Source organism: Mauremys reevesii, linkage group 25, assembly GCF_016161935.1.
Source record: "Mauremys reevesii isolate NIE-2019 linkage group 25, ASM1616193v1, whole genome shotgun sequence".
NCBI lineage: Eukaryota > Metazoa > Chordata > Testudines > Geoemydidae > Mauremys > Mauremys reevesii.
Genome location: NC_052647.1, coordinates 4390868 through 4461700, shown reverse-complemented (window position 1 = coordinate 4461700; position 70833 = coordinate 4390868). Strand labels below are relative to the sequence as shown.

Here is a 70833-nt window from a genome sequence, read left to right as displayed (position 1 = left end):
TCCTGATGATCAGCCCAGCTAGGCCCCAGGTTGACGTGTGTGACTTCCTGGAATGGAACCAGGATGATATTTACCAATTTTCCTCCAATTTTCAGGCCAGTAGGACCTAACTGGGACTGGTTCTTAATTCTTTATCACCAGGGAAAACTCCTCACTAACCAGCCCCTCTGCCTCTCCTAAGAAAGAAAAACTATGGCTTCACCTCAGTGCCTTTCACCTATGACTGTCTACCTAGCTGGATAATGTGCAGTGTGGGGGTATGATTTCTAAAGAGCACTAACATACTGTGCATTAATTGGTCTGCATAGACCCTACTAGTGTGCACTAAAGGTTCCCTTGTGTGCTTTAATGTATGTTAGTGCACTTCAGGAATCACACTCGCATAGAGCACTCTGGATGTTTCCAGCACAGAAGGGCTTCTGTGGAAGAAGAGGGAGGAGGCAACATATTCTATTGGTTAAAGCTCAAACTGCCAGCCAGGACTCCTGGGTTCTGTTCCCAGCTCTGCCCCAGACTCGCTGTGACCTTTGGCACCTGGCTTGCTCTTTCTTTGTCTCAATGTCCCTGTCTCTATGAGGCATCATTTCATGTTTTCAGATTCCTGGGCTGTTGCTTTTATTTCTTACTCCACCCTGGGCTCCATCATTAACAAGAGATTTCTCAACGAGGGAGATCTAACGGCTGATGAGAAATTGAGGAATTTTCACCTGAATTCCAGGGTGGTGAGTGGGGCTGTTGGCAATGGGAGGCCCACGAACCTCCTCAAACCTGTGAACTTCACCCTGCGCCATAGACAGGTGAGTGTCGATCCTTTTACTTTGCTCTGTGCCCGGGGCTCCAGCTGGTCACTTAAAAGGTGCATCTCCTGCAGGGCATTTGAGTTCTGTTGCCTTTCTGGACTGAGAAACAGTTATCTGAGAAAGAGAGGGAGCTTCTTCAGTCCTGACACGGGGGCTGTTTTGGTGGAGGACGTTACATAGGGTTCACACCAGGCCTGATTGGGTTACGATTCATCATGTAAAACGCTCAGGAGTAACAACTGTGCCTGGCTCACCCCTTAGAGCAGGAATAATTGGAACGCAACTCCCTATAGCAGTGGTCCCCAAACTTTTGAGTCGCATCCCCTCCTTTACCCCATTCGCGACCCTCCCCCTGAGTCGGGAGCGGGGCTGCGGCTCAGGTGGGTGGGGAAGGATATGGACCGGGGTAAGGGGGCTGAGGCTGGGACAACAGCTGTGTTGGGTCTGGGGATGGGAGCAGGGCCAGAGCCATGGCCAGGGAACGAGGCTGGGGTTGGGAGTAGAGCATCAGTCAGGCTGTGGTGTGGGCCAACAGCCAAGTCCATGGCCAGGAGCAGCTCCACTCCCAGCCCCGCCCCTGGCCATGCCAGGAATGGAGCTGCAAGGGGCTGGGGCTGGGAATGGAGCCATGCTGAAGCTGGGGATGGTGCCAGACATGGGGTTGGAAGTCAGGGATGTTGCTACTGGTGGGACCAGAGCAGAGCTCAGGGTGGGGAGTGGCTGGCTGGTGCTCCTTCTCTGCCCCCCATGGGGGCTGATCTGGGACCTGTCATGTCCCTCCAAAGGTTCCTCTCTGCCCCCCCCCATAGATGGCAGAGTTCAGGTTCCTCTGTGCCCCCCTATAGATAGCAGAGTTCAGGAAAACAGCATGAGATGGGTGATAAAGTACTTTGATACAGTAATGATCTTGCTAGAGTGCATGTGGGTATTTGTGGGCGGGTGTGTGAATGCCTTTTAATGGCTCAAATCGGAACTGCACAATTGTGTGTCATAGATCCTACAGTGCTCAGAGTTAAGGGAATTACTTTAGCTCTGTTCTCAGGGGTTTGTGCTATTGGAGTTGGAGGATCTTGCTTGTATTTCCACTGCCAATGGGAAATCCCAAATGGCTGTTTCATGCAGCACAAAAGGTTTCAGAGTAGCAGCCGTGTTAGTCTGTATCCATAAAAAGAACAGGAGTACTTGTGGCACCTTAGAGATTAATAAATTTATTTGATCATAAGCTTTCGTGGACTAAAACCCACTTCATCGGATGCATAGAATGGAACATATAGTGAGGAGATATATATGTATACATATATACACACACACACAGAGCATGAAAAGGTGGGAGTTGGCTGTTCGTAAGACAACTCCCACCTTTTCATGCTCTCTGTATGTGTATATATATGTTCTATTCTATGCATCTGAAGAAGTGGGCTTTAGTCCAGGAGAGCTTATGATCAAATAAATTTGTTAGTCTCTAAAGAGAACCATGAAGCTGTTGGTGATTTCAAGTTTATGATGGTCTATTAGAGGTGCGTGGCAAAAGAAACAGCGTTCTCCCCAGGATCCAGTGAAGATGATGATGGGGTGTTTTTGTTTCCAGGCAAAGCAAGAGGAGGAAGAGACTCGCTGCGTTCACTGGAAATTCATCGCTGGGAAAGGCACCTGGGCTGAGGATGGCTGCACCGTTCTCCACACAAACACCACTCACACCATCTGCAGCTGTGACCATCTCTCCAGCTTCGCACTCCTTATGGGTCTCAGCGGAGTGGAGGTATCTCATTGTCAGACTCAGATCAAAGGGCTGAACTCTGATCTCCTGATTTGAGCAAAATCAGTGGGAATTTTGCTGAATGAACGCTGAGTCAGAACGTCAGGGTATAATCTGTGGCCATATAGGATGGGTCAGGGTCAAGGGGGCTGGGCTGGGGTTGTGATCTGAGGTGCCTAGAGTAGCCCACACTGACAATGCCAAGGTCAGGGTTGGCTGCAAAAAGGAGAGCAGATTCCCCCCGAAATGGTGGTTAACACTGTAGGTAGAATCACCAACCAGTCACAATCTGTGCCCTGGATCCCCCACAGTGGTTATCAAGAAGCTGAAAAAAAGAACTCACACAGCCCCCTTGATTGCATTCCAGTCTCTGGCTCCCAATCAGCAGAGAGGTCCAGTAAAGTGAGAAGTTACTTAAAACTCTAGTCACTTAACAAAATGTTCTACTGATCCCCAAAGGGGCTGCCACATTGCCAGGTCTATATTAGTTTGGATCTTATCCAAAATACCACACGACCAGCCAATCATTTAGTATCTAAAACAAAAGGTTTTATTATAAATGAAAAGAAAGAGAAGAGAGCTGTTAAATGATCAAAGCAATGAGTTCATTGTATAGCTCAACGTTTCTCAAATTTTAGCAACCCGAGGACCCCCATTTTGATTAAAAAATTTTCGCAGACCCTCAAGTCCCTGCTCAGCCCCAGACCCCACCCCCCATTCCATCCATTCCCCCAAGGCAACACTCCACCTTATCCCACCCCCGTGCCACCCCTGCTCCTCCTCTTCCCTACCTCTTTCTGCCCCCTCCCTCCCAGTGCCTCCTGCGTGCTGCTGACCAGCTGTTCCCCAACATGCAGAAGGCACTGGGAGGGAGGTGGAGGACTTTGTCAGTGAGGCCTGCAGACCTCCTGGAATACTCGTGGACCACCTGGAATGCTGTTGCGGACCCCAGTTTGAGAAATGCTGGTATAGTTGTTTACCCTTGATGGGCCATCAAACAGACTAAATTGTGCTGATGCCAATCTGTCTGGGGGTGTCACCCAAAAACACAGCACAGATATATCAGATATTTATAACTCATGATGCAAAGATGATACATACTTAGCAAATCATAACTTTTTGACTGATACCTTACATGGCATATCTTGTAAGATTCATTGCGATTTTGTAATATTGGTATCCATAATATAAATGGTCACCCATATTCCATAGAATCATAGAACTGGAAAGGATCTTAAGAAGTTATCTAGTCCAGTCCCCTGCACTCAAGGCAGGACTAAGTATTATCTAAACCATCCCTGACAGATGTTTGTCCAGCCTGCTCTTAAAAATCCCCAATGATGGAGATTCCACAACCTCCCTAGGGAATTTATTCCAGTGCTTAACCCTCTGAGTTAGGAAGTTTTTCCTAATGTCCAACATAAACTGCCCTTGCTGCAATTTAAGCCCATTGCTTCTTGTTCTATCCTCAGAGGTTAAGAAATTTTTTTCTCCCTCCTCCTTGTAAAAACCTTTTTATGTATTTGACAACCGTTATCATGTCCCCTCTGTCTTCTCTTCTCCACACTAAACAAACCCAATATTTTCAATCTTCCCTCATAGGTCATGTTTTCTAGACCTTTAATCACTTTTGTTGCTCTTCTCTGGACTTTGTCTAATTTGTCCACATCTTTCCTGAAATGTGGCGCCCAGAACCGGACACAATTTTTCAGCTGAGGCCTAATCAGCATGGAATAGAGCGGAAGAATTACTTCTCCTGTCTTGCTTACAATACTCATACTAATACATCCCAGAATGATGTTTGCTTTTTTTTGCAGCAGCGTTATACTGTTCACTCATATTTAGTTTGTGATCCACTCAGGGCTGTCCTTAGGCATACGCAACAGCAAACATGGCTGCGTAGGGCACCCAAAAATTTGGGGCACCCCTGGGTCTTAATGTCCACCATCCTCCCTCTTCCTATCCCTCTTCTGACCCTTCCTGCAGGCTCCCACAGCCAGCTGCTGCAGCCTGGTGACTCTTACTCCGGAGGGGATCCAGTAACTTCAAAGTGAAAGCCTCCAGTCTGCCAGACCTATTAGCACAACACTGAAACTGGAAAAGGGCCATTCAAGTGGTATTGAAGCCATTTAACAGGCATTTGCCAACCCCTAGGTGTATACTGTCAGTTTCTGAATTTACTGACAAACAGTTGTGCATGACTGTAATATTCTCGGCTCTCTGAGCTAAGAGGCAAAAACATTATCTAAAAGTTTACTCAGAACGCGTTAGTCTACAGGGCCTTAATTTAAAATTTACTTTAAAATATTTCCTTAGCAGATTGCTGAAGATTATAAAATCACATCTCTAAAAAAATCCTTGCATGGATTTTTAGATCCACAATGTGAGTCTTCATCTTTAGCTCTAAATGCTTGGATCTTCAGACATTGAGTTTTTTAAATAAATCCTTCAAAAGACCACTTATCTAAAATACACATTTTAATTTTAATTACTATAATACAAAAAATTTGCTTCCAAAGTCTTCCTGTCCTTTCTGTCCATCCCTTTCTCTCTTCACATTCTCCCCCCCACACTTCGAAGAGAGGCTAATCCTTAAAGGGACAACACTCCTTTCCTTCCAGATAGCTGGACAAATGAGTTTCCCTTTCTTTACTTCTGACTATTTGATAAATTAGTTTTAAGAGAATCCTCCAGCAAAATCAGTACCTTAGTAAGATAATTAAGGATTTTATATGCCTAAAATCTTTGGAAACATATTTTTTAAAGTTGATGAAATTTCATAAACATGTCTGTTATGGAGATCATACAAAGTAAATTAGTGTTCCCTTTTTCTAAAAGGAATGAACATTGTTATGAACACACTAAACCTCTGACCGATTCATTTAAAATAATGTCTTTGTTTCAGTGAGTTAAATATGTAGTAATCTGGAAGGGTTACTTAATGAAGGCTTAAGAGTACTTTAAAATATAAAATCATCTTAGAAATATTGATTTAGAAAATGTAAAACAAAGAAGAGCTGCATCATGTATTCCATAATGTTTAATGTTGTATTCAGCAGGAGAGCTGACAAACAAATCTTTGACACGCTTCAGGGTATATCATAATACCTGTGTCTGACATTTTTTATTCCTAAATGTTATGCTTTTAATTAGGTACCTTCTGCATGTCCAGTCTTCACCTTCTGGCATGCAGTGGAAAACATGCTCCATTTTCTTTTGGGAAAAAACCCACTCTTCTGCAATTTCTTTCTAATGCCATTTGCCTCATTTGGATTCAGGGATTTGGCTGGAAGGGGATGAGGAGGGAGACAGTGGGGAGAGGTGGGGCCTGGGCAGAGTGGGGGTGGGGCCTGGGGTGGAGTAGGGGTGGCAGCTTCAACCATAGCCCATGACCGCAGGTAGGAGCGGGTTGGCTCCTGCACACCCAGCATGCGCTGAGTGTCCTTAGACAGGGGCTGTATTTACAGAGATGAATGTGCCGGTGCCGTGCTGTGATGGGTTTGGTCACAGAGACCCTCTTGGGACTGTCACCTGAATTGCCGAGATTACCTCTGAGCCCGTTTTCCCTGCCAGCTTGGGACTCCAAGTCTCCTACCTTGTTGAGCCAGACACACTAGCCTGCTGCAACACAGGCTCAGGGTCTGAACCACGCCCCCAGAGCTGCAGGCTTTAACTGAAAACCACTCGGCAGGTCACTTATCTCTAGCACCCAGACACCCAGTTCCCAATGGGATCCAAACCCCAAATAAATCCATTTTACTCTGTATAAAGTGTATACAGGGTAAACTTATAAATTGTCCATCTGCCCTCTATAACACTGATAGACAGAGAGAGAGATGCACAGCTGTTTGCTCCCCCAGGTATTAATCACTTACTCTGGATTTATCAATAAACAAAAGTGATTTTATTAAGTATAAAATGTAGGACTTAAGTGGGTCCAAGTAATAACAGACAGAACAAAAGGAATAGGAGTACTTGTGGCACCTTAGAGACTAACAAATTTATTGTAGCATAAGCTTTCGTGGGCTACAGCTCACTTCATCGGATGCATGTAGTGGAAAATAAAGAAGGAAGGTGTATATATTACACAGGGAACATGAAACAATGGGTGTTACCATACACATTATAAGGAGAGTGATCAGTTTAGGTTAGCTGTTCTCAGCGGGAGAGAAAAATAACTTCGTTTGTTTGTAGTGGTAATGAAAATGGCCCATTTCCAGCACTTGACAAGGAGATATAAGGAACTGTATGGTGGGGGAAGATAAGCATGGGGAAATAGTTTTACTTTGTGTAATGGCCCATCCACTCCGAGTCTTTATTCAAACCTAATTTAATGGTGTCCAATTTGCAAATTAATTCCAATTCAGCAGTCTCTCTTTGGAGTCTGTTTTTGAAGTTTTTTTGTTGTAATATTGCAACTTTTAGGTCTGTAATCGAACGGCCAGGGAGGTTGAAGTGTTCTCCAACTGGTTTTTGAATGTTATAATTCTTGACGTCTGATTTGTGTCCATTTATTCTTTTTACGTAGAAACTGTCCTGTTTGGCCAGTGTACATGGCAGAGGGGCATTGCTGGCACATGATGGCATATATCACATTGGTAGATATGCAGGTGAAGGAGCCTCTGATAGTGTGGCTGACGTGATTATGTCTTATGATGGTATCCCCTGAACAGATATGTGGACAGAGTTGGCAATGGGCTTTGTTGCAAGGATAGGTTCCTGGGTTAGTGTTTTTGTTGTGTGGTGTGTGGTTGCTGGTGAGTATTTGCTTCAGGTTTGGGGGCTGTCTGTAAGCAAGAACTGGCCTGTCTCCCAAGATCTGTGAGAGTGATGGATCGTCCTTCAGGATAGGTTGTAGACCCTTGATGATTCACTGGAGAGGTTTTAGTTGGGGGCTGTAGGTGATGGCTAGTGGCGTTCTGTTACTTTCTTTGTTGGGCCTGTCCTGTAGCAGGTGACTTCTGGGTACTCTTCTGGCTCTGTCAATCTGTTTCTTCACTTCAGCAGGTGGATATTGTAGTTGTAAGAATGCTTGATAGAGATCTTGTAGGTGTCTGTCTCTGTCTCAGGGGTTGGAGCAAATGCGATTGTATCGTAGAGCTTGGCTGTAGACAATGGATCAAGTGCTGTGGCCTGGATGAAAGCTGGAGGCATGTAGGTAAGTATAGCAGTCAGTAGGTTTCCATTATAGGGTGGTGTTTATGTGGCCATTGTTTATTAGTACTGTAGTGTCCAGGAAGTGGATCTCTTGTGTGGACTGGTCCAGGCTGAGGTTGATGGTGGGATGGAAATTGTTGAAATCATGATGGAATTCCTCAAGGGCTCCTTTTCCATGGGTCCAGATGAAGATGTCATCAATGTAGCGCAAGTAGAGTAGGGGCGTTAGAGGACGAGAGCTGAGGAAGCATTGTTCTAAGTCAGCCATAAAAATGTTGGCATACTATGGGGCCATGTGGGTACCCATAGCAGTACCGCTGATTTGAAGGTACACATTGTCCCCAGATGTGAAATTTGTTAGTCTCTAAGGTGCCACAAGTACTCCTATTCTTTTTGTGGATACAGAGTAACACGGCTACTACACTGAAACCAGACAGAACAAAGTAAGTTACCGAGCAAAATAAAACACGTCTAAGCCTAATACATTAAGAACTGTTTACAGGTAAAATCTCACTCTCAGAGATGTTCCAATAAGCTTCTTTCACAGACTGGACTCCTTCCTTGTCTGGGCCCAATCTTTTTCCCTGGTACAGTCCTTGTTAGTTCCAGCAGGCATCTTAGGTGAAAAGCCGGGGCTTTCTCATAACTGGGAGCTGCTTGTTCTGCTCCACCCCCTTTTATAGCTTTGGCACAAGGCAGGAATCCTTTGTCTCTCTGGGTCTCCACCCCTCTTTCTAAATGGGAAAGTACCAGATGGATTCCAGTATCATGTGACATGGTCACATGTCGTGTGAGACTCCATTCTTCCAGGGCTGGCCTGCACGTATCCCGGAATGTTTGCAAGTTAACAGAGCCATTTACAGGTGATTGATTCTGAAGCCCCCTTAATGGCTTCCACTTAACATACTTGCATCAGTAATACAAGTTTATATTGTATTTGCCTAACTGCAAACATAGAAATATTACATGCAAACAAATGGAATGAACACACTCAGTAGATCATAAGCTTTGTAATGATACCTTACAAGAGACCTTTTGCATAAAGAATATTTCAGTTGCATTATATTTACACTCATAAGCATATTTTCATAAAACATTATGGAGTGCAACATCACATGCACATTCTGCATGAGAGAGAGAGTATGGGGGTCTTTGTGGGGAACTGTGACTCTCTACCACCATGAGGCGGGCCGGGTGGCTTGGTATCCTTACTGTCTCGTCCCTTTCTCCTTGCCCCCCAGGCTGCCGTTGGGCATAGGATCACCAGTTTAATAATACAGCATTTGGTCCTAAGGACGGCCCTGGATCCACTATGACCCCCCAGACCCCTTTCCGCAGTACTCCTTCCTAGGCAGTCATTTCCCAGTTTGTATGTGTGCAGCTGATTGTTCCATCCTAAATGAAGTACTTTGCATTTGTCCTTATAGAATTTCATCCTGTTTCTCCAGTTTGTCCAGCTCATTTTGAATTTTAATCCTATCCTCCACAGCACTTGCAACCCCTCCCAGCTTGGTATCGTTCGCAAACTTTGTAAGTGTACTCTCTATGCCATTATCTAAATCATTGATGAAGATATTGAACAGAACCAGATCCAGAACCGATCCCTGCAGGACCTCACTTGTTATGCCCTTCCAGATTGACTGTGAACTACTGATAACTAATCTCTGGGAAAGATTTTCCAACCAGTTATGCACCCACCTTATAGTAGCTCCATCTAGGTTGTATTTCCCTAGTTTGTTTATGAGAAGGTCATACAAGACAGTATCAAAAGCCTTAAGGCTTGTCTACACTGGCAATTTATGGTGCTGCAACTTTCTTGCTCAGGGTGTGAAAAAACACACCCCTGAGCACAGCAAGTTTCAGTGCTGTAAAGTGCCAGTGTAAACAGTGCACCAGGTAGCTACACCTCTTGTGGAGGTGGTTTTTTTGGAGCGCTGGGAGAGCTCTCTCCCAGGGCTCTGCCGCGACTACACAAGCCACGTTAAAGTGTTGCCATGGCAGCTCTGCCGCGGCAGCGCTTTAGCATTGCCAGTGTAGACTAGCCCTTACTAAAGTCAAGATATACCACATCTTCCGCTTCCCCATTATCCACAAGGCTTGTTACCTTGTCAAAGAAAGCTGTCAGGTTGGTTTGACATGATTTGTTCTTGACAAATCCATGCTGACTGTTACTTATCCCCTTATTATCTTCTAGATGTTTGCAAATTGATTGCTTAATTATTTGCTCCATTATCTTTCTGGGTACAGAAGTTAAGTAGACTGGTCTGTAATTCCCTGGGGTGTCCTTACTTCCCTTTATTTCCCATTTAGTGCCACAGGGCTCACTGATGATTCTCCTTTTGAGGTGTTACAGGAGAGTGATCCACTGACCATCATCACCTACGTGGGACTGACCTTCTCCCTTCTATGCCTCTTCCTCGCTATCCTCACCTTCCTCCTGTGCCGCTCCATCCGCAACGTCAACACCTCCCTCCACCTGCAGCTCTGCCTCTGCCTCTTCCTGGCCAACCTGCTCTTCCTCACTGCAGTGAAGCACACCGGCAGTCAGGTCAGTTATTCACTTTTATTCTTGGTTTAAAATTGATCCGTGTCCAGATCCTCTGTCAGCATTTCTACAGCTCCCCTCACCCCAGCACCTTTGTATATCCTCAGCTGGACGGTAACATTTATTCCATGCTCTTTAGTCTTGCAGAAATAATTATTTACTCCCCTCCAAAAGAAATCTCTATGGGTGAAACCAGTCCTTCCCTTTTCCTTGTGGGCTCCTTCCTTCATCATTCAGACAAAGGAACTCCGATTTCCAGGGTCACAGTCCCCTGCCTGTCCTCTCTGCCCCCATACTGATGGGCAGATGCAAAACACCTATACCCTGAAGCAGATATAGAGAAGAGAACCTACACCCTCCAGGTCTCTCCCTGTTATGAGGACCGGGAACTTGTTTATGTCCCTGCTCCCTTTCCTAGGATTCCTCACAGTATCCAACAATTTCCATGATTCATTTGGGAATTACAGCCCCCAGAAACCATCTTTTCTGAGTGGATACCAGGACCGGGCTGGACTCTGAATGATTGAAAGGACCAGCCAACTTGCCCTTAGACAAGCCCCCCTTAGACTGAAGACCATATTATCTCTGGGAGAGTGCCATAACTAGAGAGATGTGTTAATAAAAAGCCCTATGTGATCCTCACAAAAGTCCCCCCACCTCCAAATTCAGCATTTCCCTTCCCAGAAGCAGTGTCCCAGAGCTCTGTCTCATCCTGTCCTCAGGTGGTCTGTGCTGTCATTGCTGGCTTCCTACACTACCTCTTCCTGGCCTGCTTCACCTGGATGTTTCTGGAGGGGCTGCACCTCTTCCTCACCGTCAGGAACCTGAAGGTCGTGAATTACACCAGCGCCAGCCGGTTCAAGAAGAAATTCATATACCCATTTGGCTACGGATTCCCAGCCCTGGTGGTGGCTATTTCTGCAGCGGTGAATCCTGGTGGCTACGGAACTTCCGAACAGTACGTGCAGCGCCCATCCCGAAGGGGAACTGGGATGGGGCTTCCATGCGGTTGTCTGGCTCACCCCAGGTCTGACTTGAACCCAGATTTCCCTGCTCACCCTGCCTGGGAACTGAATGTCCCCCTGGAATCCTTCCCATCCCCAGGGACACTAAGCTGCCCCAAGCGCTGTAGTTGAGTTGACCCCTGTCAGACATCTACACTCCTCACCCCACTGATGATGCGGAAGAACAAGCCAGAAAGATCCCAGCTTGACTCCCAGGTCCCAGGCTGGGTTTGTGGGGCTGGTGGGTAGGGAACAAATGCACCTTCTTCCTGTGTGCAAATCCCTGAGCATCCCCTCTCTAAAGTGAGCGACTCCACTAAAACAGGGTGTGGCGTGTTCTAGACACCCCAGGTGAGATCCTCAGCTGGTGTAAATCAGGGCAGCTCCACTTCCTTCAGTGCAGCTGGGCCAATGTCCATCCGTTGCATGTCTGGCCCTCCATCAATACTGCGCCCACCCACCAGAAAGGGTCATGTGAGGAGGTGGAAGAGGAAGTGGTGGCTGAAAGCAGGAGATGCTGAGGTACATGGGGAGGGCTGTTAGCCTGCTGCCCTCAAGAGAATCGGCCATGTCACCAGCAGGCTGAGATCCATCTCGCTTTTGAGAGCCAGCTGCCCTGTGACACCCCCTCTCTGCCCCGGGGCTGAAAAAGGGCAGTAATCCCATTAAAGTCACCTTCTTCTTCCTCCCTGCCTGTAGCTGCTGGCTCAACCTGGACAGAGGCTTTCGTTGGAGCTTCCTGGGACCAGTCTGTGCCATAATCCTGGTGGGTACCTCACAGAACCCATTCTCCTCTCATCTCTGCAACCCTGTGGACTCCAGTGGAGACAAGAGAAGAATATCTCCCAGAGAATTCAATATCTCCCAGTGCCTCCCGCCTGCCAGTGGCCCCACTGATCAACTCCTCCCTGCCCATCCCAGTGCCTCCTGCCTGCCTCAATCAGCTGTTCTGTGGTGTGCAGGAGGCGCTGGGGGGGAGGGGGCAGAACTGGGTGGGAAGAGGTGGGGCGGGGATGGGAAGAGGCAGGGGCCTGGAGAAGGAGTCGGGTGTGGGCAGAGCAGGGAGTTGAACACCCTGGGTCCTGGAGGAAGCTGGCGCCTGTGGTCTTCCCTAGTTATTTTGCAAACAAATGCTCAGAACAGGGGCTGCCCCTTTCTAGGTGTGTGTACAGAACCCAGAGCAGTCTCAATTGGAGCCTCTAGGTGTTACCATAATATGATTAATTATAATATGTCATTACTCATGCAATGCTGCCATGGAAGCAAGTGGGACCTCTGCCGGAATGAGGAGAGTTTTGTCCCTTGCCTTGTCCAGCCTGGCTGGTAAATAACTCAAGTGATGGGGGAAGGGAAGGTGGCTGCAGTGTGGGGAGTTTGAAGATGGAAGGGTACATGTGTTGCAAGAGATAAAGGTAGCAAATGTCCTTGCAGATTCCTCCCCATCTCAGGCAGCACGTTAAGAATTAATTTCAGCCTCAGAATTGAAGGGAACACTCTAGAGACAGGATCTAGAAGCTTTGGGCCAAATCACATGGCTCGAAATCAGGAATAACTGCAGACCCCACTGGAATCAGTGGAGTCCCTCCAGATTCAGATAAGAGCAGAATGTGGCCCTCTGGCTGTATGATCACATGTGATGCATTGCAGCCCTGCCTATGCCAACAGTTCCCTGCAGGGCCTGGGACCAGGATCTGGCAGGGAATGGTGTATGACCCACTTGATGAGCAGTCACTGGTGTGCAGCCATCTGATCCCATAGGATTGTTCCGTGCCTCAGCCAGAGAGCCTGGCCTTGGCTGGCATGTTTTACAAGGAATATTTCATGCTGTTTCCACAGATAAATTTATCATTTTTTCTTGTAACCCTCTGGATCCTGAGAGACAAACTCTCCTCCCTTAATGAAGATGTGTCCACTCTCAAAGACACCAGGTAGGACAGCACTACATCTAGTAGAACAGAGGTGGGCAAACTTTTTGGCTTGAGGGCCACATCTGGGTGGGGAAATTGCATGCAGGGCCATGAATGTTGGGCTGGGGCAGGGGGTTGGGGTGCAGGAGGGAGTCCAGAGTGTGTGGGGGTGTTCAGGGCAGGGGGTTGGGGTGCAGGAGCGGGTGTTGAGTGTTGGAGGGAGCTCAGGGCAGGGGGTTGGGGGCTCAGGGTAGGGGGTTGGGGTGCAGGAGGGGTGCAGCAGGAGGTCAGGGTGCAGGAGGGGGCTCAGGGCAGGGGGTTGGGGTGTAGAAGGGGGCTCAGGGAGGGGGTTGAGGTGCGGGGTGCAGGAGGGGTTCAGAGTACGGGCTCCGGCCTGGCACTGCTTACCTGGAGTGGCTCCAGGTTGGCAGCGGCACACAGTGGGGCTCAGGCAGGCTGCCTGCCTGCTTGCCCTGACCCTGCGCCACTTCCAGAAGTGGCCAGCATCATGTCCCTGCAGCTGCAGAGCCCTTTGCCCCCCTCCCCCTCATCCTCCAGGGACTGCAGGGAGGTGTTGCCGGCCTCTTCTGAGAGTGGCACAAGGCCTGCGTCGCCACGGGGGTGGCAATCCTGCGGGCTGGTGGGCCGCATCCTGCCCGCGGGCTGTAGTTTGCCCACTCTTGTACTAGAAGGGTCCAGTGAGCATCCGGTATGGGAATTCCTGTGGGATTCCCCACAGATTGCTGCTACCATACAGCTGAGCACATGCCACTGTAGGGTTTCCAGGTTATCTTGGGGACTTTCGGCTTGATGAGAGAGTAACAGTCTCACTGTCCAAGGAGCTGGTAAACCCTAACTCACATCAGGAGTCCATTACTCATGAGTCCTAAAGTTGTCCATTGGACCATGTGCTAAAATAAAAGACGGCTACTCACCTTTAACTGTTGTTCTTCGAGAAGTGTTGCTCATATCCATTCCAATTAGGTGTGCATGTGCCATGTGCACGATCATCGGAGAATTTTTACCCTAGTAAGACTCAGTGGGTCGGCTGTGGAGCCCCCTGGAGTGGCGCCTTATGACTCCGGATATATGCCCCTGCCGACCCAGCGCCCCCTCAGTTCCTTCTTGACGGCTACTCTGACAGAGGGGAAGGGGGGCGGGTTTGGAATGGATATGAGCAACACATCTCGAAGAACAACAGTTAGAAAGGTGAGTAACCGTCTTTTCATCTTCGAGTGCTTGTTCATATCGATTCCAATTAGGTGACTCCCAAGCCTTGCCTAGGCAGTGGGGTTGGAGTGAGATGTCGCGGAGTGAAGGACCACTGAACCAAATGCAGTATCACCCCTGGACTGCTGCACTATCACATAGTGGGAAGCGAAGGTATGTACTGATGACCAAGTTGCTGCCCTACAGATCTCCTGTATGGGCACGTGAGCCAGGAAGGCAGAGGACGAAGCTTGAGCCCTAGTAGAGTGGGCAGTAAGGTGTGTAGCTGGGACACCAGCCAAGTCATAGCACGCACGGATACATGATGTAATCCAGGACGAGATGTGCTGTGTGGAGACCGGGAGGCCCTTCATCCGGTCTGCCACTGCTATGAACAGCTGGGTCGTCCTCCTAAAGGGTTTCGTTCGTTTCATGTAAAAGGCAAGGGCCCTGCAAACGTCTAGGGAATGCAGCTGTTGCTCTTGTCGAGAAGCATGCGGCTTCGGAAAGAAGACCGGAAGGAAAATGTCTTGGTTGACATGGAAGGCAGACACCACCTTAGGAAGGAAGGCAGGGTGTGGTCACAGCTGTACCTTGTCCTTATGAAACACCTTATATGGTGGGTCCGAAGTGAGGGCTCGAAGCTCCGACACATGTCTCGCCGAGGTGATAGCGACAAGGAAAGCTGTTTTCCAGGAAAGGTACAGAAGCGAGCAAGTGGCCATTGGCTCGAATGGGGCACCCATGAGCCTGGATAGGACCAGGTTGAGGTCCCACATAGGGGCCAGATGCTGAATCTGCGGGTACAGACGTTCCAATCCCTTGAGGAATCTGCTGACCATGGGATTGGAGAAAACTGATCACCTGTTTTTGCCCAGGTGGAAGGCCGAAATTGCTGCTAGGTGTACTCTGATGGATGAAACTACTAGGCCTTGCTGTTTCAAGGACAAGAGATCATCTAGGATGGTAGGTACTGGCACATCCAGAGGGGCAGTATTGTTCAGGGCACACCAGCAGGAGAAACACTTCTACTTGGCCAGATACGTGAACCTAGTAGAGGGCTATCTGCTACCCAAGAGTACGTGCTGCACCAAGCGGGAGCCACGCAGCTCAGATTGTTAGCCATGCAGCATCCATGCTGTGAGATGGAGGGATTGCAGGTCCAGATGACATAGTCAGACGTGCTCCTGAGTGATGAGGTCTGGCCACAACGGGAGTGGAATGTGGTCACCAACAGGTCGAGGAGAGTGGTGTACCAATATTGCCTGGGCTACACCAGGGCGATCAAGATTAAGTGGGCCTTGTCTCTTCACAATTTGAGAAGGACCTTGTGGACCAATGGGAATGGAGGAAAGGTGTAGAGCAGATGGTCTTTCCACGGCATCAGGAAGGCATCCACTAGGGAGCCCGGAGAGCACCCCTGGAGAGAGCAGAACACCTGGTCCTTCCGATTCTTGCGAGAGGCGAAAAGGTCTATGTGGGGAAACCCCCACTTCTGGAAAACAGAATGGATAACGTCCGGGTGAATCGACCACTCATAAGCCAGGAAGGACCTGCTGAGGCGATCTGCTAAGGTGTTTTGGACTCCCGGGAAAAATGACACCACCAGGTCGATTGAGTGGGCTATTCAGAATTCCCACAGGCGAATGGTTTCCTGACAGATGGGGGACGATCGCACTCCCCCTTGCTTGTTGATGTAAAATATAGCCGTTGTGTTGTCTGTGAAGACTGCGACACAACGGCCCTGAAGGTGTTCGCGGAACACCTGACACGCCAGGCGTACTGCTCTCAGTTCCCATATGTTGATGTGCAGGGTTATCTCTTGGGTGGCCTAGATCAGCTATGCCGTGTTCCACAGTTCCAATGACCGTCATGGGCGGTAAGAAGGAACTGAGGGGGTGCTGGGTCGGCAGGGGCATATATCCGCTGCCATAAGGGCGCCACTCCAGGGGGCGCCACAGCCGACCCACGGAGTGTTGCTAGGGTAAAAATCTTCCGACGATCGTGCACGTGGCGTGCACACACCTAATTGGAATTGATATGAGCAAGCACTCGAAGAAGGACAATTTGCATGAATAAGGGTATGGTGTATTGGACCTTAAATTAGACACAGCACAGCCAGGATGGCAACTGAAGGCTCAAGGTAGGAGAGAGGAGAGGTCTATGGCAGTAAAGGATCATCGTGGGACAAACTTTTCTGCCATGTGCATCATGTTGGTCCCTGGATGGATATTGAGATGACAGTTGCAGTCTGTTCCAAAGCCCGCTGAAGTCAGTGGAAGTAATGGGACACAAGAGGCTGCTTGATCAGTGAGGCTCTTGCAGTAAGTCCTGTGGCACATTCAGATTGTGGCATGCAAATGGTCTTTAAAGCAGCTCATTATGAAATCTGTTTGGGAGGAACAAGATCAGGGCTGCCAGCCGGGAGTGCTGGATGGAGACATGAGGGGGGAAAAAGATTTTTGGAACCAGATCAGAATATTGAGGCATCAGAAAGCCATGGTGTTACTTACTGCACGTGCCTAGTGCTGTATCAGCACAGACTTTCTCCTTATATTCAGAGCTGGGCCATGTGCTATGTAGGGAGGAAACTCATCTCTTTCCCCTGGGGCTGTGGATACTGTCGAGGTAAAGTGCCATCCATTGAGGAGGAAGGCAAGTGTGGCTCACTGTTTCTCTGTAGCAACCCCTCTGTCTATTTATGGAACAAGATAGATGGGGTCCCGAGAGCCCAATATCCTGTTCCCACTTGATTGTCACATTGCCAGGGCCTGATGTGAAGGGATTAGAAACAAAACTGTAATGAGAGGTTGAACCATTTGCTTTGAAAGAGCCACCTGTAGGAGGGGAAGGTGTGTGGGGGGAAGATGGTTGGGCACAATATTGTATTTCAGATTCATAGGCGTAAGTTGTCATTGTGTTCGTCTTGACAGTAACCCTAAGTGACAGTAAAGCGGGTGCCAGCTGTTTCGCCCCACACTGCCCAGAGCCCCTGACTCAGTCACTCACCATAGAGTCATTATAACGGGATCTCTCCATCTGCCTTTATCCAGGCTACTGACTTTTAAAGCTGTTGCTCAACTATTCATTCTGGGCTGCACATGGAGTCTTGGTCTCTTCCAAATCGGCTCAGCAAAAATGGTCATGGCGTATTTATTCACCATTGTCAACAGCCTGCAGGGAGCCTTCATCTTCCTGGTGCACTGTCTCCTCAATCGCCAGGTAATGCCCATGGTGCATTATCAGCCACCCAGTGACTTCATGGGCCTAGCAGTGGCCTGGCCTGAGGGTGTTAGTTACATGATGTAGTGACCATGTCCCTTATTCTCCAGGTGAGAGAGGAGTACAGGAGATGGATTAAAGGCACAAGAAAACCCAGCTCCACAACTCAATCTTTTAGTCCATCTGGGTCCACTGTCACTACCAGCACCAAGATGGTAAGAGATCCTCTATTCTGTTCCAATACCAGCTCCAAAAGTCGCATCCATCTGGGTCTGTTGTAGCTCCTGAGGTGCCTTGTCCCCTGAGTGACACATGCTTGTTTTAATCCATCTGAGAATGGCATTGGGAGTCTTAGTGAGATTCAATTTCATCCAAATCAAGGGAGAATCCCAGGTCTCCTAGAATCCATAACAGAACTCCTCCTTTCTTGCGCACCTCCACGTTCCCTTCCCTTTGCTGCTTTGCAAGCTCTATGCATCACTCACTGTGGCATGGGCTGGGAAGGTGTTGGCTTTGACACACATTCAGGTAATTATCCAATTAGGGAAGCTTGCAAACCAAAACCTGGGTGGAAATCTTGTCAGTGCAGATGGGCCATCCCCAGCGAAGAGTTAGCACTGGATGGAATTTCCTCTGGTTCAGTTACCTCTCCTGGGAAAGGATCCAGAAGCTTAATCTGGAGGGAAAAGTGGAGCCTTATGTCTGGAAAATCCTCCTTGCTCCAGTCCCAGCATGAGAGGCCACAACCTTTATCTGGAAGTGGACATTTCTGGTTTATTTAGAGCAGCCTCTGTTAACTGCTATTTTATGGCTTACCTGTATGTGGGTGTGGGAAGGGAGCGGGCTTTGGCTACACTTGTTTAGTTATTTTCCTGCATGTGATGTCACTTCAGTTGGGGCTGGTTGAATTTTGCAGAGTCTGCAAAATTTCTGATGAGGACCCAGTCCTGATCCCATTGAAGTTGACTGGCACTTAATGCATATTTGTTTTGCTGGCAGTGAGTTGAGGAGATCCCTCCACTTCATCTCCATGAAACAATCACCTCTCCAACCAACAACGTTTATCATACAGCCGGCTTTGCTGTGCCAGTAGGGCAGGTGCTTCAGCTGCCATTCTTCATCACAACTACATAAACATGGAAGTGGAAGCCGGATTGGACCAAATCCTTTCTCTGATCCAAATCCACAACTCCTACTGAATTTAAAGGCTACCCTAGGGTTGTAGCTGGGTGTCTCTCCCCGATTTAAAGGGCCAAATCCCAGGTCAGAGAGCAGTTATTTCCTGGGGAAAGCACACCATGCATGGGGGAGGGGCGGGGCCGGGGCGTTTTGCTCTGCTGTTTCACTGTAATTTGTAAAGAATAAAATAATCTGCTCATGGACCTTGGTTGCTTCTTTGGTTTGAGGGTTTGCTATCATGTTCTGTGTATCCTGGAAACCTAGGGCCCAATTCTAAAGCCTCTTTATGCCAACCCTTATGGCTTTAAGATTAAGCTTGATAAGTTTATGGAGGGAATGGTTTGATAGGAGAACGTGATTTAGTCAATAGGTCAATAATGTGCGACCACTGGTAATTAGTACTGAGGGTCAATGTTGGGATATTGAAAGTCTTTTTCCTGAGTGTCTGGCTGGAGAGTCTTGCCCGCATGCTTGGGGTTCAGCTGATCGCCATATTTGGGGTCGGGAAGGAATTTTCCTCCAGGGTAGATTGGCAGTGGCCCTGGAGGTTTTTCGCCTTCCTCCGCAGCATGGGGCAGGGGTCGCTTGCTGGAGGATTATCTGCTACTTGAAGTCTTTAAATCAGGATTTGGGGACTTCAACAGCTGAGTCAAGGGAGAGAATTATTTCAGGAGTGGGTGGGTCAGCTTTTGTGGCCTGCATCTTGCGGGAGGTCAGACTAGATGATCATAATGGTCCCTTCTGATCTTAAGTTCTATGATTCTATGATTCTATGAACCCGGCAGTGTAAAGGGGCTTTAAAGTGGGCAGAAATGGCCCTTTGATTAGCCCTCCAGTGCTTGTGGATTCCTCTGTGCTAACCCCAGGTGCTTTTGTTTTGCTTGTAACCTTTAAGCTGGACCTCAAGAAGTCCATTCTTGGTGCATAATCCTTGTAGTTGCTCTTTTAAAATCTGGCAGTAGCCTGAGTTCACAGATGTATTTTCTTTCTTATTTTTATTAATAAAATTTACCTTTTTAAAGAACAGAATTGGATTTTTGTGTCTTAAGATGTTTGTGCGTGTTTAATTAGCTGGTGGCAATGGCTGATTTCCTTCTTTGTCTTTCTCAGCTCTTCCCTGGACGGGGAGTGAAAGGGCTTGAGCGTACCTCACAGGAAGGAATTCCCAAGTGTGCCTTCCTGGGCTCTCAAAGGGTTTCTGCACTTGGGTGGTGGCAGCATCTATCAATTCAAGGTCAGAGAAAAGCTGTAACCTTGGGAGTTTAATACAAGCCTGGAGAGGCCGGTATTAAGTTTTAGAATCCTTGCGGGCCCCCATCTTCTGCACTCGAAGTGCCAGAGTGCGGAATCAGCCTTGACATGGTGGCAGAGCGGTGGGATTATTTTGAACCAGAGGCACAGACCTCAGGATTTTAAAAGGGTTCAGCCTGCAAAGCCCAGGAGTCCAACAAGCAGTTTATTTATTTTCTAGCTTTGTGGCAACAAAATAGCTAGGCTAGAGTGGGGCAGCCTTGTGCATGAGGCTGAGGTCGGGCACTGAAACCCTAGAGCAATCAGTCTTCCCAAAGTGGCACGTGTAATGATGCTGGTTCTGGCGGGACCCAACTGAGAGTGCCAATTCAGGACAAATTGCTTAAAACAGGGCAGTTACAGCCCAAGGCTGGGGTTTTTCCACTTCGAAGGCAAACCAAACCAGCCAGACCAAGAGGACTTTGGTCTCACCCCACTGGCTAACCACAAGTCACACAAGCAATTCCCTTAGACACTCCAGATTCCCAGTATCACCACCAGTGCCACTTGTTATGGGGACAAATGGTTATGAAAACCAATACCCCAGTAAAAGAAAAAAGGTTCTCCTGATCCCATAGGACCAAGCCCCAGACCCAGGTCAATATACAAATCAGATCTTACCCACAAATCATGCTGTTGCCAATCCTTTAGAATCTAAAAGCTAAAGGTTTAGCCATAAAAGGAAAAAGATAGAGATGAGAGCTAGAATTGGTTACGTGGAATCAATTACATACAGTAATGGCAAAGTTCTTGGTTCAGGCTTGTAGCAGTGATAGAATAAACTGCAGGTTCAAAATCAAGTCTCTTGAGTACATCCACAGCTGGGATGGGTCATTCAGTCCTTTGTTCAGAGCTTCAGTTTGTAGCAAAGTCCCTCAAGAGGTAAGAAGCAGAATTGAAGACAAGATGGAGTTGAGGCATCAGCCTTTTATATTTTTTTCCAGGTGTAAGAACACCTCTTTGTTCTTACTGTGGAAAATTACAGCAAAATGGAGTCTGGAGTCACATGGGCAAGTTCCTGCATACTTTGCTGAGTTACAAGGCGTAACTGCCTCTTCTCAATGGGTCAGTTGTATAGCTGATGGTCCTTAATGGGCCATCAAGCAAGCTAGGCAGAGCTAACACCAACGTGTCTGGGATGTCACCCAGAGGCATAGCAGAAGTTTGAAATACAGACAGTATAGAGCCAATATTCATAACTTCAACTATAAAAAGATACACATATACAGATAACCAGCAAACCATAACCTTGTCTTAGACACCTCATTTGACCCTCTTTATACAAGATTCGGTGCCACTACAGGACTTTGGTTGCAACCATGTTCTATATGGTCCCAGATTATGTCAATAACGTCACAGCATGCCACGGTGAAAACAGACCCAGATCAAGCCCAGACATCCAGCTCCATGACAGAAATGCATGGAGGGGAAGGGGGACCAGAGATTTCCCCGGAGGGAATGGTCAGCCCTGCCCAACCCGAGATCCAGGTGCCAAGATGGAGGGATGCCGTTAACACAGACCAAATTCTAACTGCAGAAGACAGGAATTTCTTCCTACATGTGAAGTGCTTGGAGGCAGAAGTGGAAGAGAAACACTTGGAAGTGGAGGAGAAGCACTTGGAGGTGGAGGAGAGGAGAGAAGCAAAGCACTTGGAGGCGGGAATGGAGGTGAAGTGCTTAGATGCAGAGACAGAGCTGAAGCTGAAAAGGGCTAAGCTGGGTCAGCCAGGTAGCCCTAACACCTGAGCACGCCCATTGGCAGTTCCGAGCCCTGAGGTGGAAACCAGACATGGCATTTTGCCGACACGCCTATCACATTGTAAAAAATGAGGATGCCAGAATATCAGGAGCAAATGTTAAGTCTCTGGAAGATCTATCGCTCCTAACACAAATGGAGCAAAGAGGCCTGTGGCACCTTCTAGACTAACAGACATTTTAGAGCATGAGCTTTCATGGGTGAATACCCACTTCGTCGGATGCATGTAGTGGAAATCTCCAGGGGCAGGCATATATATGCGAGCAAGAAGCAGGCTAGAGATAACGAGGTTAGTTCAATCAGGGAATATGAGGCCCTCTTCTAGCAGCTGAGGTGTGAAAACCAAGGGAGGAGAAACTGGTTTTCTGGTTGGCAAGCCATTCACAGTCTTTGTTTAATCCTCAGCTGATGGTGTCAAATTTGCAGATGAACTGAAGCTCTGCAGTTTCTCTTTGAATCTGCCCCTGGAGATTTCCACTACATGCATCCGACGAAGTGGGTATTCACCCACGAAAGCTCATGCTCCAAAACGTCTGTTAGTCTATAAGGTGCCACAGGCCTCTTTGCTGCTTTTACAGATCCAGACTAACATGGCTACCCCTCTGATACTTAACACAAATGGAGCAGTTCTTAGAGGGTGTTCCTGTGTAAATAGAAAGGTACATCCTAGATGGGAAGTCCAAAACTGTAATCGAGGCAGGGGAGATCGGAGCCAAATGGGTGGAGGTGGCGGAGAAGAAGAAAGCTAGTAGCAATTGGTGGGGATACCAAAAGGGGCAACCCGAGATGACAGTCCACCATCGGAGTCAGCCCAAGGCCCCACCTCGCAAGGAGGAGCCCTCCACACAGCCAGGGAGACCCCAGAGGCCCTCTTGTGCCACCACCCTACTCTCCAACCGCCCACCTTGCCCCAGCCCACAGTCAGCTGGGCAATGCTTTAAATGTAACGAGCTGGGGGATGTGAAAGCCAGCTTTCCCAAGAGCACCAGCTGACTGCAACTCATCACCCTGGGATCCCACCGAGAGCCTTCAGGCCCAGATGCCTTACAAATACCCCCAGAGCAAAGGGAAACTGTGAGTGTGAGCAGGAGGAAGATTACTGCATGGAGAGACACTGACGCGCAGGAGTCAGCTATTCACCAATCCCTGGTGCACCCCAAATTCATCAACCCAGAGGTCCAAGTGACAGTGAAACCTTTTAAGGACAACTCTCTTTTAACTTGCCTACAGCCAAGTTGCCTGTCCAGTACAAGGGCTGGTCAGGAATATGGACTTTTGCAGTCCATGATGATGATCCCATTCCCATGCTGCTGGGGGAAGACTTAGCCAACCATGTGAGGCTAACAAGAAGAGCAGGGATGGTCACCCGCAGTCAGGCTAAACAGGCCTCCACACTTAACTCCATTCCTGAGCGTCCTACAAGGACGTAGTCTGTGTCCCCTGTTACCACAGGCCCGGGGACCCAGCCAGAGGTGGTGGAACCAGAACCCAGATCGGAGTCTATGGCAGTGGTTGTAGATCCAGTTCCTGGGACTCAGCCAGAACTAGCCGAAGGATCAGAACTGGAGGAGCAGTCAGCAGCAGAGCCTGTGCTTGCAACCCCACCAAATCAGGGGAGCAAGCACTAAAGGGGTCCACAGAGCCTGCACCCTGTAGTAGCAGCTAAACCGGCGCAAGAAGCTCAACCGGAGCCTAAAATACAACCTAGTGTGCCAGCGGAGAGCGGTTCACAATCAACGGAGACACCCCCATCACTTGCATCGCTTCCAGTGGGACAAAACCCAAGTCTACAACCCAGCATCAAGGGAGCAGTTCCAGGCAGAGCAGGAAGTGGATGAAAGCCTCAAGGGAGCTTGGATGGTGGCACGGAGCAACCCACCACTTCTCAGCTCTTCTAACAGGTCCAGGTTTGTTGTAAGAGGAGGACTCTTAGGGTATGTCTGCACTACGGGATTATTCCGATTTTACAGAAACCGTTTTTTTGAAACAGATTGTATAAAGTCGAGTGCATGTGGCCACACTAAGCACATTAATTCGGCGGTGTGCGTCCATGTACCAAGGCTAGCGTTGATTTCCAGAGTGTTGCACTGTGGGTAGTGTGGCAAAGTCCCGTCTCAGTCTCCCCAGCCTCTGCTGTTTTTAGCTCTGGTGAGACTTAGAACTCAGGGGAAGTCTGTCCCCTGTCTTCCCATCAGTCTTAGTTAAAGTATTTTTTACCCTGCCTTGTAGGAGAGCGTCCTGCCTCTCCTCCTGGGGAGGCTTGCTGCTTCAACACTCCTGGCAGCCCGGCTCCTTCTCTCTCTGCTTTTTTCCCCCTTCCTTCCTCCCAGGAAGGGGTTTAAAAAGGTCTCAGGCAGCTCCAAGTTGGAATCAGCTGGTCCTAATTACCCTCAGGTAGCTCCCCTCAGCTGATTCTAATTTGCTACCTTGGTAACCCTTTCTCAGCTGAACCTGGTTGACCTCTAGTTGCCTCTCAGTTGATAAGGAGGAGGGCCTTTTAACCCTCTGGGACTCCTCTCCCCCTCTTGCAACTGTCTGTCCTGAGTTTATCACAGTAGCTATCCCATAGCTATCCCATAGTTCCCCCAGTCTCCCCCGCCCATTGAAATTCTGGGTTGAGATCCCAGTGCCTCATGGGGCAAAAAACATTGTCGCTGGTGGTTCTGGGTACAGCCACACCCCTCCCTCTGTGAAAGCAGTGGCAGACAACCGTTTCATGGCTTTTTTCCTGGGTGAACTGTGCAGACGCCATACCATGGCAAGCATGGAGCCTGCTCAGCTCAAGACAGCAATCATGGACGTTGTAAACATCTTGCGCATTCTTGTGCAGTCTATGCTGAACCAGGACCTGCAAAACCAGGCGAGGAGGAGGTGGCTACGGCAGAGCGGCGACGAGAGTGATGAGGACATGGACACAGAATTCTCTCAAACCGTGGGCCCCGGCGCATTGGAGATCATGCTGGTAATGGGGCGGGTTCTAGCCATTGAACGCCGATTTTGGGCCCGGGAAACAAGCACAGACTGGTGGGACTGCAGAGTGTTGCAGGTGTGGGACGATTCCCATTGGCTGCGAAACTTTCGCATGCATAATGGCACTTTCATGGAACTTTGTGACTTGCTTTCCCCTGCCCTGAAACGCCAGAATACCAAGATGAGAGCAGCCCTCACAGTTGAGAAGCAAGTGGCGATAGCCCTCTGGAAGTTTGCAACGCCAGACAGCTACTGGTCAGTCGGGAATCAATTTGGAGTGGGCAAATCTACCGTGGGGGCTGTTGTGATGCAAATAGCCAAAGCGATCTTTGACCTGCTGCTATCAAAGGTAGTGACTCTGGGGAATGTGCAGGTCATAGTGGATGGCTTTGCTGCAATGGGATTCCCTAACTGGGGGTGGTGGTGATAGATGGAACGCATATCCCTATCTTGGCACCGGGGCACCAGGGCAGCCACTACATAAACTGCAAGGGGTACTTTTCAAGGGTGCTGCAAGCACTGGTGGATCACAAGGGATATTTCACCAACATCAACGTGGGATGGCCGGGAAGGGTTCATGACTCTCACGTCTTCAGGAACACTACTCTGTTTAAACGGGCTGCAGCAAGGGAGTTACTTCCCAGACCAGAAAATAAGAGTTGGGGATGCTGAAATGCCTGTAGTTATCCTGGGGGACCCAGCCTACCCCTTGATGCCATGGCTCATAAAGCCATACACAGGCATCCTGGACAGTAGTCAGGAGCTGTTCAACTACAGGATGAGCAAGTGCAGAATGGTGGTAGCATGTGCATGTGGATGTTTAAAGGGACGCTGGTGCACATTACTGACTCGCTCAGACCTCAGCCAAACCAATATCCCCATTGTTATTGCTGCTTGCTGTGTGCTCCACAATCTCTGTGAGAGTAAGGGGGAGACCTTTATGGCGGGGTGGGAGGCTGAGGTAAATCACCTGGCTGCTGATTACGTGCAGCCAGACACCAGGGCGATTAGAAGAGCACACCAGGAAGCGGTGTGCATCAGAGAAGCTTTGAAAACCAGTTTCATCACTGGCCAGGGTACGGTGTGACTGTTGTGTTTGTTTCTCCTTGATGAAAACCCGCCCCCTTGATTGATACCCTCTCCCTTCGATTACAGCTTGCTTTCTAAGGAAAGAAATTTAAAAATCATGTATGCTTTATTAATTGATTATAAAAAGAGGGAGAGAACTGACAAGGTAGCCCGGGTGGGGTTTGGGAGGAGGATAGGAGGGAAGGAAAAGGCCACTAAAAAAGTTCAAAATAATGACAGCCTTTTGGTTGGGCTGTCCACTGGGGTGGAGTGGGCGGGTGCACGGAGCCTCTCCCCATGCGTTCTTACATGTCTGGGTGAGGAGGCTATGGAACTTGGGGAGAGGGGAGGGGACGGCAGTTATACAGGGGCTGCAGCGGCACTCTGTGATCCTGCTGCCATTCCTGAAGCTCCACCAGACGCCGGAGCATGTCAGTTTGATCACGCAGCAGCCCTAGTGTTGCATCATGCCTCTGATCTTCCTACCACCACCTCTCCTCCTGTTGGTCCCTCCTGCCCTCACGTTGGTCCCTCCTGTCCTCATGGTCACTGGCATCTTTCCTGTACTTTGATACCACGTCCTTCCACTCATTCAGATGAGCTCTTTCACTGCGGGTCACTTCCATGATTTCTGAGAACATTTTGTCTCGCATCTTTTTTTTTTTTGCCGCCTTATCTGAGATAGCCTTCGGGACAGAGGAGGGAGGCTTGAAAAATTTGCAGCTGCAGGAGGGAGGGAAAAAAGGGAGAGAAGTATTTAAAAAGACACATTTTACAGAACAATGGTTATAATCTTTCACGGTGAACAACACTATTCACATTACATAGCACATGTGATTTCAGTACAAGATCGCATTTTGCATCTTAACATTGAGTGCCTGCGGCTTTGGTGTTAGAGATCACAGATGCAGGTCCAGGCAACAGAATTCGGCTTGCTGCGGCTATGGTAAGCCACTGTCTTTCGGCTTCTGCAGCCTTCATATACCCAGTGCCCTCCTTTCCCAAATACCAAGCAAAGCCCATTGAGTGCTGCATCTTTTCTGTTAACGTGCAGCAGCAGAAACCACACCCCCCATCCAATTCTCTGGGATGTTCGCTTTACCCCTCCCCGCACTGCGTGGCTGGTATCAGGGAAGATCCCTGCTAGCCAAACGCGAAAAAGCTCAGCGCCAATCACCCCCCGCCCCCCGCTTGGCTAACTGCAGGGAAGGATTTTTTTTCAGCCACAGGCAAACAGCCCAGTAGGAATGGCCACCTCTGTCCCCTTAATTAAATTCCCGTATTTCAACCAGGTTACCATAAATGATATCACTCTCCTGAGGATAACACAGCGAGATAAAGAACGGATGTTGCTTGAATGCCAGCAAACACCGGGACCATACGCTGCCAGGCTTTGTCATGCAATGATACCAGATTACTTGCTACATGCATGCCGTGGTCAAGTGTCCTACCATGGAGGACGGAATAAGGCTGCGTTGCCCAGAAACCTTCTGCAAAGGCTTTTGGAGTACCTCCAGGAGAGCTTCATGGAGATGTCCCTGGAGGATTTCCGCTCCATCCCCAGACATGTTAACCGACTTTTCCAGTAGCTGTACTGGCTGCGAATGCATCCCAAGTCCTCAGGGCAAATTAATCATTAAAAAAATGCTTGCTTTTAAACCATGTTTTATATTTACAAAGGTACACTCACCAGAGGTCCCTTCCTTGGCTTCATTGTCTGGGATACTGCTTTGGGAGGGCTGGGAGGGTAATTCCATCAGGCTGAGAAAAAGGTCCTGGCTGTTGGGGAGAACGGAGAGCTGTGTGCTCTCTGCAAGCTCGTCCTCCTCCTCCTCCTCCTCCTCCTCCTCATCCCCGTCCGCAGAATCCTCAGGCATGGCTGAGATTACCCCCGCCTTGGAATCCACGGTCAGGGGTGGGATAGTGGTGGCGGACCCCCCTAGAATTGCATGCAGCTCAGCGTAGAAGGCAGCATGTTTGCAGCCCTGCCCCGGACCTTCCGTTTGCTTCTTTGGTTTTCTGGTAGGCTTGTCTGAGCTCCTTAACTTTCACATGGCACTGTACTGAGTCCCTAGCATGGCCTCTCTCCATCATGGCCTTGGAGATTTTTTCAAATGTTTTTTCATTTCATCTTTTGGAACGGAGTTCTGTTAGCATGCAGTTATCTCCAGTACCTCCCGTACAGTCCCTGCTGGAGCTCTTTTTCGATTCTCAGACTGCATGGTTACCTGTGCTGATGAGCTCTGCGTGGTCACCTGTGCTGATCACCTCTCCACGCTGGGCAAACAGGAAATGAAATTCAAAAGTTCACGGGGCTTTTCCTGTCTACCTGGCCAGTGCAGCTGAGTTCAGATTGCTGTCCAGAGCGGTCACAATGGTGCACTGTGGGATAGCGCCCGGAGACCAATACCATCGAATTGCAGCCACACTAACCCTAATCCGACATGGCAATACCGATTTGAGCGCTACTCCCCTCGCGGGGAAGATTACAGATACTGGTATTAAGAGCACTTTATATCGATATAAAGGGCTTTGTTGTGTGGACGGGTGCAGGGTTAGTTCGGTTTAATGCTGCTAAATTCGGTATAAACTCATAGTGTAGACCAGACCTTATACAAGGAAACCCTTTCTGGTGGGCACAAGGAGGACTGGCATCCTCAGAGACAGTTTGTAGTTCTCACTAAGTATAGGGAAAAGCTCTTGAGATGAGCCCTCGATCACCCTAGTGGCCATGCTGGGGTGAATAGAACCAAAGACCATTTGGGAAAGTTATTCCACTGGGAGAGAATGGGCACGGCCATTTCTACCTATGTCCGGTCTTGTGAGGTGTGTGATCTCCCATGAGAGTGTAAACGGCAGCGTAGGGACTGTCTGATTCCCTGTTGCCCTGTGAGGGCACCCAGCACGCTGCAGGGGTTACGGAAGATAATAAATAATAAAGGGCCCATCCCCTTACTGGGATCAGTTACTGGCTCCAGTGAGGTGAACATGGCGCAAAGACTCTGTTTCAAGACACCAGAGATAAAGAGAAAAATGCTGTGGCTGGATGTGGGTTGGTTTTGCTTTTGGTCTTGTTTCCAGTTTATAAGGAAGCTGCCAGGGTCAGAATCCCAGAGCTTGTCTTCTGAGCAGCCATGGGACGCCGAGGCTTCGCATTTCCTCCAAGTAAGTAGAACCGAGTTAGTGATGGCAGAGCCATGATGTATGGGAGAGTGTGGCAGGCAAGCTGCTGTCCTCTGAATAGCTGGGAGTAGCCAGCTGGCAACTTCCTGGAGATGCCAGGGAGGGGAAGCTAGAAGGGTTCTGTACTCAGGTACTTTGGAGGTTCCCTGGCCTATTAGGGTGCATCTGCACAGCCTGTGGCAGGGACCCTACAAGCCCAACTTGATAGACTCAGGCTTGTGCTGCTGTGATAAAAATAGCTGTGTAGACAGTCAGCACTTTTAAGTTGTGGTTTGGACCAGCTGAGGCCCATCCCCCTCCCTAGACCCTGACCTCCCGTCCAAGCCACAACTTAGACGCTCTGTGTATGCAGCTACTTTTAGCACAGTCGCATGAGCCCGAGTGTGTCGAGCTGGGTTCTGAGCCTTGCTGCTGCAGTCTGCTGCGCGGTGTAGATGGACATTCTGTTACCTGTTGGGCTTCACAGGCCAGCAGAGAGCAGCTGCAGCACCAACTGTTGGCTAAAGAGATTAGCAAGATACATGCTCTCCTGCAAACCTACTGTGCATCTTGCCCCTCTCTAGGGCATGTGTTTGCTTCCTTGCTAGCACTGGGCTTGCTGACCCACAAGGAACAGATGCGAGAAGGTATCTGACAGAACCCAAAAAAACCCTGTATGGTGGTTGTGTGAATTTTGGTAAAGATTTATGGTTCCTGTGCATGCTTCAGTTTCCGTCTGGTCTTTGCATTTCTGTGCATTGAGCGTAAAGGGACGTGATATGGTATCTGACTCAGCAGTGTGGTTGGAGACCAGAGTGATGAACAAAGTACATTTTTTAGACCTGGGTTTAGAGCTGAGCTTTCAGAGACACAGGAAACACACCTGGAACTAAAGGAACAGAGCCGGCGAGAGAGAGCCAAGATGGTTTATTCCTACAACAGCCTGGCCCATGGGAGCCCTGGCATTGGTCAGCATGGACTATGCCCTAACCTCTGCCTCTCTATGCTAAAGTAAGGACAGTCAGATTCTGGGGGCCAGGTGGCTAATACATTCTTATCTTGTTTTGAAAAGGCTGCCTGGCATTACTGCAATACTCACTGAGAGCGTTGTTCCCTGAAGGAGTAAAGAACAAACCTCCCACTGGAGTCTGGCTCTGCTGGACTTACTACAGGGAGCCATGGAAAATGACGGGGGTTGCTGGCACCCAAAGGCCTAGTTTTGGAGCCACAGGTCTGCCCCTGTGGAACTGTGTAGCTCCTTGGGGCCCAGCAGCTACAGGGATCTCTCCAAAGGGACTGGTTACAGGCTGCAGCACAGACCAGACCCTGTGAATCCATGACACCCTGCCCCAGGCCACTGAGAAGCCACTCAGACTCCAGCCTCCCAGCTGTCCCCTACAGAGCATCAGAGGATGAGACTAGCATGAAAAAATCCAGTGCCTAGCTTCCATTCTCCCCACATCAGTGAGGTCCAGTGCCCTGATCCTAATTCTGATCTCCTAAATCCCAGAATAAATCCAGGGTAACTCCAATCAAAGTAAACCAATGGAGTCATTCCAAATTTACACAAGTGTAACTGAGATTAGGGTCAGACTCATACACAGGTGCTTAGAATCCTTTATTTAGTAATCTCTCCCTGTGTTGTTTGTTGCCATATCTTAGATTTTAAGCAAGTTTTGTTCATCTTCTCTCAAGTGTTTTTCCTCCTCGGACTGTTCTGGTTTCAACCACCAGCAGGTGCTCAGAGGACAAACACAACTGGTAAGTGAAGCATAATGCCTTGTGTAACGTTTCTGTGCCCATAATAAGTGAGTCCCATAGAGAGTGTCTGCAATGAAGCTGGTATTGGCTTGGCAGCTCTCAGCAGCATTATCTGGACTCTGTGGGGGTTCGCTGCATCCGGTCACTAGGAGTAGCGGAATGCCCAAAGGGGTGGGTACAGCTCAGGCTCTAAACAGGCCCTGAAGGGAAAACCCAGAATTTTGAGAAGAGGGAAGTTTGGGTGTCAGGGATAATTCCTCCTCCTCTGTGTTTGTTTAGTCATTCACTCCCTCTTTCTCCCTCTGTCACTCCTCAGGGTGTTCTAGTTTTCGTCTGCTCACACTCTGTCCCATGGTGGAGAAGAACCTCTTTCTGCTGCCATGTCCCACTGAGAGGCCTTTTAATAGTGTCACTAGGCCATACTGAAAAGCCAGAGGTGGGCCCAGAAAGCAACAGCTGGAGACTTCATATATTGGACTGCGGTACCTGGAGGTCTGTCAGAGAGGAGCGAGGGAGAATGAAGTAGCAGTAACTTTGGGTCTGTCCTTTTGGCAGCTTCCCCTTTAAGAAGCTGTTAGCATTACAGAATTGGAAATGAAAATTGAGATCATGATCAATTTCATGTAGAAACTAGAAACACTGGGAAATCTACAAATGGAGCTAAATCCTGAGAGGCGCTGAGGACTGGCAGCCAGTGCTGCCCTAAACCAAATGGCGCACATCCCACCCTCCATTTGTTCAACTTTTAAATATCTTATTTTGTATTGCATTTGTAGCCTATTTCATGACTTTGATGCATGATTTATTCCTGTCTCATAAGACTTAGGCCTGGTCTACACTGGCGGGGGGGGGGAATGGATCTAAGATACGCAACTTCAGCTATGAGAATAGCGTAGCTGAAGTCGACATATCTTAGATCGAATTAAAATGACTTACTTTCTGTCCTTGCGGCACAGTGCGCTGCGGCTCCCCCGTCAAATTTGCTTCGGCCTCTCGCCGAGCTATAGTTCAGCAGTCGGTGGGAGGGTTGCCAGGCATCCGGTTTTCAACTGGAACGCCAGGTCGAAAAGGGACCCTGGTGGCTCTGGTGAGCACCACTGACAGGGCCATTAAAAGTCCGGTCAGCGGAGCAGTGGGGCTAAGGCAGGCTCCCTGCCTGCCCTATATCTGCGCAGCTCTACCGAAGCACTCCGGCCTGTACGTGCAGTGGTGATCAGTGAAGCTTTGACGGCTGCCGCTGCTCCCAGCACCGGCTCCGCAGCTCCCATTGGCCATGTAGTGGGGTGGTCACCCACTCCTGCCTTAAAAGGCTTAAAGCAGCCCTGGGAGAGGACTGAGGCTGTGAGAGGGCTGCTGCTAGGAAAAGCAGCAAGCCTCGGCTAATTGGGGAACCAGCCACAGATGCGGCCACGCCTGTCAGGGCCCAGCTGGCCCTTACAAGAGGGCAGTGGGCCAGGAGCACACAGACACACACTCTCTAGATGTGGAGAGTGATGGGCTTGGCTGCTAGGAGCTAAGCAGGGTACCAAGACTGGAGCAGGGCTTGGGGAAGGCCAGAGGAGCTGGGGAGCTCCAGCCTAGAAACCCCGCAGGCTGCAGGCCTTGTCAAAGGCCAAAGAAAGGTACTGGGGTTGCAGAGGGCAGCAGGTGCAAACCCTCCTTGCCAATGAGTAGTAGTTATACTGCAGTCCGCCCCAGTGAGCAGAGGCTAGATGGTGACTGGGAGTAGCCCAAGACTGAAGCAAGGTGGGGATAGGGGGCTGGGGGTTCTCCGGGGAGGGGAGACCCAGCGAGATTGTGGGGTACTGCAGGGGGCAGAACCCTGAGAGAAGGGGCACCGGGGTCTGGGAGGAACACCTGGACCAGCAGAGGGTGCTCTTGAGTGGAAAGAGCTAATTCCCTGGATGACCATGAGGAGACGCCGCAGCGTTGAGTCATTGCTGCGCTACAGGCTGGGAACTGTGGCCAATGGGAGCTGTGGGGGTGGTGTCTGTGGGCGCAGACAGTGCACAACGCACAGAGCCACCTGGCTGTGCCTCTGCCTAGGGGCTGAATATGCTGGCCACTTCTGGGAGCAGCGCGGAGCCAGGGCAGGCAGGGAGCCTGCCTTAGCCCCACTGCACCACTCACCAGGAGCCACCTGTGGTAAGCGCCGCCTGGCCAGAGCCCCCACCCAGAACCCCCTGCCTCAAGTTGGAACCCTTTCCTGCACCCTAACTCCCTCCCAGACCCTGCACTCCCACCTGCACCCCAACCCCCTACCCCAGGTCAAACCCCCCTTCTGCACCCTAATTCCCTCCTAGACCCCAATCCCTTGCCCCAGGTCGGAACCTCCTCCCATACCCAAACTCACCCCCCAGAGCCTGCACCCCGCATGCCTTCCCGAACTCCAGTGCCAATTGTATACAACTCTCTCATCAGATCTCCCATGGGAGTGTAAACTGCAGCGTAAGGACTGTCTGATTCCCTGTTGCCCTGTGAGGGCACCCAGCACACTGCAGGGGTTATGGAAGATAATAAATAATAAAGGGCCCATCTCCTTAGTGGGATCAGTTACTGACTTCAGTGAGGGGAACTTGGCCCAAAGACTCTGTTTCCAGACACCAGAGATAAAGAGAAAGATGCTGTGGCTGGATGTGGGTTGGTTTTGCTTTTGATCTTGTTTCTGGTTTATAAGGAAGCTACAAGGGTGAGAATCCCAGAGCTTGTCTTCTGAGCAGCCATGGGACGCCGAGGCTTCGCATTTCCTCCAAGTAAGTAGAACCAAGTTAGTGATGACAGAGCCATGATGTACGGGAGAGTGTGGCAGGCAAGCCGCTATCCTCTGAATAGCTGGGAGTAGCCAGCTGCCAACTTCTTGGAGATGCCAGGGAGGGGAAGTTAGAAGGGTTCTGTCCTCAGGTACTTTGGAGGTTCCCTGGCCAATCAGGGGACATCTGCACAGCTGCAGTAGTAAAAAATTATGTTTGTATTTTGTATAATTTAAAATAAAAAATAGAGAATAATAATGTAGCATGCATTAAATGTATTGGTGTGTGATTTGACAATATCCTGCCAGCCACCTTTTCTGAAAGCAGAAAGGAATGGCCTAATGGGCCATCAGTTTAAAGATGCATGAGCCAAAATCTGTGTCTGAAGCTGATTTCAAGGCTGTGACAGACCTTTAGGGTCACCACTTTGTTGTAGGTTTAGCATTTTAAAATAAGTAAAGGATGCAATCATTGCTTTCTTCTGCATTGAAATCTGATGTTCTCTTCCAATGCTCTATTTAAATCAATGCTGTTTTGTGTGTAAATAAGGAATGTGTGTGTTAAAAATAAGTATAAAGGCCATCAGCGGACCAATTGTTCTAGGAAAGAACCAAGGAACAAATGTAAGAGCGCCAGGAGATTGCAACAAGCCCCTATTAAAATGTCAGAGGAGGGGAAATTAATGACTCTAAAAATAAAACAGGCACCTAGCAATAAAGACAATGTAGCTGTGATCAAAACCAGCATAAAATAACTCCCTAAAAATTAATTTAAAAAAATAAAAAAAACAAACAAACAAAAACCAAAACCTAAACCAATTTTAGAAAACAAGCACTTGTCAAAGAAAAATGAATTATAGTATAAGGGTGCAAAATTCATTGGTCCCAGTGAAAGAAATATCACTATATAAACAGAGTGCCTTGCCATGAAACATTGGATTCATCCTGCCAAGACTTCCCCAGAGCATTGTGTCGCGACCAACAGAACCTGGCTCTTCTCTACCTGTGATCAACCTGGCTGGGCACTAGATTGATCCGGACTCTAAACTTTTAAAACATTGACTGGCAGAACTGTGTGTGTGTGTGTGTGTGTGTGTGTGTGTGTGTGTGTGTGTGTGTGTGTGTGTGTGTGTGTAATTAAATGCATATGCTATTTGTTGTATTTCCAATTAATGCGGTGTATTGCCTTTTCCCCTGAAAAACATCCCGTGCGCTTCTTATAAGCATAACATTTTTGGTGGAGAAATGTGAAAAGAAGAAGACATTCACCGTAATTGTTAGAAGTATTGCTAAAAGGTATACCATACGTATAAAGTGATCAATCATTCAGGTGTGCACACCCCCAGTCGTAGAGATACCGGGCAATAGGGGGAGAATTAGAGTCCTCGCTGCTCCTACCCATCTGTCAGGGAAAAATAACATAGGCGAATATACCCTCAGTCGTAGCAGTATCAAGCCCCAAAGGTAGGGGGCTTAGCATTCCCCCCTCCTGCTCTGTCAGTCAGGGTTTTGAGTGAGTATAGACTTTTTGTGTCGTGTATGTCCCAGCACAAGCGTGGGCACGAAAAAGTTATAAGGGTAAAAAAAATTCATAAAAAAAAGTTAGAGTGAAGAGTCTCCTAAAAACAATGCTAAAAAACCCCAAAAAATTACCATTCATACAAAAAACTACTCCTTTAAAAATTTTTTTTTGCAAAACTTTCTGCACAGCCCCTGAACTAAACAAGCATTAGCCTAGGGATCAACAACCTTTGGCATGCCACCCTCCAGAGTAAGCCCTCTGGTGGGCTGGGCCGGTTTGTTTACCTGCCATGTCTGCAGGTTCGGCTGATCGCAGCTCCCACTGGCCATGGTTTGCCGCTCCAGGGCAATGGGGGCTGTGGGAAGCGGCACGGGCTGAGGGATGTGCTGGTCACCGCTTCTCGCAGCCCCCAGTGGCCTGGAGCGGCGAACCATGGGAGCTGTGATTGGCCGAACCTGTGGACACAGCCAGTAAATAAACCGTCCCGTCCCGCCAGGGGACTTACCCTGGTGTGCCATGTGCCAAAGGTTGCCGAACCCTGCATTAGCCAATGTCCATACTACAACTAACATACAAAATTTTAAAAAGCCCATCAGTGCCTCCCTATCAAAATTAGTAATAAAACAACAATTATTTTCTAAAATACTGCCAGTAAAGCAACAGCAAAAAAGGCAAAATCAGGCCCAAACAAGCAGACAGGCAACAAATAAAAAAATTAAAAAAACAAATTGGGAGCCGTAAGGGGCATAATGGCAAAAGTAAAAAAAAAAGCAGTAAGTAAGCACAGGCATGGAGAGTTCAGATCCCTGGGACAATACCTGAAATGGGAATATCTGGGCAAATAAAAGTGTCATTTAAAAAAATAAGCAAGTAATTAAAATTAAAAGTTAACTTTGCAAAAGCTGGAGGGAATTAAGCAGTTAGGTCCTTTCATGGATTGAGAACTGGTTAAAGGACAGGGAACAAAGGGTAGGAATTAATGGTAAATTCTCAGAATGGAGAGGGGTAACTAGTGGTGTTCCCCAAGGGTCAGTCCTAGGACCAATCCTATTCAATTTATTCATAAATGATCTGGAGAAAGGGGTAAACAGTGAGGTGGCAAAGTTTGCAGATGACACTAAACTACTCAAGATAGTTAAGACCAAAGCAGATTGTGCAGAACTTCAAAAAGAACTCACAAAACTAAGTGATTGGGCAACAAAATGGCAAATGAAATTTAATGTGGATAAATGTAAAGTAATGCACATTGGAAAAAATAACCCCAACTATACATACAACATGATGGGGGCTAATTTAGCTACAACGAGTCAGGAAAAAGATCTTGGAGTTATCGTGGATAGTTCTCTGAAGATGTCCACGCAGTGTGCAGAGGCGGTCAAAAAAGCAAACAGGATGTTAGGAATCATTAAAAAGGGGATAGAGAATAAGACTGAGAATATATTATTGCCCTTATATAAATCCATGGTACGCCCACATCTCGAATACTGTGTACAGATGTGGTCTCCTCACCTCAAAAAAGATATTCTAGCACTAGAAAAGGTTCAGAAAAGAGCAACTAAAATGATTAGGGGTTTAGAGAGGGTCCCATATGAGGAAAGATTAAAGAGGCTAGGACTCTTCAGTTTGGAAAAGAGGAGACTAAGGGGGGACATGATAGAGGTATATAAAATCATGAGTGATGTTGAGAAAGTGGATAAGGAAAAGTTATTTACTTATTCCCATAATACAAGAACTAGGGGTCACCAAATGAAATTAATAGGCAGCAGATTTAAAACAAATAAAAGGAAGTTCTTCTTCACGCAGCGCACAGTCAACTTGTGGAACTCCTTACCTGAGGAGGTTGTGAAGGCTAGGACTATAACAATGTTTAAAAGGGGACTGGATAAATTCATGGTGGCTAAGTCCATAAATGGCTATTAGCCAGGATGGGTAAGAATGGTGTCCCTAGCCTCTGTTCGTCAGAGGATGGAGATGGATGGCAGGAGAGAGATCACTTGATCATTGCCTGTTAGGTTCACTCCCTCAGGGGCACCTGGCATTGGCCACTGTCGGTAGACAGATACTGGGCTAGATGGACCTTTGGTCTGACCCGGTACGGCCTTTCTTATGTTCTTATGTTCTTATGTTCTTAAATGTTGTAAAAATATTTTTTTAAAAAGGATGATAAAAAAATAATTTCTTGGTTTCTTTGCAGCCATTCTGAAGGAAAAATGGGCCCTTTTCCAAAAAAAGGCTCTGTAAATAATCCACACAAAAATACCAATCTAAGCTAAATAATTTGACTATGAACAATTTAGTCAAATTTGCTAAAAAAACATAAGGGATTTCTATTAAAACTTAACTGCCCCCAAATATGTAAAAAACCCCATAATCTATGTACAGCTGCATAAAAATTATTAAAGCAATATAAAAAATTTATAAAAAGTGTGTGTGTGTGTATATATATATATATATGTTTGTGCATGTAAATATATTGTGTAAATACAGTAACTCCTCACTTAAAGTCATCCCGGTTAATGTTGTTTCATTGCTGACCTATTAGAAAACATGCTTGTTTAAATTTGCGCAATGCTCCCTTCTAATGTTGTTTGGCAGTCGCCTGCTTTGTCCACTGCTTGCAGGAAGCGCAGCCTGTTGGAGCTAGCTGGTGGGGCCTTGGAACCAGGGTGGACCGGCAGCCCCCACATCAGCTCCCTGCTCCCCTAAGTTCCCTGTGCAGCAGCCGCCCAGCAGGCTATCAATTGCCGCAGAGCTGTAACTAGCTATTTTTGCGCCCAAGGCAAGAATATAAAATTGCGCCCTCCCCCCTCCATATAATTTCATAGTAGTTACTATGTAAAAAAAAAAGAAATATGTAAATAACAATAATAATAATAATGATAGAACGTTTATTTATTTTAATCATAAGATCAGTGTACAAAATCAACTAATACATATAAGATGTGCATCATAGTGTATCATGAACTGTGGGGTCGGGGCTTGCAGCCCGGCACTGGGGTCAGGGCTCGCCTCACAGCCGCACACTGGGGTCAGGGTTGGGGCTCACAGCCCGGGGTCGGGGCTCGCAGCTGCACACTGGGTTCGGGGTCGGGGCTCACAGCCCAGGGTCAGGGCTTGCAGCTGCACACTGGGGTCAGAGCTCACAGCCGCACACTGGGTTCGGGGTCGGGGCTCACAGCCGCACACTAGGGTTGGGGTCAGGGCTCACAGCCCAGGGTCGGGGCTTGCAGCCGCACACTGGGGTCGGGGCTGGGGCTTGCAGCTGCGCGCAGGGGTTGGGGTCAGGGCTCATAGCTGGGGTCGGGGCTCGCAGCTGCGCACTAAGGTCGGGGTCGGAGCTTGCAGCCACGTGTCCCTGTCGGGGTCAGAGCTCACAGCCCGGCTCAGCGGCCGGGGCTCATAGCCCCGCAGCTCCACACAGGGTTCGAGGTTGGGGATCGCAGCTCACAGCCGCGTGCCTGGGTTGGGGCTCGTAGCCCCGCAGATGCACACAGCGGTCGAGGCTCACAGACAAGCGTTGCGGTCAGGGATCACAGCCCGGTGCAGGGGTCGGGGCTCGCAACTTGCAGGCACGCGCTGGGGTTGGGGCTTGCGACCTCCCACATAACCGGATCACGACCTCCCGAGGAGTTGTGACCCCCAGTTTGAGAACCAAGGCTTTATAATTACTGTAGGGTGTATTCTATTTATTTTCCATTTCCATTGTACATTTGTCATGACACAATGTGCCTATTATGTGATTTATAATTTTTCATAAAATAATAATAATTAAAAAACTTAATTTGTCTTTTTCTGCACCCCTCAGCTTTGCGCACTTGAGGCAAGTGCCTCACTCGCCTCCCTTTCTTACAGCACAGAATTGCTGGGCAGTTCATCTGTCCCTTCTCCCATTGCCATGTGCTGCTGCCAGGAGCCTCCTGCTTGCTGTGCAGAGGTGGGGTGACAAGTGGTGCTAATGTCAGTGTGTCCCCCTCTCCCCACTCCTCCCCCCGCTTCTGTACCTTATCTCCACAGAAGGGAGAGGGAAGTATGACAGGCCTCAGGATGGAGGGAGCTTGCTGGCAGCAGCTGCTGTCTCAACTTGCTGATCTACTTAAAAAGGCAATGTACTTAGAGTTGGCTCAGTGTACTTAAAAGGGCAATGCGCATCTCTTTCACACACCTGGTGTGTGTCGCTGTCTTAGGGTGACCAGAGTTCCCAATTTTATAGGGACAGTCCCGATTTTGGGGGCTTTTTCTTATATAGGCACCTATTACCTCCCACCCCCGTCCCAATTTTTCACACTTGCCCTCTGGTCACCCTACTCCATCTCTCTCTGCCATGCTCTCTCCCCTCCCTCCATTCATACTGCCTTGTAGAGTGTGGGGCTACATTAACAACAATGTGTTAACCCTTGAGGGCTCAGCCAAGTGCTAGTTCATCATTTAGCAGTAAGGCATTCTCTGGGAAATATCCCACCCTCTGACCTCACCTCTACCAAGCTTCACAATCATCATTGCTGTGTGCAGTATTAAATTGTTTGTTTAAAACTTATACTCTGTGTGTGTGTGTGTGTGTGAGTCTGTGAGAGTGTGTGCGTGTGTGTATGTGTATATATATATATATATATACACATAGGCTTTTGTCTGGTGAAAAAAATTTCCCTGGAACCTAACCTCCCCATTTACATTAATTCTTATGGGGAAATTGGATTTGCTTAACATTGTTTCGCTTAAAGTAGCATTTTCCAGGAACATAACTATAACGTTAAGCGAGGAGTTACTGTATGTAAGGTTTTAAAGACCTAAATCAATACTCCTACTTTGTAAAACTCTTGTTTTGTAAAATTAAAAGAAATTGGTTTTGTTTTATTTTTAAATAATACCACTAAAATCCATTTGAATCTTTAATTCAGAACTGCAAAACTAACCCATACTTTTTGCCAAACACAAATAACTAGTGCTGTTTGGCTTTGGTATTTAGCATTTAACCCTTAAGGTACAGTACCTCAATGCTTTATAAAGTTCAATATCTTTTTAAAGACCAAAGTCGTGGCTGCAGCAAGGCAGTCAACCTCCCCACCTCCCCCACCAAAATAAAATAAAAATCTAAATTTGTTTTTTGGTAACAAAATAGCAAATAAAAGCTACTATAAAAAATAAAAAAAATAGTATACCCTTCTGGAGCAACAGCAGGGTAAGGTGCACAAAACAAAAAGAGCAACATTAAAACCCACTGAGCCTTAAGGTGGCTCTGCATAATCAAACTGTCACTTTAATAAAAGTACATAAAACTTGGTAAGTGCAAAAAAAACCAAACAAACAAAAAAACCCAGTTACACCTTAAGTAAAAATTAATATGGCTAATATAATGTTATAAAAGTTAAACTATAAAAATATGTGCATTTTGCCCAGAACATGTACACGGTATATTGTAAAAAAAAGTAAAAAGAACAAACAAACAAAAAAAGGCAAACAAAGCATACTACTTAATTAAAATCCTATTAAGGCCCCAAAGGTTGTGTTTTCTTTTTCAAATCGCTGTGTGTTTTGAAAGCAAAAGTTAAAAATAAAAAGTAATCAAAACTCTAGTGGAAGTTGATCGTGTCTCTTTTAAAACAAAGTCTCTAAACTCTGCTAGTGACCTTAAATCCAAAAGCAAGCCAAACAGCATCTGTGTTAATGCAACCCCCCCAAAAAACCTCAAATTATAACCCTTCAAATAAAAAATCAAACCTAAAAATAAAAACAAATTAACCCTAAATATAATAAAAATACTTTTTTTGTGTATGCAATGCTTAAACCTAAAAACAAGTACAAAACCATCTGCTTATGTGCATAACACCCCTACCTTTTAGTTAACCAACCCCCCCAAATATAATTCAATTAAAAAGCCTTTGGAAAATTTTAAAAAAACATTAAATTCACTGGTCTCAAAAACAAATAGTCTACATAAAAGGCATAGTATAACAAAATACTTTTAATACATTTATTCTTAATATTAAACATTAGGATAAACATAATGTTAATAAGAACCCCATAACAATGTATAGTACGTATGATTTTTTAAAAAAATCTTTAAAGTCATATAGTAAGGCTTCTCAGCTATTACCTGTAAATAAACTTAAAGCTTAGCACAGCAAAAAAAATATAAAAAATAAAAAAATAAAATTACAATTTAGTCTGCTGTATTAAAAAAAACAAAAACAACTGAAGTACACCACTTCTTAAATTTAATAGCTAAACAGTAAAATAATTCACCCTAAGCCCTTAAAAAGTAAAAGCCATTAAAACCTGGCCTGCCTTAGAACAAAAACACAAAAAAGTATAAGGGTAATTCCTCTGTTTTGCTGCAATCAGCAAAAATATTTATAAAAAAATATTTAAGCAATAGTCTACCATGCCAGAAGGGGTAAGAATGTTCTTTTTGTCTTTCAAAAAATCAGAAAAAGCTGGTACCAGCTAAAAAGCAACCCAAAATACCACAAATTTACTGTCACAACAAAAATTGTGTTTTGTCTTGTGTTTGTCTTGTTGCTAGCACTGTTATATATTATATTACAAAAAAACTGCATCAAGCAAAAAAAAATAAGCATTTTAATTGTTATTACAAAATGGAATATTGCAAGAAATCAAAAATACCTCCCCCCAGTCTATTAACAAAAAAAAAATCCTTAAATAATACAAGCACATTTAAAGGTAAATTTTGCATAAAAACGTTTATCTGTTAATAAAAATAAAAAAAAAAACAAAATAAATTTTTAAAGCATAAAATAAAATTACCATATATATATATATAAAACATTAATTGCTTTAAAAATTCAATAATGATTAGCAAGTCTTAATCAACTTCCAGCATGCAAGCCCAGCTAAATGCACTTGTGTGTTCTATAAAATTAAATATATCTATAAAAAAGCCATTGCAACACCTTTCCTAAATACTATAAAAAGCAGTGCAATAAAAACCCAGTGCCCTAATACTATCTCAATGTAAACTACTAAACGTTATTAAATTTGCCCGGCAGCCAAAAAAAGTAAGTAGCCTAAAAAAAACGCTCCCAAAAATGTATTAAACTGTTTTAAATAAAAACTAAATTGAAGTTAAAATACTAAATGCTACTAACATAAAAATAATAGCAAACAAACTAAGTTAGGTTATAGGCTAGTCCCTACCCACTGGTAGTTGTGTTAATATCGTCCTCTGTTTGCTGGCTAAAAATGTGTTGTATGTGCTATTAAACAAAAAAGTTTGTTAACTTACAACCACAAGTTCAAATTGCCTCTCAGTATATTGCTATAAAACAGTTATATAAAATATAATCCACTTGAAAATTGTTCTTAAATTTAAAAAAAAGTAGTCATTTTATGTAGTTATGTAATTTTATGTATTAATAAAATTTTATGTTTATATTTTGTATAATTTAAAATAAAAATTGTGCATTAAACATATTAATATATAATTTAACCATATTCTGCCAGCCACCCTTTCTAAAAGCAAAAATGGCCTACTGAGTAAATGCCATAAGTAAAAATGCATCAGCCAAAATCTGTGTTTCAAGCTAATTTCAAAGCATTAACAGACCTTTCGGGTCACCACTTTGTTGTAAATTTAGCATTTTAAAATAAGTAAAAAAATGCAATGATTGTTTTCTTCTGCATTGCAATTTAATATTTCTGTTCAAATGCTCTATGTAAATCAATCCTACTTCATATATAAATAAAAGAAATATTAAAAAATAAATATAAAAGCCACCACCAACCAAATATTCTAACCCCCCCCCAACAAATATAAAAGTGCCAAAAAATTGCAACACGCCCCTATTAAAATATATAAAAAGGGCAAATTAACAACTCTAAAAATAAAGCAAGCACCTATGAATAAAACCAAAATAGCTGTAATCAAATCCAGTATAAAATAAACCCTAAAAAATTAAAAAGCACTCATCAAACAATTAATTACAGCATAACAATGTAAAATTCATTAGTGCCCAAAAAAAATCACCATATAAACAAAATGCCTTACCATAAAACTTTAAGTTCATCCTGCCAAAACTTCCCCAAAGCATCATATTGCAACCAATAATATCACAATCTCCTCCCTATCCATAATCAACCTAGCTAGCCATTGAACTAAATCAAACTCTAAACTAGTAACTATAACATGTGGCAGGGACCTCCGAGCCCACCTTGACAGACTTGGGTTTGTGCTACCGTGATAAAAATAGCTGTGTAGACAGCACTTTTAAGTTGTGGTTTGGACCAGCTGAGCCCCATCCCTAACCCTAGATTCTGAGCCTGACAACAAGCCACAACTTAGAAGCTCTGTGTACGCAGCTACTTTTAGCACAGTCGCACGAGCCCAGGTCTGTCAAGCTGGGTTCTGAGCCTTGCTGCTGCAGTCTGCTGCGCGGTGTAGATGGACATTCTGTTACCTGTTCAGCTTCACATGTGGACAGAGAGCAGATGCAGCGCCCACTGTTGGCTAAAGAGATTAGCAAGATACATGCTCTCCTGCAAACTTACTGTGCATCTTGCTCCTCTCTAGGGCATGTGTTTGCTTCCTTGCTTAGCATTGGGCTTGCTGACCCACGAGGAACAAATGGGAGAAGGTTCTATCTGATAGAACTCAAAATGACAAGGGCCATGTGTGATGATTGTGTGAATGTTGGTAATGATTTATGATTCCTGTGCATGCTTCAGTTTCCCTCTGGCCTTTGCATTTCTGTGCATTGAGCGTAAAGGGAAGTGATGTGGTATTTGACTCAGCAGTGTGGTTGGGCACCAGAGTCATGAACAAACTAAGTAAAGAAAATCTACACATGTGAATGGAGGGTCTGGAAAAGACAATGGAAACCCCAGTGGCCGGGACATTCACTCCTAGTGACCAACAGCTGAGAGGAAGGAGATTTCCCGGCCCCTTGCAGGGCAGCAAACCAAACACCTTGAGCAAGAGAACAAAGGGGAAAGGTGACAGGTGGCTGGATTTAGAGCTGAGCTTTCAGAGGCACAGGAAACACACCTGGAACTAAAGGAACAGAGACAGTGAGAGAGAGCCAAGATTGTTTGTTCCTACAGCAGCCTGGCTCATGCGAGCCTTGGCATTGGTCAGCATGGACCATGTCCTAACCTCTGCCTCTCTATGCTAAAGTAAGGTCTGTCAGATTCTGGGGGCCAGGTGGCTAATACATTCTTACCTTGTTTTGAAAAGGCTGCCTGGCATTACTGCAAATACTCACTGAGAGCGTTGTTCCCTGAAGGAGTAAAGAACAAACCTCCCACTGGAGTCTGGCTCTGCTGGACTTACTACAGGGAGCCATGGAAAATGACGGGGGTTGCTGGCACCCAAAGGTCTAGTTTTGGAGCCAAGGGTCTGCCCCTGTGGAACTGTGTAGCTCCTTGGGGCCCAGCACCCTACAGGGATCTCTCCAAAGGGACTGGTTACAGGCTGCCACATAGACCAGACCCTGTGAATCCATGACACCTGCCCCAGGGCACTGAGAAGCCACTCAGACTCCAGCCTCCCAGCTGCCTCCTACAGAGCATCAGAGGATGAGACTAGAATGGAAAAATCCAGTTCCTAGCTTCCATTCTCCCCACATCAATGAGGTCCAGTGCCCTGATCCTAATTCTGATCTCCTAAATCCCAGGATGAATCCAGGGTAACTCCAATCAAAGTAAACCAAAGGAGTCATTCCAAATTTACACCAGTGTAACTGAGATTAGGGTCAGACTCATACAAAGGTACTTAGACTCCTTTATTTAGTAATATCTCCCTGTGTTGTTTGTTGCCATATCTTAGATTTTAAACAAGTTTTGTTCATCTTCTCTCAAGTGTTTTTCCTCCTTGGACTGTTCTGGTTTCTACCACCAGCGAGTGCCCAGAGGACAAACACAACTGGTAAGTTCTCAGGTTAGTGAAGCATAATGCCTTGTGTAAATTTTTGTGTCTGTAATAAGTGAGTCCCATAGAGAGTGTCTGCAATGAAGCTGGTATTGGCTTGGCAGCTCTCAGCAGCATTATCTGGACTCTAATGTTGGGGTTCACTGCATCCGGTCACTAGGAGCAGTGGAATGCCCAAAGAGGTGGGTGCAGCTCAGGTTCTAAACAGGCCCTGAAGGGAAAACCCAGAATTTTAAGAAGAAGAAAGTTTGGGTGTCAGGGATAATTCCTCCTTCTCTGTGTTTGTTTAGTCATTCACTCCCTCTTTCTCCCTCTGTCACTCCTCAGGGTGTTCTAGTTTTCGTCTGCTTACACTCTGTCCCATGGTGGAGAAGAACCTCTTTCTGCTGCCATGTCCCACTGAGAGGACTTTTAATAGTGTCACTAGGCCATACTGAAAAGCCATAGGTGGGCCCAGAAAACAGTAGCTAGAGACTTCACATACTGGACTGCAGTACCTGGAGGTCTGTCAGAAAGGAGCGAGGGAGAATGAAGTAGCAGTAACTCTGGGTCTGTCCTTTTGGCAGCTTCCCCTTTAAGAAGCTTTAAGAAATGAGAATGGAGATCACGATCAATTTCATGTAGAAACTAGAAGCACTGGGAAATCCTACAAATGGAGCTAAATCCTGAGAGGCATTGAGGACCGGCAGCCAGGGCCGGCCCTAGACCAAATGGTGCACCCTCCCCTCCTCCATTTGTTAAACATTTAAATACCTTATTTTTTATTGCGTTTGCATCCCGTTTCATGATTTTGATGCATGATTTATCCTTGTCTCATAAGACTAACTGGTGATACTAAGGTTGCCAGGCATCAGGTTTCTGACCAGAACACCCAGTTGAAAAGAGACTCTGGTGGCTCCGCATAGCCATTAAAAGTCCAGTCGGTGGTGCAGTGGGGCTAAGGCAGGCTCCCTGCCTGCCCTGGCTCTGCTCAGCTCCCCGGAAGCAGCCAGCACGTCTGGCCCATAGGTGCAGCAGCAATCAGTGAAGCTCCACGTTCTGCTGCTGCTCCCAGTGCCAGCTCCACAGCTCCCGTTGGCTTGGCACTGTGGCCGATGTGAGCTTTGGGGGTGGTGGTTGTGGGCATGGGCAGCATACAATGCGCAGAGTCACCTGGCTGTGCCTCTGCCTAGGGGCCGAACAAGCCGTCCACTTCTGGGAGCAGCATGGAGCCAGGGCAGGCAGGGAGCCTGCCTTAGCCCCACTGCATCACCGACTGGGAACAGCCTGAGGTAAGTGACGCCCTGCGAGAGCCCCCACCTTGAACCCCCTTCACCAGTCTGGAGCCCCCTCCTGCACTCTGAACCTATGGTTTCTGGCCCCACCCTGGAGCCCTACTCCCCAGCTGGAGCCTTCACCCCCTCCCGCACCCAACCCCGCTGCCCGAGCCCAGTGAAAGTGAGTGATGGTGGGGGAGAGCAACAGAGGGAGGGGGGCTGGAATGAGTGGGGTCAGGGCCTTGGGGAAGCAATGAGGCCTTGGGAAAGGGGTGGGGCCAGGGTGTTCGGTTTTGTGCAATTAGAAAGATGCCATCCCTAGATGATTTCTTGCTCCTTGTATAGTCGCGAGGGAGTGGCTGACAACATTCTTAGAGGCTGGAGAAAAATGTAGTTCTCAGAAAATCTGGAAGGTTCCATGAGTTCCTATAAACGTTCAGAACATTCTAGGAGGCTGATGAAAAATTAATCCACATGCGGAATACCTGAAACATTTTACTTCAGACATTTGGGTTTCCCTTTTGTTGCTAACAACAAATACAGCACCCCAAGCCTGCCGCCCACAAGCCTGGCACCCCAGGTGGTTACCAGGGTCACTTGCCCCTAAATCCAGCCCTGCCGCCAGCTCCCATTGAGGCTAAGAATGATGGGCCTGATTCTCTTCTCACATACATCAATGTAAATCAGGAGAAATGCAGTGAAATCAATGGTGGCCATATGGTGTAAGGGACAGGAGAAGGAGGCCCAGCATTTCACAATATCTCCCCTCACTGATCGTATTAAAGGGCCTGAAGCTGGACAGCCAGATTCTCAGCTAGTGGAAATTTGAGAAGCTGTATTACATTTTGGCCTTAATTTTCTTTCCACTCAGGGCAGAGAGAGAGCTCTGGGAGTGAAGATAAAATGTTTATTGGGAGATACGATGTTTCTGGATCTCTTTATAAAGCACCCAGTGGGATGTCAGCTGGGGGTAGTGGGCAGAATCCTCATCTGTTGTAAATCAGCAAAGGTCTGTTGTAGTCAGTGGTGCTACCCTGATTTACACTAGCTGAGGATCTGGCCCTATATAATTAAAAGGGAAATAAAGGAAACTTATTAAATAAAAGTTTTATTTAACTTTATAAATTGTAATTTTATTGATCTGTTTCTTATGTGTGTTTAAGAAAAGGTTCTCTCTCTCTCTCTCTCTCTCTCTGTATATATATATTTAACAGGGGTGGTTGCAACAGGAGAAGGTGCCAGTGATAACTTGACACAAAACCCCAAACCACACTTATGTGTTTAATGTTGTAACAGTACAAAAGGGTTTTATTATCACTGCAGACCAATAGGCCCAAGGCGCCTACCCTTATCAACACACCAGACTAAAGTTCTATTCCCAGTGCTGGGAAGGGTTGTAGGTTTTAATGGTTAGAGCACAAGAGACTGAGAGTCAGGAAACCAGGGTTCTATTCTTAGTTCTACTGCTGATTTGTGGGTTACTTTGAGCAAGCTCCTAACCCTCTTTGTGCCTTAGTTTCCCCCTCAGTGCAATGGGGACAATAATATTGACCCATCTCCTGGTGGGACTGAGAATTATTTAATGTCTGTCTGTAAAATGTTTTGAGCTTAAACAGGAGGTGCTAGGGATGGGCAAACAATTATTCTTACAGCTGAGCCCAAATCATTAAGTGAGCATCTGGATCTGAAGTTTTTCTGTGTTTCCATGAGTGTTTGGATCCAGGATTCTGGTTCTGAACCATTATAGAGATCAGGGACAATCATGGAGTTCTGATCCAGATTGGAACATTCCCCGAAGTGGTGTTTGGTTCCAAGGTCTCTGGGTTCTAAGCTGTCTAAGTTGTGCTTTGTCATTATTTAAAATAATGTTTTCTATTAATAAAAATTATTTTCATTTAGATTAAAAAATATAATGTGGAAAATTTCTAGCTGCATTGAGATTTTCAAGCTCCTTTTCTTTTTTACCGGGCCTTATTTTTTGGCCTAAACAAAGTTGATCCAGTCCCTTTTACTCTATCCACCTTTTGCCAGTACCTCTCTCCACCTTCAATGTTTTATTGCTATTTTCCCTTGCAGGCACATGTCAGACGGAGACTCTGGGAAGAGAATTCATCACCTCCTACATGGCAGACTTTGGGAACTCTAGTCAATTTGAAGTGCAAATCACTGGCTACTTTGCCTTCACTTCAGTGTCTGTTTCCATCTCCAATTACAGGGGTGACAGGGGAAGGTTTGAGGAGAAGATTATGGTAAATCAGGGAGAGATGGTGCGGGTCAGGCTACCAGAGTCAGTGGGAATTAAGGGCTCTACCAAGTTCTCCAAGGTGGTCCTAGTCAAGGCTGACAAAGATATCTCAGTAGTGTCTGTCAGCAACAAACATGTGAGCCCTGAGACCACTGTGCTGTATCCTGTCTCCAGCTTGGGAAATGAACACTACATAGTGACTCCCTCTGCACAATCCTTAGATAGTTACCCAGAGTTCTCTGTTATGACGTACGAAGACTGCAACTCGGTGGAGGTCCATGTGAAAGGCAAGTTACATTACCTAACACAGGTCTACTCCACTGGCACCAAACTGGAAATTAAGCTCCGCGCTTTCCAAGGCATCCAGTTACAAGGCATAGCAGATCTGTCTGGCACCAGGATTGTCTCAGAAAAGCCAGTGGCCGTCTTGGTTGGCCAGGTGTGTTTTTGTAATAACACAAAATGCAACCATGTCTTTGAGCAGCTCCTACCAGTTTGCAGCTGGGGTACAACATACATCATTCCTCCCTTGCCCTGGCAGAAAGTAGATGAAACGGTCTACATCACTGCCTCCCAGAACACAACTGTGTTGTATCAACTAGGGGAACAGCAAGAGACTGTTACTCTAGCCGGAGGCAGTGTACTCCAGCGTCCTGTCAAGCCCTGGATCCCAGTCTCCATCTCTGCTAATGTGGGCATCCAGGTGGTGTTCTACAGCGTGGGCGCAGCTGTCCCTAATTCCTCCCACGCCTTCCTGATGAATGTTCCAGATGTTGCCAGTTACTGCCGGATGTATTCTATAAATGCCCAGGAGGACTTCGAGAACTTTGCCTTGATGGTGGCCAATACATCAGAGACTGGTGCCATCATCCTAGACAATCAGCCTCTAAGGGATGTGGTGTGGAACCGAGTCCCTGGCACTGAGTTCGTTTGGGGCATGCGTCCGCTTGGACCTGCCATGAGCTCCCATGCCGTGGAACATCCCAGCTCTCCATTTGCGCTCCTGAGTGTTGGCACTGCCACCATGGACAGCTATGGGATTCCGGGTTCCTGCAGGAAGAGTGAGTAACATGGGTTTTAAATTGATTTTGGCCACAGTTTGTGTCCACGCTGCAAAGAAAACAGTGTCACAACTAGGAAGGCAACCATGGGCCTGGTGTAAAGACTGTTTGATTCTGACAGGGCTCCATTGAGTTACACCAGCTGAGAATTTGGCCCAACATGCCATCCTAGGCCACCCCTAGCCACAGTTACTCAGGTTATGTCCATACTACAGAAGCTACAGCAGCACAGCTACGGCGCTACAGCTGTGTCTCTGTAGCACTGTAGTGTAGACACTTGGTACAGTGATGGAAGGGCTTTTTCTGTCACTATAGTTAATCCATCCCAGGGCCGACTCCGGGCACCAGCATTCCAAGCTGGTGCTTGGGGCGGCATTCTGCAAGGGGTGTCAGTCCCCCTTATTTTGCCCCCAAGCAGCGCGCCGAATTGCCACCGCGGGCGGGGGGGGGGCAGTCTCTGTGCTCTTAGTGCGGCAGGTGCGTTTCCGCGGCAGCGGCAATTCGGCGGCAGCTTTTATGTTCAGCTGTCCGGGGCGGCTTCAGCTAAACATAGAAGCTGCCGCTGAATTGTGCTGCCGCGGAAACGCGCCTGCCGCCCTAAGGGCGCACGGACTGCCCCTCCCCCACCCCCCGCCCAGGGCGGCAATTCAGCGCGTTGCTTGGGGCGGCGAAAACTGTAGAGCTGGCCCTGATCCACCCCACCAAGAGATAGTATCTGACCTTGTAACTGCATGACCCACTATGGTACGAGCTCCCATAGCTAGGAGCTGTAGCAGAACCAGACCCTGGGTGGACCAGCCCCTAGAGGACACATAACACACACTGATCAATGAGATACACAGGCAAAGCTTAAGCGAGTATTAACCAAGTGATGTGTGGACACACACCAGGCTTTCAGGGCCGAATGTATTGCTAACTGATTACAGACTCAGCTGAAAGTTGTCAGATAGACAGGGCTTAAGGGATCAATGGCGTTAAAGGGAGAAAACACCTGCTGGGTTTCAGTAGATCATCAACTTTGTATTATGGTAGGAAGAAAGGACGCCCCTTGTGGCTAAAATGCTAGGCTAGGACTCAAGTGATCACGCTTCCATTCCCAGCTCTGTCTTAGAGTCCCTGTGTGTGTGGCCTTAGGTGTGTCACTTAGGCCAAGATTTTCAAAATTCCCTTGTGATTTTGGTTGCCTAACCTGAGACCTTGAAGGGGCCTGATTGTCAGAGGGTGACTGCTCAGCACTTCTGAAAGTCAGGGCCCTTTTAAGATGTCTCAAGTCACAAGACAGTTTGGAAAACCTGAGCCCCGCAGATGTTGACCTGATGTAATTGTCCTGCCTCTCTTTCTGTTGCTAGATGTTACCTTTAAATCCCAGACTGAGACTCTACAGATGAAAGAGCAATTGGAGATGTGTAAAGATGTATTTCTGCAGGTATGTCGAAGGGGTTTATTTGGGCTTTGAGGGTTTTCACAGAGCACACAGAAAACTTTGAGCCTGAGGATTCTCAGCTTATCCAGGGTTTACCACTGACTTCAGTGGGAGCAGAATCAGTGCAACAGAAAGTGCTTTTGAAAACTTGACTGTATCATGCTTAGGTGTGTGACACCCCCACTGTACATCAGAGTTCTGCAGTTAAGGCACCAGCCAGGGATACAGAAAGTCAGAGTTTGGTTCCCATCCCTGCCCCAGACTCACTGTGTGACTTTGGGCAATTTGCTCAGTCACTCTGTGCATCGGTTCCCCACTTGTAGAAGGAGCAAAATAATCCTTACAAACCCCCGTGAGGAAGGGAAGGAGAAATTCATTAATATGCATGAAAGCTTCAATACTATGTGAAATATCAGCATGTCTGTGGGCCTTCACCACACTGAGCCTTCACATGTCTTAATCTGTGGGCATTCCAGTGGGACGGCCAGCCAGCCATAGGTCAAAGCAAGATCACTCTGTGGAACCATTGACCTTAATTTTGGGTGGCGTTTCCATGCTTGCAGAAATAACCCATTTCCTCTGATTGCTCTGCAGGGCAGCAACAGTGAATTTTGCTCCTTCATGAATTCAACCTTAGTGAATTTGGAGACCATGTATGCAGAGGACAGAGCAGTATCGCTGGAGGTCAGAGGTTCTGCCCCTACGGGTGTGGGCGCTCTATGGGCAAATGCCCTGAGCACAGGAGTAGCAGTCTCACTTTGGGGGGAATTGTGGCTGCTCTTCAGGGGTGTGTGTGCACATGTGCATGCTCTCTAGCAAGGGATCTGTGTTCTGTCCCAGCTGGTCCTAGGAAGATCGAAATTCCTTCCGGGGGCAACACAGGGAGAACCTAGATGCCTGGTGATTTGCTGCAAAGTTCTCTGGCACGTACACTGAAGGGACCAGGGATGAGGAGGGAACGACACAGGGTGTTAGCCCGACCCTGGCTTCAGCTTACAATGGAGTCATGAGCAAACCTCAGCAAACTCACTCGCTCAGTAAAGGGCTCCCTCTTTGAGAATGCTGCAGTCCCTCCGAGTGGGGAAGGTCACTATGAACCCGTATGTCCCTAAGAGGGTCATTGTTCCCCTGGGAGTCTGAAGAATGTGGCTCATGAACCACTGAAATCCTCCCTCCTTCTCAGGATGTTCCTTTCCCAATCCCAGGAAGTTGCTCGTCCCTTTGGTTCCTTCCTGAATAGCTCCACCCTCAGTGCTGGTGGCAACGAGAGCAAGGGGGAAGTGGTCTCCGCCGTGACGTTCCTCCTGCAGAGTGTGGAACTAGCTGCACTGACAGCTGCTTTGAAGTCGCCGGAGAATAGGACCCAGACTGTGACAACAGAGTCTATGGGTGAGGAATACGGGAGGCTCCCGCATCGCCTGGTGGTGGCTGTGAGATAGGGTGTTATACTCTTTTCAATGCAGAACACCACTGGAGCCTCGCTGCTGCTCTTTCAGGGTTTATAACACAGCCATGGGTGGCAGGTGAATGAGCCATTGAGAGAGGATAGCCCCCGGCACCTCCCTTTCTGCCCAGGGCCCAACCCCTCCCCTTCCACTCCCTCTCTTCCTCTGCAGCCCAGAGCAAACCCCTCTCCACCCGCGCTGCTCCAGCCGGAGCGCCCCCAACTGCAGCGTCGGGCGGATGGGCGGCGTGACAGGGCATGGCCTTGGCCCCAGGGTTCCGAGCCCTGGGCCTTGTGAGCACCGGCCCCAGCCTGCCTGCCCCAGCCCCTCAGCCACGGAAGAGCGGGAAGGGAACTGGAAGCAGGTAGGAGGGGACCTGGAGGCAGAGCATGGGCAGAGCCATGCCAGGCTGTTTGGGGAGGCACAGCCTTCCCCGGCCTATGCTCCCCGCCACCCATAAGCCCAGCCCTGGGGCTTTGCAGCAATGGCAGCTGCCTGAGAGGGTGTTAAAAGCGATGCCAATCTCCTGTCACCACAGGCAGCTGCCATTGCATCCTCCTTTCACTCCCTGCCCCAGCAATACCCCTTCTTGCTGCTTCCCCTGCTAAAGCGCAGAGGTGAGGCAGCAGGGAGAAGCTGCCTTCTGCCTCTTGGCACAGTGACATCTTCATGGGGACTCAGGGACGATGGATCATAGGAGGTCAGCCAGAGGGGCTCAGGGAAACACAGAGAAATGGAGGTGAGGAGAAAGCGGGAGGGGCTGGTGGGATTCAGAGAGAGTGGAGCTCCAAACCTGCCTTGCCCTTGCAGCAAGAGGCTTTGCCATTTCCCTCCCCAGCTATCGAGACGCTCCTCGTTGTGCCGGCTGCAGGTCCCTGTGATGAGGTCTTCAGGCTGAGAGCTCAAGAGGAGAAAATGGACATTCATTGCGATACGGTCACCCAAGCACCCACAGAAGGTACCATCCTGATGCTTCCCAGGCACTCAGGGGCGGCTCCAGGCACCAGCATGCCAAGTGCGTGCCTGGGGCGGCAAGCCACGGGGGGCGCTCCGCTGGTCGCCACGAGGGCAGCAGGCAGGTTGCCTTCGGCGGCTTGTCTGTAGAGGGTCCGCTGGTCCCGTGGCTTTGGCAGACCTCCCACAGGCGTGTCGCTGAATCCACGGGACCAGGCACCTCCCGCAGTCAAGTCAATGAAGGCAGCCTGCCTGCCGTGCTTGGGGCAGCAAAATACCTAGAGCCGCCCCTGCAGGCACTCGCCCCTGTAGCTAGACACCAAACCCCATCCCTAGTTCTCCCCTGCCCCGTGCCCCAGGCTGGTTCGCTCGCCTCTGTTATCCTGACACTAGTGTGGACCTTGTTGGCTGAGCCAGTGTTTCTCAGGCCGTTGAGCTCTCAGAGCCCTTCATTCCTGGTTGTCCCTCAGCATGAAAACTGAGCAATGGGAGGAGCAGGGAGGAGAGAGAAGCTTTGACAGGCATGTGAATTGGTCCAGAGAATGGAAAGATCAGAGAGCCATTGGCCCAACACATGACGTCCTGATGATGAGCCCAGCTGGGCCCCAGGTTGACGTGTGTGACTTCCTGGAATGGAACCAGGATGATATTTACCAGTTTTACTGCAATTTGCAGGGCAGTGTGACCTGACTGGGACTGGTTCTTAATTCTTTAGCACCAGGGAAAGCTCCTCACTAACCAACCCCTCTGCCTCTCCTAACCAAGAAAAACTATGGCTTCACCTCAGTGCCTTTCACCTGGGGCTGTCTGCCTAGCTGGATAATGTGCAGTGTGGGGGCACTAACATACTGTTCATTAATTGGTCTGCATAGACCCTACTAGTGTGCACTAAAGGTTCCCTAGTGGGCTTTAATGTATGTTAGTGCATTTCAGGAATCACACTCGCATAGAGCACTCTGGATGTTTCCAGCACAGAAGGGCTTCTGTAGAAGAAGAGGGAGGAGGCAACATATTCTATTGGTTAAAGCTCAAACTGCCAGCCAGGACTCCTGGGTTCTGTTCCCAGCTCTGCCCCAGACTCGCTGTGACCTTTGGCACCTGGCTTGCTCTTTCTTTGTCTCAGTGTCCCTGTCTCTATGATGAGGCATCATTTCATGTTTTCAGATTCCTGGGCTGTTGCTTTTATTTCTTACTCCACCCTGGGCTCCATCTTTAACAAGAGATTTCTCGACGAGGGAGATCTAATGACTGATGAGAAATTGAGGAATTTTCACCTGAATTCCAGGGTGGTGAGTGGGGCTGTTGGAGATGGGAGGCCCACGAACCTCCTCAAACCTGTGAACTTCACCCTGCGCCATAGACAGGTGAGTGTCGATCCTTTTACTTTGCTCTGTGCCCGGGGCTCCAGCTGGTCACTTAAAAGGTGCATCTCGTGCAGGGCATTTGAGTTCTGTTGCCTTTCTGGACTGAGAAACAGTTATCTGAGAAAGAGAGGGAGCTTCTTCAGCCCTGACACGGGGGCTGTTTTGGTGGAGGACGTTACATAGGGTTCACACCAGCCTGATTGGGTTATGATTCATCATGTAAAAGGCTCAGGAGTAACAACTGTGCCTGGCTCACGCCTTAGAGCAGGAATAATTGGAACACAACTCCCTATAGTAGTGGTCCCCAAACTTTTGAGGGTCTCCCCCCCACCCTTTCACGCCCCTCCCCTGAGCCAGGGCCAGGAGCGGGGTCGCGGCTTGAGGGAGGTGGGGCAGGACACAGACAGGTGTAAGGAGGCTGAGGCTGGGGATGCAGCTGGGGGTGGGTCTGGGGATGGGAGCAGGGCCAGAGCCATGGCCGGGGAACGAGGCTGGGGTTGGGAGTAGAGCATCAGTCAGGCTGTTGTGTGGGCCAACAGCCAAGTCCATGGCCAGGAGCAGCTCCACTCCCAGCCCCGCCCCTGGCCATGCCAGGAATGGAGCTGCAAGGGGCTGGGGCTGGGAGTGGAGCCATGCTGAAGCTGGGGATGGTGCCAGACATGGGGTTGGAAGTCAGGGATGTGGCTACTGGTGGGACCAGAGCAGAGCTGGTGGGGAGCGGCTGGGTGGTGCTCCTTCTCTGCCCCCCATGGGGGCTGATCTGGGACCTGTCATGTCCCTCTGAAGGTTCCTCTGTGTCCCCCTAGGTGGGTGCACCCCACAGTTTGGGAGACTCTGCCCTATAGTTCAGGGAAACAGCATGAGATGATGCCGTCTTTGATAAAGTGATGAACTCGCTAGAGTGCATGTGGGTATTTGTGGGCGGGTGTGTGAATGCCTTTTAATGGCTCAAATTGGAACTGCACAATTGTGTGTCATAGACCCCACAGTGCTCACAGTTAAGGAAATTACCACTTTAGCTCTGGGATCGGGGGCTTGTGCTATTGGAGCTGGAAGATCTCGCTTGTATTTCCACTGCCAATGGGAAGTCCCAAATGGCTGTTACGTGCAGCACAATGAGAGCCATGAAGCCGTTGGTGATTTCAGGTTTATGATGGTCTATTAGAGATGTGTGACAAAAGAAACAGTGTTCTCCCCAGGATCCAGTGAGGATGATGATGGGGTGTTTTTCTTTCCAGACAATAAAAGAGGAGGAAGAGACTCGCTGCGTTCACTGGAAATTCATCGCTGGGAAAGGCACCTGGGCTGAGGATGGCTGCACTGTTCTCCACACGAACAGCACTCACACCATCTGCAGCTGTGACCATCTCTCGAGCTTCGCACTTCTTATGGGTCACACCGGAGTGGAGGTATCTCACTGTCAGACTCAGATCAAAGGGCTGGACTCTGAGCTCTTGATCTGAGCAAAATCAGTGGGAATTTTGCTGAATGAACACTGAGTCGGAACGTCAGGGTATAATCTGTGGCCATACAGGATGGGTCAGGGTCAAGGGGGCCGGGCTGGGGTTGTGATCCGAGGTCCCTAGAGTAGCCCACACTGACAATGCCAAGGTCATGGCAGGCTGCAAAAGGAGAGCAGATTCCCTCAAAACTGGTAGTTGACACTGTAGTTAGAATCACCAACCAGTCAGTCTGTGCTCTGGATCCCCCACACTGGTTATCAAGAAGCTGTAAAAGAGAACTCACACAGCTCCCTTGATTGCATTCCAGTCTCTGGCTCCCAATCAGCAGAGAGGTCCAGTAAAGTGAGAAGTTACTTAAAACTCTATTCACTTAACAAAATGTTCTTCTGATCCCCAAAGGGGCAGTCACATTGCCAGGTCTATATTCATTTGGATCTTACCCAAAATACCACACGACCAGCCAATCCTTTAGTATCTAAAACTTAGGTTTTATTATAATTGAAAAGAAAAAAAAGAGAAGAGAGCTGTTAAATGATCAAAGCAATCCGATACATATGGCTTCAAGGTCCATATATCAGGTTCTTAGCAGCGTTGGTGAGTTTGCTGGCTTGTAAAGTCCCTCTGGAACACACCCAAAGCTTAGATGGGTCTATCAGACCTTTGTTCAAAGCTTCCGTTTGTAGAGAAGTTACTGCAGAGGTGAGAAGCAGGACTGAAGACAAAATGGAGGTGATGCAGCTGCCTTTTTCTATCCTTTTCCATGTGGCTTGTACTTCCTCTGTCCCAAACACAAGCTCACAGCACATGGGCATGGAAAGGTACTTGGAGTCCCTACATGTCCTGCTGACTCCTGGGCATAGCCCCTGGCTTCTCTCAATGGCTTCGTTGTAGAGCTCAGCAGTTCTCAAACTTTAGCAACCCGAGGATCCCCATTTTGATTTAAAATTTTTCGCAGACCCACAAACCACTGCACAGCTCAAGGCCCCACCCCCTTTCCATCCATTCCTCCAAGACCCCATCCCACCTCTTCCAGTCCCAGCTCCACCCCTGCTCCTCCTCTTCCCTGCTTCTTTCCTCTGCCTCCCCCAAGCATCCCTATCCCCGTCCTTCCCCCTCCTTCCCAGCGCCTCCTGCATGTGGCTGAACAGCTGTTCCCTGGTGTGCAGAAGGCACTGGGAGGGAGGTGGAGGACTTGGTCAGCAGGGCTCGTGGACCCACAGGGGCCCATGGACCCCAGTTTGAGAAACGGTGGTATAGCTGATTACTCTTGATGAGCCATCAAACAGACTGGATAGTGCTGATGCCAATCCGTCTAGGGGTGTCACCCAGAAACACAGCACAGGCATATCTCTCACATTTATAACTCACGATGCAAAGATGATACATACATATAAACAAAATTATCATACTTAGCAAATCATAACTTTTCTACTGCCATATCTTGTAAGATTCATTGCAATTTTGTAATATTAGTATCCATAATATAAATGGTCACCCATATTCCGTATAGCGTCACAGGGCTCACTGGTGATTCTCCCTTTGTTGTGTTACAGGAGAGTGACCCACTGACCATCGTCACCTACGTGGGACTGACCCTCTCTCTGCTGTGCCTCTTCCTCGCCATCCTCACCTTCCTCCTGTGTCGCTCCATCCGCAATGTCAGCACCTCCCTCCACCTGCAGCTCTGCCTCTGCCTCTTCCTGGCCCACCTGCTCTTCCTCACCGCGGTGACCCGCACTGGCAGTCGGGTCTGTTATCCACTTTTATTCTTGGTTGAAAATTGAGCCGTGTCCAGATCCTCTGTCAGCATTTCTACAGCTCCCCTCACCTCAGCACCTTTTTATACCCTCAGCTGGGCGGTAACATTTATTCCATGCTCTTTAGTCCCACAGAAATAATTATCTTCTCCCCTCCAAAAGAAATCTCTATGGGTGAAACTAGTCCTTCCCTTTTCTTTGTTGGCTCCTTCCTTTATCATTCAGACAAAGGAACCCCAAGTTGCAGAGTCACAGTCCCCTGCCTGTCCTCTCTGTCCCCAGACTGATGGGCAGATGCAAGACACCCATACCCTGAAGCAGATAGAGAAGAGAACCTACACCCTCCAGGTCTCTCCCTGTTATGAGAATCGGGAACGTGTTTATGTCCCTGCTCCCTTTCCTAGGATTCCTCACAGTATCCAACAATTTCCATGATTCATTTGGGAACTACAACCCCCAGAAACCATCTTTTCTGAGTGGAGATCAGGACCGGGCTGGATTCTGAATGATTGAAAGGGCCAGCCAGCTTGCCCTTAGACAAGCCCCCCATAGACTGAAGAACATATTGTCTCTGGGAGAGCGCCGTAACTGGAGAGATGTGTTAATAAAAAGCCCTATGTGACCCTCTCAAAAATCCTCCCACCTCCAAATTCAGTATTTCCCTTCCCAGAAGCAATGTCCCAGAGCTCTCTCTCGTCCTGTCCTCAGGTGGCGTGTGCTGTCACTGCTGGCTTCCTACACTACCTCTTCCTGGCCTGCTTCAGCTGGATGTTCCTGGAGGGGCTGCACCTCTTCCTCACCGTCAGGAACCTGAAGGTCGTGAATTACACCAGCGCCAGCCGGTTCAGGAAGAGATTCATATACCTGTTCGGCTATGGATTCCCAGCCCTGGTGGTGGCTATTTCTGCAGCACTCAACTCAGATGGCTATGGAACTCCCCAATAGTAAGTGCCAAGTCCATCCCGAAGGGGAGTCAGGATGTGACTTCCATGTGGTTGCACCGGGGTACACCAAATCTGATTCTGGCTGAGGTCTTTCACTAGTAAATCCACCTGCAATGTAACTGCCAAAGTTGGGACCTTTCCCCACTCACCAGTAACACTGAGCCCCCAAGGAGTGTAGTTAAAGTGCACCCCAATAATATGCCTCCCATGGCTCAGAGTCACTAGTGATGATGAAGATGGAGGCATAAGCCAGCTTGACTCTAGATCCCTGGCTGTTTTTTGTGCTACTGGGTGGGCAGGAAAATGTCCTCAGTGCTTTGTACAAAGTCCTGACGATTCCCCTCAAATCCACCAAACCTCTGTGTGTCCTGCATCATCCAGGGGTCCTGAACTTCTCTACAATGGGATGCATCATCTCAGAGCACCATGGGACATAGCTGTCCAGACCCTGCTCCTGTTTCTCTCTCTCCATGAAGACACCTATTCAGTGCCAGTCACTGTAGTATCTGAGCACTAGAGCACTTACACTAGTGTAAATCTGGAGTAACTCCGCTGGTTTCAGGCCCTCTAAAATCAGAATGTGGTTTTGAGACACTCCAGAACTTTTGAGCGATTCCCTTTGAATCTATATTTACCCTGGAACAATCTGCTTCTCTACCCCAGCAGCCAAAATTAGTAAGAATTTGTGTTAATGTCACTGTACCTCTACATCTATCCTCCCTGTAGCTGCTGGCTCAACCTGAAGAGAGGCTTTATTTGGAGCTTCCTGGGACCAGTCTGTGCCATAATCCTGGTGGGTACCTCACAGAACCACAGGGCCCCATTCTCCTCTCACCTCTGCAACCCTGTGGACTCCAGTGGAGCCAAGAGAAGACTATCTCCCAGAGAATTTAAGATGAGAGTCCTATAAGATCCCATTTAATCTTTCTCTCCGTAATATGATTAATAGTAATTGTAATATGTCATTACTCATGCAATACTGCCATGGAAGCAAATGGGACCTCTGCCAGAATGAGGATAGTTTTGTCCCTTGCGTTGTCTGCCCTGGCTGGTACGGAACCCAAGCGATGGGGGAAGGGAAGGTGGCTGCAGTGTGGGGAGTTTGAGGATGGATGTGTTGCAAGAGATAAAAGTAGCAAATATCCTTGCAGATTCCTGCCCATCTCAGGCAGCAGGTTAAGAATTAATTTCAGCCTCAGAATTGAAGGGAACACTCTAGAGACAGGATCTAGAAGCTTTGGGCCAAATCACACAGCTCGAAATCTGGAATAACTGCAAACCCCACTGGAATCAGTGGAGTCCCTCCAGATTCAGATAAGAGCAGAATGTGGCCCTCTGGCTGTATGATCACATGTGATGCATTGCAGCCCTGCCTATGCCAACAGTTCCCTGCAGGGCCTGGGACCAGGATCTGGCAGGGAATGGTCTATGACCCACTTGATGAGCAGTCACTGCTCTGCAGCCATCTCTTCCCAGAGAGACTGGCCTTGGCTAGCATGTTTTACAAGGAATCTTTCATGCTATTTCCACAGATAAATTTATCATTTTTTCTTGTAACCCTCTGGATCCTGAAAGACAAACTCTCCTCCCTTAATGAAGATGTGTCCACTCTCAAAGACACCAGGTAGGACAGCACTACATCTACAAGAAGGGTCCAGTGAGCCTCCTGTATGGGAATTCCTGTGGGATTCAGAACAGATTGCAGCTACCATACAGCTGAGCACATGCCACTGTAGGGTTTCCAGGTTATCTTGGCAACCTTCTGTTTGATGAGAGAGTAACAGTCTCATGGCCCAAGGAGCTGATAAACCCCAAGTCACATCATGGGACCATCTACCAAAATAAGGACAATTTGCATGAATAAGGGTATGCTGTATCGGACCTTATATTAGACACAGCACAACCAGGATGGCAATTGAAGGGTCAGGTTAGGAGAGAGGAGAGGTCTATAGCAGTAAAAGATCATCGAGGGACATACTTTTCTGCCATGTGCATCATGTTGGTCCCTGGATGGATATTGAGATGACAGTTGCAGTCTGTTCCAAAGCCCGCTGAAGTCAGTGGAAGTAATGGTACGGAAGATACTGCTAGATCAGTGAGGCTTTTGCAGTAAGTTCTAGGGCACATTCAGAATGTGGCATGCACGTAATGAGAGGATGAACCATTTGCTTTGGAAGAGCCACCTGTGGGAGGGGAAGGTATGTTGGGGGGGAGATGGTTGGGCACAAAATTGTATTTCGGATTCATTGGCGTAAGTTGCCATTGTGTTTGTCTTGACAGTAACCCTAGGACACAGTAAAGTGGGTGCCAGCTGTTTCCCCCCCCCCCCCACTGCTCTGAGCCCCCTGACTCAGTCATGCACCATAGGGTCGTAATAACGGGATCTCTCCATCTGCCTTTATCCAGGCTACTGACTTTTAAAGCTATCGCCCAACTATTCATTCTGGGCTGCACATGGAGTCTTGGTCTCTTTCAAATTGGCTCAGCAAAAATGGTCATGGCGTATTTATTCACCATTGTCAACAGCCTGCAGGGAGCCTTCATCTTCCTGGTGCACTGTCTCCTCAATCGCCAGGTAATGCCCACGGCCCCTCATCAGCCACCCAGTGACTTCACGGGCCTAGCAGTGGCCTGTCCTGAGGGTGTTAGTTACATAATATAGTGACCATGTCCCTTATTCTCCAGGTGAGAGAGGAGTACAGGAGATGGATTAAAGGCACAAGAAAACCCAGCCCCACAACTCAAAATTTTAGTTTGTCCAGGTCCACTGTCACTACTAGAACCAAGATGGTAAGAGATCCTCTATTCTGTTCCAATACCAGCATCCAAAAGTTGCATCCACCTGGGTCTGTTGTAGCTCCTGAGGTGCTTTGTCCCCTCAGTGACACATGCTTGTTTTAATTCATCTGAGAACGGCATTGGGAGTCTTAGTGAGATTCAATTGCATCCAAATCAAGGGAGAATCTCAGGTCTCCTAGAACTTGCGCACCTTCACGTTCCCTTTCCTTTGCTTCTTTGCAAGCTCCATGCATCACTCACTGTGGAATGCGCTGGGTAATTATCCAATTGGGGAAGCTTGCAAACCAAAACCTGTGTGGAAATCTTGTCAGTGCAGATGGGCCATCCCCACCGGAGAGTTAGAACTGCATGGAATTTCCTCTGGCTCCGTTACCTCTACTGGGAAAGGATCCAGAAGCTTTGTCTGGAAGGAAAAGTGGAGCCTTATATCTGGTAAAAAAAAACCCTGCTCCAGTCCCAGCACGAGACACCACAACCTTTGACTGGAAGTGGACATTTCTGGTTTATTTAGAACAGCCTCTATTAACAGGGGCCGTGCTCCTCTTGACCTGCTGCTTACAAACAGGGAAGAATTGGTAGGGGAAGTAGAAGTGGGTGGCAACCTAGGCAGCAGTGACTATGGGATGGTTGAGTTCAGGATCCTGACAAAAGGAAGAAAGGAGAGTAGCAAAATACAGACTCTGCACTTCAGAAAAGCAGACTTAGACTCCCCTAGGAAACTGATGGGCAGGATCCCCTGGGAGGCTAATATGAGGGGGAAAGGAGTCCAGGATTGCTGGCTGTATTTTAAAGAAGCCTATTGAGGGTGCAGGAACAAACCATCCCAATGTGCAAAAAGAATAGCAAATATGGCAGGAGACTAGCTTGGCTTAACAGTGAAATCTTTGGTGAGCTTAAACTCAAAAAGGAAGCTTACAAGAAGTGGAAATTTGGACAGATGACTAGGGAGGAGTATAAAAATATTGCTCGAGAATGCAGGGGTGTAATCAGGAAGGCCAAGGCACAATCGGAGTTGCAGCTAGCAAGGGATGTGAAGGGCAGCAAGAAGGGTTTCTACAGGTATGTTAGCAACAACAAGAAGGTCAGGGAAAGTGTGGGACCCTTACTGAATGGGGGAGGCAACCTAGTGACAGAAGATGTGGAAAAAGCTGAAGTACTCAATGCTTTTTTTGCCTCAGTCTTCACAGATAAGGTCAGCTCCCAGACTGCTGCACTGGGCAACACAGTATGGGGAGGAGATGAACAGCCTTCAGTGGTGAAAGAACAGGTTAAGGACTATTGAGAAAAGCTGGACATGCACAAGTCCATGGGTCCAGATCTAATGCATCCAAGGGTGCTGAGGGAGTTAGCTGATGCAATTGCAGAGCCATTAGCCATTATCTTTGAAAATTCGTGGCGATTGGGGGAGGTCCTGGACAATTGGAAAAAGGCAACTATAGTGCCCATATTTTAAAAAGAAAAGAAAGAGAACTCAGGAAACTACAGACCTGTCAGCCTCACTTCAGTCCCCAGCAAAATCATGGAGCAGGTCCTCAAGGAATCCATTTTGAAGAACTTGGAGGAGAGGAAGGTGATCAGGAGCAGTCAACATGGATTCACCAAGGTCAAGTTATGCCTGACCAACCTGATTGCCTTCTATGATGAGTTAACTGGCTCTGTGGATATGGGGAAAGCAGTGGATGTGATATATCTTGACTTTAGCAAAGCTTTTGATACAGTCTCCCACAGTATTCTTGCCAGCAAGTTAAAGAAATATGGATTGGATGAATGGACAATAAGGTGGATAGAAAGCTGGTTAGATGGGTAGTGATCAGTGGCTCCATGTCTAGTTGCCAGCCGGTATCAAGCAGAGTGCCCCAGGGGTTGGTCCTAGCTCCAGTTTTGTTCAACATCTTTATTAATGATCTGGATGATGGGATGAATTGCACCCTCAGCAAGTCAGCAAATGACACTAAGCTGGGGAGAGAGGTAGATATGCTGGAGGGTAGGGATAAGGTCGAGAGTGACCTAGACAAATTGGAGGATTGGGCCAAAAAAAATCTGAGGTTCAGCAAGGACAAGTGCAGAGTTCTGCACTTAGGATGGAAGAATCCCATTCACTGCTACAGGCTGGGGACCGACTGGCTAAGTAGCAGTTCTGCAGAAAAGGACCTGGCGATTACAGTAGACGAGAAGTTGGATATGAGTCAGCAGTGTTCCCTTGTTGTCAAGAAGGCCAATGGCACATTGGGCTGTTTTAGTAGGAGTATTGCCAGCAGATAGAGGGAAGTGATTATTCCCCTCTCTTCGGCACTGGTGAGGCCACACCTGGAGTATTGTGTCCATTTTAGGTCCCTTCCCCCCCGAGAAGGGTTGTGGACAAATTGGAGAGAGTCCAGTGGAGGGTGACGAAAATGATTAGGGGGCTGAGGCACATGATTTAAGAGGAGAGGCTGAGGGAACTGGGGTTATTTAGTCTGCAGAAGAGAGGAGTGAGGGGGGATTTGATAGCAGCCTTCCACTACCTGAAGGGGGGTTCCAAAGAGGATGGAACTTGACTGTTCTCAGTGGTGGCAGATGGCAGAACAAGGAGCAATGGTCTCAAGTTGCAGTGGGGGAGGTCTAGGTTGGATATTAGGAAACACTATTTCACTAGGTGGGTGGTGAAGCATTGGAATGGGTTACCTAGGGAGGTGGTGGAACCTCCACCCTTAGAGGTTTTTAAGGCCCGGCTTAACAAAGCCCTGGCTGGGATGATTTAATTGGTGTTGGTCCTGCTTTGAGCAGGTGGTTGGACTAGATGACCTCCTGAGGTCTCTTCCAACCCGAATAGTCTATGATTCCATAAACTGCTACTTTATGGCTTACCTGTGCATGGGGGAAGGGAGCGGGCTTTGTCTACATTTTAAAAGTTATTTTCCTGCACCTGATGTCACTTCAGTGGAGGCTGGCTGAATTTTTCAGACTCTGCACTATTCCTTAATAGTCCTGATCCCATTGAAGTTGACTGGAGTTTTCCCATGGGATTGGCACTTTATGTATATATTTTTTTGCTGGCAGGTGAGTTGGGAAGAGCCCTCCACTTCATCTCCATGAAACAAATCACCTCTCCAACCAATGATGTTTATCATACAGCCGGCTTTGCTGTGCCAGTGTTGCAGGTGCTTCAGCTGCCATTCTTCATCGCAACTACATACAAAACCTGGAAGGGGAAGCGGGATTGGACCAAATCCTCTCTCTGATCCAAATCCACAACTCCTCAATTCAAAGGCCACGCTAGGGTTGTATGTGGGAGTCTCTCCCAGATTTAAAGGGCCAGATCCCAGATCAGAGAGCAGTTATTTCTTAGGGAAAGCACACATTGCGGGGTGGGGGGGAAGGGCTCGCTTGCTATGTGTATGAGCTAGCTTCTCTGTTTCACTGTAATGTGCAAAGAATAAAATAACCTGCTTATGGACCTTGGTTGCTTCTTTGGTTTGAGGGTTTGCTATCACATTCTGCCTGTCCTGGAAACCTAGGGCCAATTCTAAAGCCTCTTTATGCCAATCTGGCAATGTAAAGGGGTCTTAAAGTTGGCAGAAATGGCCCTTTGATTAGCCCTCCAGTGCAGGAGTCCTTCCTGGCTGCTGTAGAACTGGCATCAAATCTCTACATTAGCCCTGCTCCTAGCCCTGGCAGGGGGGTTGTGAATGGTGGGGTGGAGGTGCTGCTGAGGGCATGGCTGAAGCACACTGCTTCATGGCTATTGTCTGCTGCCCAAGGCCCAAAAGGATCCTTGAAAATGCACTAGTTTACACCAGCTGAGGACCTGGCCTGTAATAGATTTTCAGCTCCAGCACTGTCATTGCACCACTAAATGCTCTTCTACTTTTTTTTTAAAGAAAATTTGTTTTCAAAACATGCTGTCCCCACAACACTATGAAATTCGCTGATGTCATCTTTCCATAAGAAACTTCTCCAAACTGAGAGCAGTGACTGTGTCATCCCATTTCTGTTCACCAGTATTTATTTATATTATCTTGGCATGTACAGTTCCACAATGCTTGGTGCTGTACATACATAGTCAGACAATCCCTGTCCCAAAGAACTTACAAGATAAGTAGACAAGATGGACACACGATGGGAGAACAGAAGGATTATTACCCCTGTTAGACAGAGGGGGAACAGAGGATGAGGTAACCTGGCTAAAGTCACATAGGGAACCTGTAGCAGAATCAGGAACTAAATTCAGCTCTTCTGCCTTAGGATAGTTTTTTGGTTAAGATGTTGGACTTTCACCATCTCTCTCCTATCTCCTCAGCACCATTCAGATATTCAGCTGGTGAAAATCAGCTTTGTTGTTCTAAGGAGATGTTGCCTAATGGTCCCTGTAGATTCAGGTATGTGGAAGGGTGTCAGGCAGCGCAGCCATCTTGCTCACTTTGGAAGAGCTGCAGAAAAAGTGATTGTGAACTTCCAAAAAGGAGGTGTGTTCAGGACCTAATTCAGTACAAGTTTTTCTAAAAATAGATTTAAGTTTCACCTCTTTCACTGCACATTGGCCCTTGGCAGAATAGGGCCTGGGTTGAGATGTAGCTGCACAATGAACTGTTGGTTAATGTAGGTCTCAGCTCTCTGCTTGAGCTGCAGGATAGTCACATGGCTATGACCGTGCGGCGCGATGGCAGATGTGCATCTGTTCTTGGCTCTGCCACAGCTGCCCCATATGTGGAAGAGGTATGCAGTGCATGACATTAAAATATACACAGACACCCCATGAATTCTGGGTGTGGAGCATGTGCGTTAAGACTAACCAAGACTCCAAGCCAATCCGTGTGAAGGGCAAAAGGTTTCCCAATTGCAAACGTGCTCCTGGTGCCATGCCTCATCCCCATGGTGGATCCAGGTTCTGCCTCCTCAACAGACGTCCTCATCAGATTCAAACTTAATGGGTTCATGGATTTCCTCCAGGCTCAGGAGCTGTGCATCCTGCTTTAACCGACCTCTGGATAAAAGTGTTCTCCTGCCTCCAACAAAACATCTCCCCTTTTACATGACTAACACGTCTGACATATTAGCCAGAGATAGTGGTGAACATGCTCCATCTGTGCCTGCTACTAACACTCCAGGGAATTGTCTGTTCCCTCACATGCACCTCCTGTTAGAAATGTGGACTGGTCCAGCTCCTGGTGGGGTTCTAAGAGGGCTCATCATGCTCAGCAGAGACAGAGTCCTCGATCTTCCCCGGCTCCCACCTCACACACAGATAAGCCAACAAGTAGCAGCTATCAGCTGTTTTCAATGTAAGCAGAGTCAGGATGAGCTCTACCCTGACATCTGGTGGTGAATTGTGGCAAGTGTGGAAAAGAACTTCAGGGGCCGGTCTTGTTTGCACAGGCACACCCACCCCGCCTAGCATGAGCCCACAGCTGCCCAAGTGGTCACTTTGGCTGCTGTGGGATCCCCAGTTTCTCTGTTATTGGGGCAGGAAGAATAAAGTGTTGTTCTTCTTCGAGTGCTGTCCCTGTGGGTGCTCCACTCTAGGTGACGGTGCGTCCCGGCGCCGTTGATCGGAGATTTTCGGTAGCAGTGCCTGGTTGGGGCGCACGCACCCAGATGGTATCTCCCGTCTAGTTGGAATCTTCCTGAGTGCGTGCGCCCCACACCCTCCTCAGTTCCTTCTCAACCGTCCTCGGCCGAAGACGGATCCCGGGGCAGTGCTGCCTTCTCTTCCCTGGTATCTATAGGAAACAGTAACAAAGAACATAGAAATAATTATTAGTTACATCCCAGTTGTTTCCCTTCCTTTAGTGTAGTTACATAGTTAGTTACTTAATTTAAAAAAAAAAAAATCCTTCAGGCTTGTCTCCCGTTGAGACACTCTTCTCGGCCATCTCTAATTCATAATGCCAGGAGCTTCAGGATTCAAAAGATGCATCTCCTGCCAGGACTCCATGCCATGGACAGACGGGCACTCATACTGTGTGAGGTGCCTCGGGGACACCCACGTCCCTGTGAAGTGCCTCCATTGCGCAAGCCTCGTTAAGAGCTCGTCGCGACAGGGAATTGCGGCTCAAAATACTGATGATGGAAAAATCCTTACAGCCGCTTTCGGAGACGGGAAAGCTTAAACCCGCTCCGACACGCTCCCCAGCCAGATCGGAACCTGTGGGCAGCGTTGCTTCACCCTCCCTGGAGCGGAGGCAAGAAGCAGAACAGTCTCACAGGAGAGACTTTAACAAGGGTAGGGGGTCTCCCACGAGATCCCTACCCTCTGTGCTGACAGCACCAAAGGCAGGTGCCTCAGCTTTTCTAATGCCTCATCTGCGACTCGGACAGAGCGCAGAGGCAGGGACCTGACCTCCTATGTCAGGAAGGTCCTTGTGGCTCCGGTCCCCTCGGCACCGCAAACGGCCACGGCACCAGTGGCGCGCTGCTCCCGGGCACCGCAAATGGCCGTGGTGCCGGCAGCGCACTGCTCCCGGGCACTACAAATGGCCACGGCACCAGTGGCGTGCTGCTCCCGGGCACCGCAAATGGCCGTGGTGCCGGCAGCGCACTGCTCCCGGGCACTACAAACGGCCATGGCACCAGCAGTGCGCCGCTCCTCAGCACCGCGCGCGGCCGCGGCGCCAGCTGCGCGCCTCTCCTTGGCACCGTGCGCGGCCGCGGTGCCGGCTGCGCACCTCTCCTCTCCTGGGCACCACGCGCGGCCGCGGCGCCGGCTGCATGCGCCTCCTGGGCACCACGCACAGCCGCGGTGCCAGCAGCGCAATCCTCCCCTGCAGGGAGAAAACTGTTGGCATGGAGCCTATCTTCCACCCGGACTCCAGTAGCAGACCCCCTGCAGGACACCTCCAAGCAGTCTGCAGCACTATTGTCACTTTCACTCTCCTGCTAAGGAGCTGGAGCAGAGAGCAGGCTCAACTCAGCCCAGGGAGCAGGAGCAACAGTTTCTCACTTAATGTGAGCTTTCGGTGCCACCTGAGCTTCACTCTCCGCTCCTAGATACATAGGGCCAATATTTTTTTTGAACTGCCGTTCTCTCCAACTGAACTGGTTTTCACTGACCATGAACTTGATTTACAGCAGCAAGTGGAATTCTCCACTCCTGCTTCTCCTCCACAGGCACCTCTGCCACCTCAGGTCACGGTTCAAGGTCACCAGCCTCAGTTTCCCCATTTCGCCCCCCCAGGGCGACACTTGGGTTCTCCTATGTTATGCCTTGGCCTCAGTGGTACCCTTGGCAACATCCTCCTACCAATCATCCTCCTTCTGTGCCTCAATCTCCTGCTCCATCCACTTCTAAGGTGCCTGAGCTCCCTCCTGAGTATGCAAGTTACGTGACTCCTAACTCTCCATTAGCCCTGGACGGAGCCCTCCTCCCTCCATCTCCATGGGCCGTGGACAACTGTAAACAATTTCAAGAACTTTTCAGGAGGGTGGCATTCAATCAAGATATCCCCTTTCAAGAGGTTCAGGAGATGCAACACAGACTCCTCAGAATCCTTCAACAGTCTGCACCCTCAAAAATCGCGCTCCCTATAAACGAAGCACTCCTGGAGCCGACTGACACTGCTGGCAAACCCCACCGTCTTTAGTACCAACTTGCAAAAAGGTCGAACGTAAATACTATGTCCCTGCTAAAGACGCTGACTTCCTATTCCTCATCCACCACCCAACTCCCTGGTCATGGATGCAGTTGCACAGAGGATGAAACAGTCATAATATCAACCCACCCCGCAAGACAAGGACCTTAGATGCCTTGATATCTTGGGCTGCAAGGTTTATACGTCCTCCACACTACAATTCAGAATTGCAAACTATTCTGCAACCCTCTTCAGTTACGACTTTGATATTTACATTAAACTTTTGAATTTGCCTCCTACATTCCAGCAGATAGGAGAGAAGACTTCAAATCAATCCTGACTGAGAACCAACTGATTTCTAGAACGGCCCTACAGGCATCTCTAGACATGGCAGACACAGCAGTCCGTACAACTGCAACTGCTGTGGTTATGCGCAGATCCTCATGGCTCTCTGCATCTGGCATCCCCAAAGAACTGCAGACCAAAGTGGAGGATCTCCCTTTTGATAAGGACAAACTTTCTCCTACCCTCCTACCCTTCCCCGTCCCTCCTCAGGGACCCTTCTCACGACCACTTATTTCGCACAGAAGTGGCACATCTTCTGCAGAGGAGCGTGTGGATCGGACACAGACTTCTCTTAGGGGAGAGTCTGATGATAGAGAATCTCCAGGTTATAGTCAGGAGCAGAGGACTGAAAAGTATAATGTAAGGGCTGGATCAGATGATAAACAGTCACATATAAAAGAATCTGGCACATCAGAAAAAGGCAGGCTAATAAACAGGGACAAGTTTTTAAAGTGCTTGTACATAAATGCTAGAAGTCTAAATAATAAGATGGGTGAACTAGAGTGCCTTGTGATAAAGGAGGATATAGATATAATAGGCATCACAGAAACCTGGTGGACTGAGAGCAATCAATGGGACACAATCATTCCGGGGTACAAAATATATCGGAAGGACAGAACAGGCCGTGCAGGGGGAGGGGTGGCACTATATGTGAAAGAAAGTGTAGATTCAAATGAAGTAAAAATCTTAAGCAAATCCACATGTTCCATAGAATCTCTATGAATAGAAATTTCATGCTCTAGTAAAAATATAACATTAGGGATCTATTATCGACCACCTGACCAGGACAGTAATAGTGATGATGAAATGCTAAGGGAAATTAGAGAGGCTATCAAAATTAAGAACCCAATAATAGTGGGGGATTTCAATTATCCCCATATTGACTGGGAACATTTCACTTCAGGATGAAATGCAGAGATAAAATTTCTCGATACTTTAAATAACTGCTTCATGGAGCAGCTGGTACGGGAACCCACAAGGGGAGAGGCAACTCTAGATTTAATCCTGAGTGGAGCGCAGGAGCTGGTCCAAGAGGTAACTATAGCAGGACCGCTTGGAAATAGTGACCATAATACAATAGCATTCAACATCCCTGTGGTGGGAAGAACACCTCAACTGCCCAACACTGTGGCGTTTAATTTCAAAAGGGGGAACTATACAAAAATGAGGGGGTTAGTTAGACAAAAGTTAAAAGGTACAGTGACTAAAGTGAAATCCCTGCAAGTTGCATGGGCCCTTTTTAAAGACACAATAATAGAGGCCCAACTTCAATGTATACCCCAAATTAAGAAA

At 48.0% G+C, this 70833-nt stretch overlaps 2 protein-coding genes across 2 annotated transcripts in view; both read left to right on the top strand.

The window, feature by feature from the left end:
• The window catches only part of LOC120390921 (adhesion G protein-coupled receptor E3-like), a 25476-nt gene extending 6619 nt beyond the window's left edge, over positions 1–18857 (top strand). The window contains exons 6-14 of the mRNA XM_039513991.1: positions 598–797; positions 2389–2559; positions 10067–10261; positions 10981–11216; positions 11962–12028; positions 13099–13190; positions 17432–17600; positions 17711–17815; positions 18600–18857. Of these exons, the coding sequence (XP_039369925.1) occupies positions 598–797; positions 2389–2559; positions 10067–10261; positions 10981–11216; positions 11962–12028; positions 13099–13190; positions 17432–17600; positions 17711–17815; positions 18600–18602 (1238 nt within the window). The 3' untranslated portion in view covers positions 18603–18857. The remainder of the gene's footprint in view (positions 1–597; positions 798–2388; positions 2560–10066; positions 10262–10980; positions 11217–11961; positions 12029–13098; positions 13191–17431; positions 17601–17710; positions 17816–18599) is intronic.
• Positions 18858–48277: 29420 nt separating this feature from the next.
• Positions 48278–64891, top strand: LOC120390922 (adhesion G protein-coupled receptor E3-like). The gene is made up of 14 exons (XM_039513992.1): positions 48278–49499; positions 50849–50925; positions 51517–51606; positions 52128–52311; positions 53206–53325; positions 54486–54685; positions 55924–56094; positions 57702–57896; positions 58614–58849; positions 59576–59642; positions 60382–60473; positions 61256–61424; positions 61535–61639; positions 64688–64891. Exons 1-14 carry the CDS (start codon positions 48317–48319, stop codon positions 64721–64723), a joined length of 2925 nt encoding a protein of 974 aa, XP_039369926.1. The 5' UTR covers positions 48278–48316; the 3' UTR covers positions 64724–64891.
• Positions 64892–70833: the final 5942 nt, after the last annotated feature.

Coding starts and splice junctions, on each gene's coding strand:
- LOC120390922 (XM_039513992.1), top strand. CDS start 48,317: ATGGCAGACTTTGGGAACTCTAGTCAATTTGAAGTGCAAATCACTGGC. Junction 53,326..54,485: donor CACCCAAGCACCCACAGAAG/GTACCATCCTGA, acceptor TCATGTTTTCAG/ATTCCTGGGCTGTTGCTTTT. Junction 58,850..59,575: donor GGCTATGGAACTCCCCAATA/GTAAGTGCCAAG, acceptor TCCTCCCTGTAG/CTGCTGGCTCAACCTGAAGA.